This window comes from Strix aluco, chromosome W (assembly GCF_031877795.1).
Source record: "Strix aluco isolate bStrAlu1 chromosome W, bStrAlu1.hap1, whole genome shotgun sequence".
Taxonomy (NCBI): Eukaryota; Metazoa; Chordata; class Aves; order Strigiformes; family Strigidae; genus Strix; species Strix aluco.
The window spans coordinates 21,934,804-22,006,892 of record NC_133970.1 but is presented as its reverse complement, the minus strand read 5'-3'; the positions used below and the strand labels follow the sequence as shown (position 1 = coordinate 22,006,892).

General features: G+C 42.0%; 2 protein-coding genes across 14 annotated transcripts; one reads left to right on the top strand and one right to left on the bottom strand.

Annotated features, from left to right (window-relative positions):
- The first annotated feature begins 15,334 nt into the window (after positions 1 to 15,334).
- Positions 15,335 to 65,232, top strand: LOC141917775 (sorting nexin-2-like). Of its 13 annotated transcripts, none has more exons than XM_074811274.1 (16): positions 15,335 to 15,469; positions 17,963 to 18,080; positions 28,426 to 28,518; positions 29,637 to 29,791; positions 31,019 to 31,085; positions 31,299 to 31,342; positions 31,440 to 31,581; positions 32,603 to 32,681; positions 39,016 to 39,091; positions 40,375 to 40,488; positions 40,720 to 40,813; positions 52,233 to 52,273; positions 54,288 to 54,431; positions 57,226 to 57,306; positions 57,418 to 57,489; positions 64,920 to 65,232. In XM_074811274.1, exons 1-16 carry the CDS (start codon positions 15,362 to 15,364, stop codon positions 65,061 to 65,063), a joined length of 1,572 nt encoding a protein of 523 aa, XP_074667375.1. In that variant the 5' UTR covers positions 15,335 to 15,361; the 3' UTR covers positions 65,064 to 65,232. The 13 variants fall into 13 exon arrangements, 12 of the variants coding, with proteins under 12 accessions (XP_074667375.1, XP_074667369.1, XP_074667371.1 ...); XR_012621446.1 differs by lacking the exon at positions 64,920 to 65,232 and adding an exon at positions 55,492 to 55,574 and having other exon boundaries at positions 15,336 to 15,469; positions 52,068 to 52,273; XM_074811268.1 differs by having other exon boundaries at positions 15,336 to 15,469; positions 52,068 to 52,273.
- A 2,446-nt stretch (positions 65,233 to 67,678) lies between these two features.
- LOC141917838 (endogenous retroviral envelope protein HEMO-like) lies at positions 67,679 to 69,062 on the bottom strand. Its single transcript, XM_074811424.1, is given in 5 exon segments — positions 67,679 to 67,903; positions 67,905 to 68,177; positions 68,179 to 68,349; positions 68,352 to 68,609; positions 68,979 to 69,062. Coding segments are annotated over 5 exon segments (1,011 nt in total).
- Between the last annotated feature and the right edge of the window lie 3,027 nt (positions 69,063 to 72,089).

Here is a 72,089-nt window from a genome sequence, read left to right as displayed (position 1 = left end):
ACAACCCCAGTTCCCTCAGCCACTCCCCATCAGACCTGTGCTCCAGACCCTTCACCAGCTTCGTTGCCCTTCTCTGGACACGCTCGAGTCATTCAATGCCCTTTTTGTAGTGAGGGGCCCAAAACTGAACACAGTCATCGAGGTGCGGCCTCACCAGTGCCGAGTACAGGGGTAAGATCCCTTCCCTGTCCCTGCTGGCCACGCTATTTCTGATACAAGCCAGGATGCCATTGGCCTTCTTGGCCACCTGGGCACACTGCTGGCTCATGTTCAGCCGGCTGTCAATCAACACCCCCAGGTCCCTCTCTGACTGGCAGCTCTCCAGCCACTCCTCCCCAAGCCTGTAGCGCTGCTGGGGGTTGTTGTGGCCCAAGTGCAGCACCTGGTATTTGGCCTTATTGAAGCTCATCCAGTTGGCCTTAGCCCATCGCTCCAGCCTGTCCAGATCTCTCTGCAGAGCCTCCCCTACCCTTGAGCAGATCAACACTCCCACCCAACTTGGTGTCATCTGCAAACTTACTGAGGGTTCACTCGATCCGCTCGTCTAGATCATCAATAAAGATGTTAAACAGGAGTGGCCCCAAAACCGAGCCCTGGGGGACACCACTCGTGACTGGCCGCCAACCAGATTTAACTCCATTCACCACAACTCTTTGGGCCCGGCCATCCAGCCAGTTTTTTACCCAGCGAAGCGTGTGCCCATCCAAGCCATGAGCAGCCGGTTTCGCCAGGAGAATGCTGTGGGAAACAGTGTCAAAGGTGTCCTGGTTTCGACCAGGATGGAGTTAGTTTTCATTGGAGTATTTCATACCATGTGATGTCATGCCCAGGTGGGCGGGCTCACTCTCAGGGTCGTTCTCTCTCTCGCGCTCACCATCTGCTCATTGGGCGGTATTGTTGCTGTGGGGGGCGGTTGCCGCGTTTGGTAAGCCACTGTTGCATTTTACCCGTTTTCTTTTTGAACTCACTATTGTTACTGTTGTTCTCTTGTTATATTTAGTAAATTCTTTCTTTTTACTCAACCCATGAATTCTCTTCTTTTGTTCCTCCCCTATTTTACCAGAGGGGGGAAGGGGAGGTAAACGGCCGGCCACGTGGTGTCTGGCTGCCGGCTGAGTTCAAACCTCCACAAAAGGCCTTACTAAAGTCAAGGTTGACAGCATCCACAGCCTTTCCCTCATCCAATAAGCAGGTCGCCCTGTCGTAGAAGGAGATCAGGTTTGTCAAGCAGGACCTGCCTTTCATAAACCCATGCTGACTGGGCCTGATCATCTGGTTGTCCCGCATGTGTTGTGTGATGATACTCAGGATGAGCTGCTCCATCAGCTTCCTGGGCACCGAAGTCAAGCTGACAGGCCTGTAATTTCCCGGATCATCCTTCCGACCCTTCTTATAGATGGGCGTCACATTGGCCGATTTCCAATCTCTCGGGACCTCCCCAGTCAGCCAGGACTGCTGCTAAATGATGGAAAGCGGCTTGGCGAGCACCCCAGCCAGCTCCTTCAGCACCCTCGGGTGTATCCCCTCCGGTTGCATAGACTTGTGTGTGTCTATGTGATGCAGCAGGTCACTGACTGTCTCCTCCTGGATTGTGGGGGGGTCGTTCTCCCAGTCTCTGTCCTCTGGCTGAGGAGGCTGGATTCCCTCAATACAACTAGTCTTGTTATTAAAGACTGAGGCAAAGAAGGCATTAAGCACCTCAGCCTTTTCCTCATCACTTGTTACTATGTTTCCTCCCGTGTCTAGCAGGGGATGGAGGCTCTCCCTGGTCTTTCTTTTGCTGTTGACATACTTATAGAAACATTTCTTGTTATCCTTGACTGCTGAAGCCAGATTAATTTCTAGCTGGGCTTTAGATCTCCTGATTTCCGCCCTGCATAGCCTCACAGCCTCTTTGTAATCACTGTGAGTGGCTAGCCCCTTCTTCCAAAGGCCGTAAACTCTCCTTTTCTCCCTGAGTTGCAGCCAAAGCTCCCTGTTTAGCCAGGGTGGTCTTCTCTGCTGCTGGCTTCTCTTACAGCACCTGGGGACAGCCTGCTCCTGTGCTATTAAGACTTCCTTCTTAAAGAGTGCCCAGACTTCCTGGACCCCTATACCCTTCAGGACCATCTCCCAAGGGATTCTGTCAAGCAGTTGCCTAAACAAGACAAAGTCAGCCCTTTGGAAGTCCAGGATGTCTTACCCTCAGTCCCTTCACAGTGAGGCCACAGGTGGTGCAGGAGGTTGGGGTCAAGACATAGTGGTTTCTTTCTGCCACTCCTTGTTCCTTACTCTTATCTTCCTCTGCTCTGGCATGGGTTCCTCCGCAGGCTGCAGTCCCTTCAGGGCTGTACCTTCTCCGGTGTGGAGTTCCCCCTACTGCTCTGGCCTTAATTCTCTTTTCCCTTGATATTTACCACCCTTTCTTAAAATATATTTTCATAGAAGCACCACAAACTTCTCTGGCTCAACTTTGGCCTGTGGTGGGTCCATTGTTAAGCCATCTAGAACCAGCTTGTGACCGGCATAGGGTGATGGGTGCACTTGTCCTGTTTGAACTAGCTGAACTTTGGACCAGGTAGATGCTCAGCAAATAGGCCTAACCAAAGTTAATTCTATTGTGCAAGGCTATCAGTGAGAACCCAGCACCAAAACCACAAAAAAGTTTTGGCTGGAGACTGGGCTGATAAGTGGCAGAAACTGCATGAACATAGCAGAAAACCTGACTACAAACCAACTATATTATGCTATAAATATGTGCAGCCATCAGGGTCCTTTGAGCTCTCACTCTGTAGCAGCTGGCTGCCTGGCAGTGATCTCCCCTTGAGTAGGGATGATTCTCAAGGTTACCCCTCAAAGCTGAGAGTTCCCTTACTTGGCATCTGATGTCTATAGCGAGGTAAGCGACATTTTTTACACATCAAGCTATAGATTAATTATTAGACATGTAGTAAGTACTTGACTGCCATTTAATCATTGTTTAATCATTTAATAAAACCTTTTGGTTAACCTCACAAAAACGACTTGTCTCAATAATTCTCCTGCAACAGTGCCCCAGCCTAATGCATGGAGGACCTCTATAAAAAGGAAGCCAGGGTTTATATGTTACAATACAGTTGCATAGACCAATCAAATTACTCATGTTAAGGGGTGGGCTAATCAGTTACTATTGCTTGCGTAATCTGTATGTACTTCTCCCATGCAGGTGGTGTGGATGTATGGTCAGTGGTGTGTTCATCTTCATTGTTCTAAACCAATGTCCTGTGCAGGTGTGTGTGGGTTTATCCTAGCTACTGGTCAATTGCAGTTTTGGCCGTGGTTATATGTCTGGTTTCATTGAAGGGTAAATCTTCTATTGTTTTGTCATTGTTATGGGGTGTTCTCAGCCAGTGAGAGCTGACTTAGGTTGGGTCTCGTGCTGGTTTTGGCTGGGATAGAGTTTATTTTCTTCACAGTAGCTAGTATGGGGCTATGTCTTGGATTTGTGCTGAAAACAGTGTTGATAATACAGGGATGTTTTAGTTATTGCTGAGCAGTGCTTACACAGCATCAAGGCCTTTTCTGCTTCTCACCCCACCCCACCAGCGAGTAGACTGGGGGTGCACAAGAAGTTGGGAGGAGACACAGATGGGACAGTTGACCTCAGCTGACCAAAGGGATATTCCATACCATATGATGTCATGCTCAGCATATAGAGATGAGGGAAGAAAAAGGAAGGGGGAGATGTTCGGAGTGATGGCGTTTGTCTTCCCAAGTAACCGTTACGCGTGATGGAGCCCTGCTTTCTTGGTGTGGTGGTTTAGTCCCTGCCGGGGTCTGAGACCACGCGGCCGCTGCCCCTCCCCCACAAAGGGAGTGAAATACAAAGCCCGGGGCTGAGATAAGGAGAGGTTTAATACAACAGAGCAACAGCAACACAACAAACAACAACAATAACAATAGCAGTAATAGTGATAACAATGAACAGAGCAAGATATCTACCAATACAGCAGTAAGAGCAGAGAAAATCGCATAACACACGCGCTCACCGATTCTCCCACGCTCTGTGCTATCGGTGCCAGGACGTGACGTCAGCATGGTAGTGAATAACCCGGCTAGAGCTTCCCCCCCACTGCTGGGGAAACTTAACCCTATCCTACCTAAACCAGGACATAATCCACCCCTTTAGTCTATACCATGTGCGTCACATCCAGCTGCCATTTAGCAATTAGCATTGACAAAGAAAAATTAACAAAAGCACAGTATAACTCACGGTGTGTTTTCACCCACAATCAAGTCCCCTTGTGGTACGGATCGGACCTCTCCATCCTTCTGCATCACCCACCAGGTGCACCCAGGTCCTTGAGCAAAAGCAATCCCGTGGATGGGTTTGCCTTTGCCCGGCGCAGGACTAATCCAGACCATTTTTCCCAGCAGATCCCTCATGCGCACCACAGGGACTTCATCCCCGTCTACAACACGTGGAAGTTTTGACTGAGCCGGGCCAGCTCGATTGGCAGATCCTCTTGTGTTGACTAACCAAGTGGCCTTTGTCAGATGTGTGTCCCAGTGTTTGAGGGTTCCACCCCCCATTGCTCTCAATGTAGTTTTTAACAGTCCATTGTAGCGCTCGATCTTCCCAGAGGCTGGTGCGTGGTAGGGGATGTGGTAGACCCACTCGATGCCGTGTTCTTCTGCCCAGGCATCTATGAGGTTATTTCAGAAGTGAGTCCCATTGTCTGATTCAATCCTCTCTGGGGTGCCGTGTCACCACAGGACTCGCTCTTCAAGGCCCAGGAAGGTATTTCGGGCAGTGGCGTGGGACACTGGATAAGTTTCAAGACATCCAGCGGTTGCTTCCACCATTGTGAGCACGTGGCGCTTGCCTCGGCGGGTCTGTGGCAGTGTGATGTAGTCGATCTGCCAGGCCTCTCCATACTTATATTTCATCCATCAATCTTCATTCCGCTGGAGCTTCACCCGTTTGGCTTGTTTGATTGCAGCACACGTCTCACATCCGTGGATGATCTCTGCGATGGTGTCAATGGTGAGGTCCACCCCTCGATCTCGAGCCCACCTGTATGTTGCATCTCTGCCTTGGTGGCCCGAGGTCTCATGGGCCCACCGGGCTATGAACAGTTCACCTTTACGCTGCCAGTCCAAGTCCACCTGAGCCACTTCGATTTTAGCAGCCTGGTCTGCCTGCTGGTTATGTTGATGTTCATCAGTGGCCCGACTCTTGGGTATATGGGCGTCCACATGGCGCACCTTCACAACGAGGTTCTCCACCCGGGCTGCAATGTCCTGCCATACTTCAGCGGCCCAGACGGGTCTACCCTTGCATTGCCAGTTGTTCTGTTTCCATTGCTGCAACCACATCCACAGGGCACTTGCCATCACCCATGAGTCAGTGTAGAGATAGAGCCTCGGCCACTTTTCTCGCTCAGCAATCTCCAAAGCCAATTGGATGGCTTTCACCTCTGCAAACTGGCTTGATTCACCTTGTCCCTCAACAGCTTCAGTGGTTCGTCGTGTGGGATACCACACCGCAGCCTTCCATCGTCGATGTTTTCCCACAATGCGACAAGACCCATCAGTGAACAGGGCATATCGCTGCTCCTCCTCCGGCAGCTCGTTATATGGTGGGGCCTCCTCAGCACGTTTCACCTCTTGTTCTAGTGACATCCCAACATCTTTGCTCTCTGGCCAGTTCATGATCATTTCTACTAATCCTGGGGGGTCGAGGTTCCCTATTCGAGCCCATTGTGTTATCAACGCAACCCATTTACTCCACGTGGCATCTGTTGCATGATGTGTGGAGGGAGCCTTTCCTTTGAACATCCATCCCAGCACCGGCAGTCGGGGTGCCAGGAGGAGCTGTGTCTCAGTGCCGACCACTTCTGAGGCAGCTCGAACTCCTTCGTACGCTGCCAGTATCTCCTTCTCAGTCAGGGTATAGTTAGCTTCAGAGCCTTTGTATCCCCGTCTCCAAAAGCCTAGAGGTCGGCCTCGGGATTCCCCAGGTGCTCTCTGCCAAAGGCTCCAGGAAGGGCCATTCTCCCCGGCTGCGGTGTAGAGCACGTTCTTAATCTCCTGCCCTGCCTGGACTGGCCCGAGGGCCACTGCCTGGGTAATCTCCTGCTTAATTTGTTCAAAGGCTTGTTGTTGCTCTGGGCCCCTTTTAAAATCGTTCTTCTTGCGGGTTACGTGGTAGAGAGGGCTCACAATCAGGCTGTAGTTTGGGATGTGCATCCTCCAGAACCCCACAGCGCCCAGGAAAGATTGAGTCTCCTTTTTAGTGGTTGGTGGGGCCATGGCTGTTATCTTGTTTATCACCTCCATTGGGATGTGGCGACGCCCATCTTGCCATTTTATTCCTAGGAACTGAATCTCCCTTCCAGGCCCCTTAACTTTCTGTCGCTTGATGGCAAAACCAGCCTTCAGAAGGATTTCAATTACCTTCTTTCCTTTCTCAAAGACTTCCTCAGCTGTGTCCCCCCATACAATGATATCATCAATGAACTGCAGGTGTTCTGGAGCCCCACCTTTCTCCAGTGCAGTATGGACCAGTCTATGGCAAACGGTGGAGCTGTGTTTCCACCCCTGGGGCAATCGATTCCAGGTGTACTGGATACCCCTCCAAGTGAATGCAAACTGTGGCCTGCACTCTGGTGCTATTGGGATGGAGAAGAACGCGTTAGCGATGTCAATCGTGGCGTACCACTTGGCTGCCTTCGACTCCAGCTCATACTGGAGCTCTAGCATGTCCGGCACTGCAGCACTCATCGCTGGCGTAACTTCATTCAGGCCACAGTAGTCCATGGTTAGTCTCCATTCGCCATTAGGTTTTCTCACTGGCCATATAGGGCTGTTGAAAGGTGAATGAGTCTTGCTGATCACCTTCTGGCTTTCTAGTCGACGGATCAGCTGATGGATGGGGACCAGGGAATCTCGGTTATTGCGGTACTGCCGCCAGTGCACCATCTTGGTGGCAATTGGCACTCGCTGCTCTTCAACCTTAAGCGACTCCACCACCGAGGGATCCTCTGAGAGGCCGGGTAAGGTGGACAATTGCTCAACCTCCTCCAGGGCAGCTATACCAAAGGCCCACCGGTACCCTTTTGGGTCTTTAAAGTACCCTCTCCTGAGGTAGTCTATACCTAGGATGCACGGGGCATCTGGGCCAGTCACAATGGGGTGCTTATGCCAGTCCTTCCCAGTTAAGCTTACTTCAGCTTCTAATAGGGTCAGCTGTTGGGATCCCCCTGTCACTCCGGAGATGCAGATGGATTCGACCCCACTGTGGCTTGATGGCATCAGGGTGCACTGTGCGCCAGTGTCTACCAAGGCCTTATATTCTTGTGGGTCTGATGTGCCAGGCCATCGGATCCACACCTTCCAGTAAATCCGATTATCCCTTTCCTCCACCTGGGTGGAGGCAGGGCCCCTCTAATCCTGCTCACCATCACTCACTTGATGTAAGAGTGACTCCTGCAAGAATGACTTCCTGGTCCCCTCAAGAGGGTCAAGCACAGTGTTGGCCATTCTATTCTGTCTGGGGGATTTCCGACTAGACACTGGAGCTGCATCTCTCTTGGAAGACTCCCCTTTCATGGTGGTCTTCCCTTTCAGCCGCTGTACTCGTGCAGCTAGGGCGGAAGTGGGCTGTCCATGCCACCTTCTCATGTTTTCCCCATGGTCGCGGAGGAAAAACCACAGGGTGCCCCGTGGTGTGTGTCTTCCACTGCCCTTCTCTTGGGTGGGGAAGCGCCTGCTTCTAATGGCTGAGACATTGGTCCGTGCAGGTGGAATGTAGGACATGTCCTCTTCCACTTTCTGGAGCCTCTGAGACAGTTCCTCTACAGCTGAAACCAAAGCATGTTAGGAGGAAGGGAGACTTCCCTCATATTGCCGGAGCTGGACAATCACTTCGTCCATTGTCTGAGTCTGGGTGTCTCGCCACCAGGACGCTACTGCTAATGCTTTGGAATGTGCCTCTGGTCCACTTTGCAGGAACTTCCGCCACATCAGCTGTGTGCAAGGGACCTGATCTGGATCCATTGGTGACTGCTCATCATTCAGATCACCATAGACCATGTCAAACACAGCCATTTCCCTGAGGTTTTGAATGCCTTTCTTCATGTCGGTCCACTTGCTTAACCGACATAGAGCATCATCCTTGTAGGGGTACCTCTCCCTCACAGCGAGCAGGAGTCGCCTCCAAAGGCTGAGGGTTTGAGTCTGTTTCCCTATTGCCTTGTCAATACCAGCCTGCTTGGCTAAAGGTCCCAGCTGCTTGGCCTCTCTCCCCTCCAATTCAAAACCAGCAGCTCCACTATCCCAGCATCGGAGCAGCCAGGTGCATATCTGCTCGCCTGGAAGGCGGCTGAAATCCTTCCGCATATCTCGCAACTCACTGAGGGATAGAGATCGGATGATTACCTCCGGCTCTTCCTCCTGCTCTCGTGATGGGCCTGGTTCATCATCACCCTGTACACTGCGAGGGGATTTTTTGGTATATTTGGTTTTCCATATCAGGGCGACTGATATTGGTACTGCTTGTCCCTCTGGCCCAGCTGCTGTACCAGTAGGTTCACTTTCAGATCCTGCAGCCCCTTCTCCCCCTTGAGGGCAGTGATCAGTGTTAAGGGCGATGCGGTAAGCATGGGCAAGCCCCCAGCACATCGCAAGGATTTGTGTTTCCCAGGGTTTGTCAGATTGGCAACACACCTTTTCCAAACACTCCACCAGTTTATCAGGACTCTGCACTTGTTCAGGAGTGAAATCCCAAAGCATTGGGGGTGACCACTGACTCAGGCACTTGCCCATCTTTTCCCACACACTTTGCCATTTATAACTATCTGCCCTCAGGGCAGGTTTCCGGGTGGTGCTATTGTTGAAGTACTGCATGGCCCAAAACAAGATCTGGCAGGCATTCAGAAAGCACAGTGCCGTAAGCACACTGGCCTGGGTGCTCCAGGGATAGCTGAAACTCTCAAAAACCGAGAGGATCTCTTCCCCTGGCTCACCCATAGAGGGGGTGAGACCCTTAACAAAAGACCAGGCAGCAAACAGGTACCGGTTCACCCCCACAAGCAGTGACACAAGCCCATTATAAGCAGACAGTAACCAGTACAGCAAAATAAAACCCTTGATACATTTTCCACCGACAACAAACGCCAGTACTAGGAGCGCACAGGGGATATAAGGATTAATCCAGCCCCACCACGCAAGCAAATTGGCCAGCATTGCAAACGTTCCTTAACAATAGAAATAAAACCAGAAAAAATTGCACCTAACACACCTTCTCCTTTTGTCCTTATTTCAGCCCTATCCAGCCCTATGTTGGGCGCCAAAAGTTGTGGTGGTTTAGCCCCTGCCGGGGTCTGAGACCACGTGGCCACTGCCCCTCCCCCACAAAGGGAGTGAAATACAAAGTCCCGGGGCTGAGATAAGTAAAGGTTTAATACAACAGTGCAACAGCAACCAACCAAACAACAACAGTAATAACAATGAACAAAGCAAGATATCTACCAATACAGCAGTAAGAGCAGAGAAAATCGCATAACACACACGCTCACCGATTCTCCCTCGCTCCGTGCTATCGGTGTCAGGATGTGACGTCAGCATGGTAGTGAATAACCCGGCTAGAGCTTCCCCCCCACTGCTGGGGAAACTTAACCCTATCCTAGCTAAACCAGGACACTTGAGGATGGCTGAACACCTGCCTGCCGATGGGAAATAGCGAATGAATTCCTTGTTTTGCCTTGCTTGCGTGCACAGCTTTTGCTTTACCTATTAACCTGTCTTTATCTCAACCCACGTGTTTTCTCACTTTTACTCTTCTGATTCTCTCCCCCATCCCACTGCAGGGGGATTGAGTGAGCAGCTGTGTGGTGCTTAGTTGCTGGCTAGGGTTAAACCACAACAGTCTTTAGGTCACATCGACCCTATGTAGCACATGCACCCACCTGACAAAGATGGGGCTTTCCAACCACTGAAACATAGTGGTTGCTGACTATTCATGCCCTTGTTTTCGTGCCTTTATGGTAATTGGAGCCCTTAGCCAATTAGAGCTGACACTGACCACAGATCAGATTTGGCTTGGGTATAAATGGAGTCCCATTGGAGAGGCATTTTAGCCAGTCCTCTTTGGAGCAGTGAGGCTGCAGTCAAGGACTCTCCCTGTAGACTGGGATGCCACCCAAGGAAACTCCTTGAGGTTGAGAGCCCTCACTTGTCAGGTGAGCAATTGTGCATTTTGGATTACCATTTAATTCCTAGGATTTCCTAAATTGACTGTGTAGTAATAGTTTCATCTCATGGACATCTGAACCTGTAGGTTATTAGTGTCTGCTGGAGTGCTAACTAATTTTTCTCAAAATAAATTTTGAGTATTTGTCTTGTTTATTTTGAGAGCCTCTGCAACACCCTGAGGTAAAAGCTCATAGTCTGAGGTAGTGTTCATTCTTCTAAGTAAGTCGTATTGCGGTTAGCATCTTGCCTTTCACAGCTTTTTACTTTATTCTGCTTCTGTAGCATACTCGGTGTGATAGAGGACTACTTAAAGGTATTTCAGAGAGTTGATTTATAGTCTAACCATATGAACATTAGAGATGGGTGTGAATCTTGATGAAGTAAAAAAACTAGTCAGTCTAGTGGAAAACCATTAAACGCCTAAGTGCTATGCTAAATTAGTACACTTGTGTGTTGGGTTTGTGTGTGGCAGGGGTTTGACAGTGGGGGAGGGGCTACAGGAGCGGCTCCTGTGAGAAGCTGCTAGAAGCTTCCCCAGTCCCAAGTCCAACCTGCCTTTGACCAAGGCTGAGCCAATTAGCAACAGTGGCTGTGCCTCTGTATTAACATATCTTTAAGAAGGGGAACCTGAGAGGAGGAGGAGTTGTGAGGGAAATACCTATGCAAACACCAAAGTCAGTTGAAGAAAGGAGAGGGAGGTATGCCTGAGCAGAGATTCCCCTGCAGCCCATGGAGGTCAGTGGTAGAACAGATGCCCACCTGCAGCCTGTGGAGGATCCCATGCTGGAGCAGGTGGCTGTGCCTGAAGAAGGCCAGGACTCTGAGGGAAGCCTGTGCTGGAACAATCGGTTGCTGGGAGAATGCAGCCCATGGAAGGGACCCACACTGGAGCAGCTTGTGAAGAGCTGCAGCCCTGTGGGAAGGACTCACATTAAAGGAGTTCATGGAGGACTGTCTCCCATAAGAGGGACCCCACACTGGAGCAGGGGAAGAGTGTGAGGAGTGCTTCCCCTGAGGAGGAAGGAGCATCAGAAACAACAGGTGATGAACTGACCACAACCCCCATCCCCTGCCCCCCTGTGCTGCTGGGGAAGAGGAGGTAGGGAATTCAGGAATAAAGCTGAGCCTGGGAAGACGGGAGGGGTGGGGGGAAGGTGTTTTTAAGATGTGGTTGTATTTCTCATTGTCCTATTCTGTTTGATTGGTAAATTAATGCTGGTGATATTAACATTAAATTGATGTTCTTTCTTCCCCAGTCGAGTCTGGTTTTTGCTTGTGATCATAATTGGTGAGATATCTCTCCCTGTCCTTGTCTTGATCCCTGAGCTTTTTGTTATATTTTCTCCTACCCATCCCACCAGGGGGAAGGAGTGAGCAAGCAGCTGTGTGGTACTCAGTTGCCCTCTGGGGTTAAACCACAGAAACTTGCCAAAAATTTAAAGAATATAGTATATATTATTTAATCTTCCTAATCATAGCAACTAAAATAATGAGGAGATATTTTAATGGTTTAATGTCAAAGGGTATACAATTATTCCCAAAGTGGTTGAATCATAATTCCTAGATAAAACGTGTATGTTGCAGTTATTTGAGAAGCTTCCAGAAACAGAATAGCAAAACAGGAATACTACAAAAGAAAGGTAGTAAGGATATAATGATAGTGCCATCCACAAAAACCATAGAGGTCAGAGAAGTATGCTTCTGGATGAAAAATGTTAGTGTATTTGGAATAGATTATTTCAGTTTCTTAGTCTAAACTTTTACATCTTAAAAAGAACTCTGAAAATTATTTATAGATATAATAAAAAGCAATGGGTTGAGTTTAAGAATAAAAATGTGAATAGATTATAATTTATCTCATATCTACACAACCTAAGTGTCACTACTATTTTTATTTTGCAAAGAAAAAGGAAACATGGATATGCTGGAAAATGTTCCATTCCTGAGAAACTTTAAAAAACTATCAGATCTGATAAATGAGAAGCAAGCTATTAGATCTTACAGTAACAGTGTTATTATAGCTATGTTGGTCTCAAGATACATCTTTTATTAGAGTAATGGACAACTTTTTCAGACCTGATGAAATATCCAAAGCTTGCCTGTTCCTTTTCCATCTACATTTATTAGTCTAAGAAGAGATATTGTCCCTTTTGTTAGAACTTCCTATGTCATAAATCTCTTTTATTTGAAAACTTCTTTGTTATTTGCAATTGGTAATTTGGAGTTACAAAACACAAATTTAGTGAGGGACAGATTTGTAAGGTCTCACTCAATGACCTTCTGCCAAGGAATGAGGCCTGAAACTTCCTCAGATGTTAGCAGGAATGAGAGACATTCTAAACTCAGCAGTCAGAACTTTCAAGAAGAGAACTTTCCACAGCAACTTCTTACATCTCAAGTTTGAGCAGTACAGATAAAATTATGCATGACATTTCCATGGTCTCAAGATGACACAGATTTCTATTTATATGTTTTATGACTTTCTCATGATGTGATTGGAAAGAGGCTGAAAGAAAACATTTTGTATGACTGTATCCTTTTCTTTTAGTCTTTATTAGGCACCTTGCAAATGCTGGAGAGGTGCAGCCTTTGCCCCAAAAAGCTTGCAGTCTGTAGAACAAGACTCATTCTTCCTATTCTGCATTGGACAAAGTTTAGAAATTAACTTTAATACAGCAAATATTAACAAAGTCCTCACAAAGTGCTGAGTGGATGAATGCTGCACTTTGACCAAATTGAAAATCAAAAGATACTTTTAAAAATTTGTCTTCAATATAACAGAAACAACAACAGTTCAAATGAAGTATATTAGCTAATGCTTACTCTCTAGACACTATTGACATCTAACTTCTTGAAAAAATTTAAGAATTTGTGAGCTAAGTTGCAGGAGGAAAAAGAAAAGCAATTTAGAAATAGTAATATAGGGAGATAGCCTGCAAATAATACTTTATTTACATGAGAAATACTGCTTTAGTAATTGCAAATACTACTGCACTTGGTTAAATGACTGGCCTGCAAGAATAGGACATAATATTTCTAATCTTCCCTCCATGAGAAAGATCTTATCTTAAACCATGTAAGCAGCTGCGCTTTATCCATTTGAGTTCTGTTGGCAGAAATGAGATTACTCAGGATAATGTTAGGAAAATCTCATTCCCTAACAATTGTACCAATTAGTCTTTATAGTATGGAATTGTATAAACTTTCTTAAGATATATATATAGTTTGTTATACTGCACAGTCAGTGTTAAGGATGACTAAAGGACCCCAGCTCACTGCAAGGAAGAGAAGGACAGCCCCCATCCTGAAGAATAAAGGATACCCCTGGATTACCAAGAGATAATGCCAGCATCCTAGCTCCTCTAACACCTCTGTGAAACCCTCCCATTATCTGGCATCATAGATAAGTAACTGTAGCAAGACTGACTCCAGGGATGTTTAGATGAAGAAAGAAACAGATGGATGATGATGCCTGTCATGGTTTAACCACAGCTGGCAACTAAGCATCACACAGCTGCTCACTCAATCCCCCTGCAGTGGGATGGGGGAAAGAATCGGAAGAGTAGAAGTGAAAAAACACATGGGTTGAGATAAAGACAGGTTAATAGGTAAAGCAAAAGCTGCTCACGCAAGCAAAGCAAAACAAGGAATTCATTCACTATTTCCCATTGGCAAGTAGGTGTTCAGCCATCTCCAGGAAAGCAGGGCTCCATCATGCATAACAGTTACTTGGGAAGACAAACACCATCACTCCAAACATCTCCCCCTTTGTCCTTCTTCCCCCATCTTTATATGCTGAGCATGACATCATATGGTATGGAGTATCCCTTTGGTCAGTTGGGGTCAGCTGTCCTGACCGTGTCTCCTCCTAACTTCTTGCCCACCCCCACCCTACTTGCTGGTGGGGTGGGGTGAGAAGCAGAAAAGGCCTTGATGCTGTGTAAGCACTGCTCAGCAATAACGAAAAACATCTCTGTATTATCAACACTGTTTTCAGCACAAATCCAAGACATAGCCCCATACCAGCTACTGTGAAGAAAATTAACTCTATCCCAGCCAAAACCAGCACATGCCATAGAATCATAGTTGCTTTGCAAAACAGCGGTGTGTGTGTTAAATAGTGATTGGTCAAATCATGTTGTATCTGAATGCTTGAAACATATAAGAATCATGTGTAAAACTGTATTCAAAGTGCCCCAATTTGAATGGAACACCTCACACACATGAATAAAAGAATTACTTGTCATTCTAGACTTTGTATCCTAGCCTCTCTCCTTGGTTGGCACAGGCCAGTGTGAAAATTCTTGTGACAATAACAACCACATACATATATGGATGAGATTCCTAAAATGCAAATATTTTGGGATACAGATTTGTGTTTTATGAAAAGGAAGACTTTGTTGGATTTAAACAAAAACAACCTGCCTTATTAAACTATTTTATCACAGTAACAATTTCAAATCATACCTACTTGCAAACATCCAGCTTCTCAACTCATCTAGATGCCCTAACATAGTGCACCTTCAGCTCTCTCCTTTCATAGGAAGGGGAAAAAACCCAAAAGCCAGGCAAGTTGCATACAGTGATGTATTGTTAATGATATAACCCAGCTGATGGACGAATTTACATCTACAGGTTTGCTCATACCAGGTAAGTCAGTCCCAGCCAGGCCTAGGCAGGTACACGACTACTCCAGTGCTTCCACAGAGCCCCCCGGACAAGGTCGAGAGGTTGTTCCGCGGGCACGCAACTCCCTCTGCAGCGGAGCCCACAGACAAGCAGCCTTCGGCGGATACGGTCACGGGCAAGGGCACTAGCACTCCCATTCGCGATACCTCTCCCTCCCTCTCTCTCCAATTCTCCGTTCCCGTCTTGCCTTACAAGAAGGCCACGGTGGAGGGAAGGGAAAGCAGACACACACACAACCCCAACAGTAGAGGCTAGCACTACCCCAGTCTAACTGCGACAATACTCACCCACAACAGCAGGAAAAAAGCAAGCTGCAGAGATGCAGACGCACATACTACCCTTTTTTTACCTCGCCTCCCTTCCCGACCCTTCCAATCACGTGGCGCAAGAAGGTGGGGGTTGGGGGTGTCACGTGAGAGCAGGAGGCTGGAGCTGGTGACCCAGGCTGGAGGGGAAGATGGCGGCGGAGAAAGAGTCTCCGCTGTTGGTGGATATACGGCCCGCTGGCTTACAGGTGCTGGAGGATGGCAAGAACGTCTTTACTAGCTCTGTGTCCGCTTTAGAGGTGAGAACCTGCCTGTCCTGCAGCCACTCTCTCTCTCTCTCTCTCTCCTTTCCTGGTGCAGTCTATTACTGCGGGGTTTAGCCCTTGCCTAGACCACTGCGGTGGAGGGTCCATTGGGCCCTCCCTGACTACTGGGGGGCCATTCCCACCTCCATCTCGATCTCGAGCAGTGGCCCTCGCCGCTCTCTTATTTGGGAGCGGTGGCTTCTTGGCCCTTGCCTTTTGGTGGGTAAAGTCGCCTCTCCAGGGGCCCTCTGGGGCCCTCAGCCCCGCATGGACTCGGTCGTTCCCCTGAAGTCTTTCTCTTGTCAAAAAAAAAAAAAAAAAACCAAACCCAAACCCCCAAAAGCCGGAAAAGTTTTTCTCCAAGTATCACACCTGTAATTGTTCAGAAAAATGAAGACTCTGAAAGATCTAAAAATGTGTGTTGAATAAATCTATAAATCACCCTTGCTTTCCATGTCAGGAGTCTAATGAACTTCACTACAACTGAATGTGTAAATACTTAGTAGCTCTGAAAAATGCTCGTGTGTTCATTAAAGTAAGAACTTTTTTCGAAGTTTTGGCCATGTTTCACCTGTGCTAGTCTCTTACAGAAAAACTTTGTTCTCCCTGTACACAGTTAACCATTTAAAAAGAAAATTGTTTGTGTTCCTCTTTTCCTGAAGTTTCCTGTTCCTGACCTTTACAGTAATAGGATCAGTGTATATTTCTTTGTTTTGCTCTGACTGTTGCCTGTCCTTAATAAGGTCAGTAAGTAAAGAGGTTCTTAAATGTGTTTTTAAAGATACTTGCCTTCTCTGAAGTAGCTTAAAAAGTTCTGGGTTTTTTTTTCCTTTTTATGGATAATCTGTGCAATGCTACAAAAAAAATCTGGAAAAATACTGTGAAGGAATAACAAATGATGTGATTTGTGAACCTGCAGTTGTCAAGAACTATTTTAATAGACTTCTGTACATCTGTGTGTGGTACAGTGTGTATTATTGGAGTCTTGTTTTGTACTTTCAGAAAAATTGCAAACATAAATAATTTTTTAATTGGTGTGCTCTTGAATTAAACCCTCAAGAGATGTGATAGAATTTATGCCTTAAACCACAGTCTAACAATGAAAAGTCCTCATCTTAATGATTAAAAATAGTTAAAACTTATATAACTGGAAAAAGTGGTGAAGAAATGCACTTTCTCTGTATTGAGTGGTTTGGTTGACAGTTCTGTTGTGCTGCTTCGTTTTTGTAGTCAGTTTATTTGGAAGAAAGTAAAGTAGCAAAGGGCAGCCTCATTGCTTAAAGAGAAACACTGAAGACAAAGCTTTTTTTGACTTTTAATCAACTAGAGTGCTTAGGAAACAACACTGCTCTTGTGAATTTCTAGCAAATTGGGAAGGAAGAGGTCATAGAGATTGAGTTTGAATCTCTCCCTAGTTTAAAGCTAGATTGTTTAATTTAAGCGTTACAGGGCACTTCAGAGAAGAATGATTACGTCATGGTGTGGGTCTAATTAAACTTACATATTTGAGTGTTGTTGTAGTGGTGTTGTAGTCCTATAATATTCATGAAGTAGCTGTTTCTAAATGGCAGTGGCAGCTCTATTAAAATAGAAACAGAGCTGACAATCCTGATCATATGTTTGTTTGCTAATTAACTAGAGATGAGAGCATGGCAGGTGACAGTGAGGTCCAAAGCCAATTTATGTGAAGGTTACGGTGCTTTGAGAGAGTTCCTAACTGTTTTAATCTTGGAGCTGGCCCCTTGCTCTTTCCTTGCTCTTTGTGTGATTAATTTCTGTTCTTGCCCCCCCCCCTTTTTTTTCCTTTTTTTTTTTTTTTTCCTTGCTTTCATTCTTTTTGCACCTCACAGAAGACAAGAAGACATGCTGTTCTGTTTTTACCTATAATTTGGCTAAGATAAGCAATGGAAAAGCTGTAAGATTGCTATTCTTCCAAATAGCTTCAGTGTTAGCATTTGTCTTATAAGAGGAGATTTTGTTAACTTACCTAACTTTGTTCCAACAAAATATTTTTACTGTTCATAATATAGTAGCTGTGTATTGTTTGAATGGAGCTAACTTGTTCACTTAATCTCTGAAAAACTGGTATGGAGTGCTTGGAGACTTTTTTCCTACATAAAAAAAATTACTAAACAAAATCTAAATATAAGCCTTTCCAAAAGAACCTTCATAATCAAACTACATTCAGAATGCTAGCAAACTTATTCTGAATATTTCTGTAGCAGTTTTTCATGTAAATTAAACTTGAGGAAATGGGTATTTTTTTTTTTTTTTCTGACAGAAATGAAAAGAGCTGCTGACTAGTTTTTGTATCTTTTGTTCATTGCTATCCCACTAGGAGTAGGAAATGGAAATAGCTGACTGGGCTTCCTATCTGTACAGCTTGCTTTGTTTCTTTGCAATGAAAGAATGTTTATTGTGATACTTATATACTGATATGTGACAACTGGTTCTCTGCTATTTCAATTTTTTAAAAATTTTTGACAGTTAAGTCCTTCATCTCCAGAGCCAGCAAGTCTTCCTGCAGAAGACCTCAGCAGAAACTCTAATGGTCCAAAGCCAGCAGAAGTCATACTAGATGATAATAGAGAAGACCTCTTTGCTGGTAACTGCTTTTTTTCTTCTAATGTGGCTGCATAGACTCTTTTCCTCTTGGACTTAAAGGGGTGTGCTTTTGTGAGGAGGAGGAGGAAAACCTTTTTATGCTATAAAAGGTAATTTCCATGTAAGGAATTATGAAGCAGTATCCTTGCAATGGGAACTCTGATTTTAAGCTTAAACAATTTAATATTGTTGTAAGTCTTAACCATTGTTCAACCTGTTGAAGATATACTTTTTGGAAAATTCATTAAATAATGTTTTCCTTTGGATATTAGGAGTATCATTAGTCTTTGTCAATCATTATTTATTGGATTCAATGATCACCTGTTTAATTGAAGTCCTATATTCTTCTGCAATATACTGTCAAATTTATGAACTTGAAATAATTTGCAAGAAAAGTGACATACTATAAAAGGAAAAACAGCTGAGGTTCTTTGCACAAAGTTTGTTCTGTTGTTAACACATCTAGCTACTGGTTGAATATTACTGTAAAATGTTTTGAAGTGTAGCCTTTTCTTTTTGAACTGCAAGTAGAAGATTTAACCTTGCTTGAAAATAAAGTGATATGTGAGTTCTCTTTAGGGGTAGATGAGTCTTGTTTAAGTTTCAATAGTAAATTAAAATTGGGGATTTTTTTTTCACCAAACGTGTGTGGTGTTGTCTCAGCAGTAAACACTTTATTACGCTCTTGACAATACATATTTTTGTATTGGAACTATTAAGAATTACATCCTGAAGTAATGGCACTTTGAGAAGCTTATTTGGTAGAAAAGTTAAATTTAAATGTCTTAAGATCTTGACAGTGATGTACAGGTTTTTTTTTTCTTGTCAGACTAGCTTTAGTTAAGTTTGATTACTAAATACAGGTTTCTCTGGGATATGTACCGTCACTGCAGTGTGGCAGTGTTAGCTAGTTAATAACTTGTTCTGCTGATGGTAATATAGCATGTCTTGTTATGTAATAATATTCAACTTTGTGTGTGTGTAAAAACATGAGGCAAGTTAAAGCCTTGTTTTCTACTGTAAAACCATTTATAGCAATTCCTTTTTTTCCAATTGTGAAGACTGATCGTTCGGATCATTTTGCAAGCTGGAGGGTATTTCTACTTATTGAAAGACTTTTTTATTATAATAAAAAAGGTGAGAAACTGACATATGGGATCAGTCCTGGCATTTCACTAGTGTAAGATTTGGTCTCTAATATTTGATAGTACTGGATGTTTTGGAGAGATATGTCTGAAAGTTTTGATAAGTAATCAGTCAATGACACTTATTTTTAATCCTTGGTCAGTTATTACTTTGATGTTGTTTTTTTACAGCCTATTTTTCCTAACATGGATTATGGTTGCTGTCACAATTACAGGTGTAGGAGCATTTACTATTCAAGAAAGGAGATGTAATGTTTAGAATATATTGTGTGTCAAAAGATGGTTCTAAATGCTTCTTCTCAATGCTAACACTTTTCCTATTAGTGAGTCAGTTGGCAGTCTGCTTTGAATACACTCCTAATCCTTATCTTTGTTTGAACCCTGATGTAATTGTTTTTAAATAAAGTTTATAGCATTTAGTTTTGGGCTGCTTTATATAGATAAGTGTATACATGTGCCTGTCACTTTTGTTCTCAACTTATCAAACTTATATTTGCATATATAACTTACATTCTAACAGTGTAACATAAGGAAATCTATTGATTAGTTTGCAAACTCTCTAAAACAGTCTTAAGAGCAATGGAGGATAATTAAGAATTCAGTGATAATCCTGGTAGTTTTGTATTTATATTACCTGATTTTATGACGTACGAAGAGTGGGAACACTTTACTAGTACAAGAAAGCTTTATTATTAATTTGGTTATATAGCTTCAGTATATAAAGCCAGCTTTTTGTAGCTGTAGGGCCATCTGGAATAGATATTTTAGGAAAGCAGATTCTCCTTTGGCTGGAAAATATTAAATTAAGAAAAAAGGTGGCTGGACTAAATATTGATGGGTTCCAGACAGAAGTAACATGTTAGCAGCCAGATTGTTGCAAGTGAATGGAACACTGAGAAAAGACAGAGAAATGATTTAATGAGTTTGAGTTTTACTATGGAAGACTTTTTTTTAAAATGTAAGCAACATTCAGCCATGAAAGCATCTGATGTGCTGCAGGTCTAATACAACTAGAAGTGATTTTTAAAAGGTCAGTTCATATACAGACTAAGGCTAGTACAAACTCTCAAATGGGGAAAAAACCTGATTTATAGAGCCTAACACAACTTACAGAAACATGACATCTTTCACAGTAGCCTGTTCTAAACAGGAGTTTTGCATAATACAGTTCTGTCCTAGTGATGAACTTCTAACTTTGTCAGTATATGTGTTCTCAAAAACAATGTCTAATTTGTGTTCCAGTACTATGTACTCACGAGGATAACTTTTTTTTCCTTAGTAATGTTTTGCTAGACAGTGATGGTCATCCAGCCTTTCTGACACTGATTTGCAATGAATAGAAACAGTGTGAGAAGGCTACATGAGATATCAATTTCCTTGTTTTCAGCTTGATTGTGTAAGCCTTGTTTTCTATGAAAGCAAGACTCAAGTTTTAAAAAAATAAAAATTGAATGCATTTTTTTTTCCCAATATGCTGAAATTCCAAAGAAATCCTATCTTTACAAAGATTATAGGGACAGTTAACTAGAGGGAAAGAGAATGAGGTTCCACAACTTCCTGGCTTGTGTTGGTTCTTCATGTTGAATTATTAGACACTATAAAACCCAGGTAAAAGGAAGTCCTGAAAGGAGGGATTCTGACTTTTGGGAGGAATTTAAAAAAAAAAAAAAAAGTAGTTTTGCAGACTTATTTGTATAAATGTGATGATAATCCTCTCTAGTTAATGTAGGCTTAATAAATCTTATTCATTGTTCATATAATAATGCAACCTAATGGAAAAGGAGGTGAGAGAGAACAAATTAGAAAATGTCCTGTACTGTCTTAATGCAGTTCAGAATCTGGAATTTTTGTAGGCTTTTTTGACTATACTCAAAAACTCTTTGCTGCTGTGTTTTTAGGACAGCTATAAGGTATATCTGCAATAAACTGTTTTTAGATATTCCTTACCTCATCTCTGATGAATCATAAGTGTTTTGGCTGAACTGTTACACTGAATTATGAAGGTGGAAGAAAATGAGATCTTTTCCATCTGTTACTGGAGACCTGTAAACTTTGCTGTTCCATTTATTAGGGTTGTGATTCTCAGTTCTGCAAATAAGAAAACTATCTTGGTAAAACCATTTAAGAACTTTTTCTCTTAGGATAAAAATCAAAATGTTGATCGTTTTGGCCAATAAAAGCTTAGCTTTGCTTAGCTTGCTCCAAATCATGTAATATTAAGAGTATCTTGGAGGACTTTGGTGGCATGTATTTTATGGCAGTTCTTAGGGGGGGGTGGTGGGGAGTGCATGAGTGCGTGCACAGGGTTCTTTCTGGATCTCAATAAGAAAGGCCCAACAACAAATGTCTTAATAAAATACCGTTTTAATAAGACAGAATAAGAAGAGTAAACCTTACGTCCCTTCAGATGGTTGGAACCTCGTGATCGTGCAGCATCAGACAGGGACCAGATGGGTTTCTCTCGTGACATGCTGTGCAAATCCTGTCTGTGGAGGGATGCTCCTTCTTTTTGGTCATTTGAGCTATTATATAATTTTCTTACAAGAAAACAACTCTATTCATAAAGGATGTTTTCATGAGAACTTATTGCTGCACCATTAGATAAAGGCAAGGTCACATAGGTGGCATAATCACCAGTACAAAGAGGGAGCCACCTGCAGGCTCCTCTCTTACAACCAGCTGCTGAGTTTATCCTGTGGCCAAGGGATTTGTGCAGCACAACACAGGCCTGAAGGCCAAGCTGGATGTGAAGCCCAGCACAGGCCTTGGCCTCCTCAAGTTAAGTGTTATGTGGATCACTGACAACTCAATGTGCAATGGTCTCCTGGTCAAGATCACTACATTTCACCCCTTGATCCACATACAGTTCACCTTTCCCAAAGATATATTTTAAGTTATAGATTATATTAATAGCATACAGGCTTCTCAAGACCTAAGTATGAGGCCCGATAGAGTAGATATGGCCTGTTCTAAATCACTAACTCCTTGAATACAATGTCTTCTGCAAAGCTCCCGATGTGGGTGAGGTGGCTGATAATGTTGGTTTATTGTTTGTGGGTTTTTTGGTCAAGAGAATACTGTAGGAACATCTGTTCAGATGATTGCTATCTTAAAACCTGGTCATTTATAAACTTGTATAGAGTTAAGAACTAAGTCTTGAATGACTGTTCTAAAATGTTGGCCTAAAGTTCAATGTATAGCTGAAGCTGAAGAAATGTGTCATGGACTGCCTGTGCAGGACATAGCTATGCCTTCTGCTTCTAATGCTCATAGGTGATGAGAGTAAGGCTGTGAAATTATATCAGTGCTCTGTCACCTTTTTCAGAAAAACAACATTTTTTTTCCACTTCTCTAGTCTGGTAAAAGATTGTTTTTCATGTGTTTTAGGAATAGATCCTCTCATGCAAGCATCTAACTTCTGGGGAAAAGTGAACATGTTTTTGTTGTTGTTGTTGGTTTTAGGGTTTTTTTAGCTTCAGATCCAGATAGATTTGTTTTAGGCCTTTGTTTCTCAGAGTTCATACAGAAAAGATTATGCTAATTCTGTGGAGCAAAGAAAACATGTGCTTGAAGCCCAGTTGAACAGCAAAAGTTCTAACTAATAGTGTCTGTCAGGCTGTTGTCATGTGAAATGACTAATCGGAGTAGTTGTGTAAATGCCTGGCTGCTTTTTAGAAGCTGGTTATTCAGTTCCAGGTCTGTTCTGGAAGAAAGAAACATGCAAAGGCATTTGAACCTACAGTTTTGAAGTCAGAAGAAAGCCTTATTGGTGGCCGACTGTCCTGTTAAGTATTTATTCGTTAAGATTATTCTTAGCCCTCCTATTATAATGGTAAGAGTCATGGGTTCTGACTTGCGCGTAGTAGTTTCTCTCAGTTCTGTTAGGATCATAGAATCATAGAACAGTTTGGGTTGGAAGGGACCCTAAAGATCATCTAGTCCCAACCCCCCTGCCATGGGCAGGGACACCTTCCACTAGATCAAGTTGCACAAAGCCCCATCCAACCTGGCCTTGAACACTTCCAGGGATGGGGCATCACCAATATCTCTGGGCAACCTGTTCCAGTGCCTTATCACCTTCACAGTGAAGAGCTGCTTCCTTACATCTAATCTAAATCTACCATCTTTCAGTTTAAAGCCATTACCCCTTGGCCTATCACTACGTGCCCTTGTAAAAAGTCCCTCTCCAGCTTTCTTGTAGGCCCCCTTTAGGTACTGGAAGGCTGCTATAAGGTCTCCTCAGAGCCTTCTCTTCTCTAGGCTAAACAACCCCAACTCTCTCAGCCTGTCCTCAGAGGAGAGGTGCTCCAGCCCTTGATCATCTTCATGGCCTTCTGAACTCGCTTCAACAGATCCATGTCCTTCTTATACTGGGGGCCCCAGAGCTGGATGCAGTACTCTAGGTGGGGTCTCATGAGAGCAGAGTAGAGGGGGAGAAACACCTCCCTTGACCTGCTGGCCACACTTCTCTTGATGTAGCCCAGGATGCAATAAGCTTTCTAGCCTGCAAACGCACATTGCCAGGTCATGTTGAGCTTCTCGTCAACCAACATCCCCAAGTCCTTCTCCTCAGGGCTGCTCTCAATCCACTCATCGCCCAGCCTGTATTTGTGCTTGGGATTGCCCTGACCCATGTGCAGGACCTTGCACTTGGTCTTGTTGAACTTTGTGAGGTTCACACAGGCCCACCTCTCAAGCCTGTCCAGGTCTCTCTGGATGGCATCCCTTCCCTCCAGCGCGTTGACCGTACCACACAGCTTGGTGTTGTCGGCAAACTTGCTGAGGGTGCGCTTAATCCCACTGCCTGTGTCGCCAACAAAGATGTTAAACAGCACTGGTCCCAACACCGACCCCTGAGGAACGCCACTCATCACTGGTGTCCGCTTGGACATCAAGGCATTGACCGCAAATATTTGAGTGTGACCATCCAGCTAATTCCTTATCCATCAAGTGGTCCACCCATCAAATCCATGTCTCTCCAATTTAGAGACAAGGATGTCGTGCGGGACAGTGTCAAATGCTTTGCACAAGTCCAGGTAGATGATGTCAGCTGCTTTTCCCTTATCCACCAGCACTATAACCCTGTCGTCAAAGGCCACCAAATTTGTCAGGCACGATTTGCCCTTAGTGAAGCCATGTTGGCTGTCACCAATTATCTCCTTATTTTCCATGTGCCCCAGCATAGTTTCCAGGAGGATCCGCTCCACGATCTTGCCAGGCACAGAGGTGAAACTCGCCTGTAGTTCCCTGGGTCTTCCTTTTTTCCCCTTATTAAAAATGGGGGTTATGTTTCCCCTTTTCTAGTGTCTTGGGTTTGTGTGTGGTGGGGTTTTTGGTAGCGGGGGAGGGGGCTACAGAGGTGGTTCTGTCACCAGAACAGGATAAAAGAACTTATCGACACCAGTGTGATGCAGATAAGCAGACACTCCTTTATTAACGGCCAGGTGCGTAAGGGAGTTGTCTCGCCAACAACGCACCCCAACTCGTGTAGCATGCTGATTATATAGGATACAGTAATACATAATAAATAAGTTCTCATACATAAACATGATAATTCCTGTAACTCATTTTCCTATTCCCACCTCTTTCCGGTCATGCGCACTTGAGTCCTGAAATGAGTGGGGGGGCAGCTTTTGTGACCACCACAGACTACTGACTCAAAAGAAGCACCCTCCAATGTCCTTGACTCAAGGACTTTGGCTCACATTGCAATTTTAACATGCTTCGAGGCACTTTCACAATGTATCTTTTAAAATACCTGGTGTATCCTTTTAGAACACCTGGTCTACAGGGCAATAAATCGTCCTTACCAAACAGCCTAACAATAGTACCTGGTCATGAATCTTATTCATTGAATAGAAATCTGGTTAATGATTATTACCGGCCTACGCGGCCTTAGCCTGGGACTTTACAAAGAACTTTGTAGCAGCATAACTGGTTGTATGGTTACTCTAAATCATTCCTTATTTAAATCCAAATCACCAAAAATCATTAAAATCAGCTCAAATTAATAACAAATCAGTAACAGTTCCTGTGAGAGGCTTCTTGAAGCTCCCCTGGCTCCAAGTTGGACCTGCCTCTGGCCAAGGCCAAGCCAATTAGCGACAGTGGCTGTGCCTCTGTGATAACATATTTAATAAGGGGAACCTGAGAGGAGGAGGAGTTGTGAGGGAAATACCTATGCAAACAATGAGGTCAGTTGAAGAAAGGGAGGGGGGAAGTATGGTGGAGCAGAGACTCCCCTGTGGCCTGTGGTGAGAGGGCAGGCTGTCCTCCTGCAGCCCATGGAGGTCACTGGTGGAGCAGATGCCCACCTGCAGCCTGTGGAGGACCCCATGCCAGAGGAGGTGGCTGTGCCCAAAGAAGGCCAGGACTCTTAAGGGAAGCCTGTGCTGGAGCAGTCTGTTGCTGAGAGGACTGCAGCCCGTAGAAGAGAGCTAGAGCAGTTTGTGAAGAGCTGCAGCCTATAGGAAGCACTCATATTTGAGGAGTTTGTGGACTGTCTCCTGTGAGAGGGACCCCATGCTGGAGCAGGGGAAGAGTGCAAGTAGTCCTTCCCCTGAGGAGAAAGGAGTGGCAGAAACAATGGGTGATGAACTGACTTCAACCCCCATCCCCTGGCCCCCTGCTCCGCTGAGGGGGAGGAAGTAGAGAAATTAGGAATAAAGCTGAGCCTGGGAAGAAGGGAGGGGTGGGGGGAAGGTGGTTTTAAGATGTGGTTGTATTTCTCACTGTCCTACTCTGATTGATAAATTAGTGGTGTTGGTGGTGTTCAAATCAAATTGATGTTCTTTTTCTTCCCCAATGGGGTCTGTCTTTTGCCTGTGACAATAATTGGTGAGTCATCCCTCCCTGTCCTTGTCTGGATCCCAGAGCCTTTTGTTTTAGTTTCTCCTCCCCATCCCTGAGGGGGAAGGAGTGAGTGGTTTGGTGGGTACCTGGCATTCAGCCAGGGTCAACCCACCACAATAGTGCCATAGCCTTCAGTTTTTATTATAGATCTAGTACAGACTTCTTTTCCCCTTTAGGATGTGAGTCTTGAATAATGGCCTACTTCTGAAATTAAATTTTAATGCTCTGATTCTAAACAAAAAGTGTAACATCCTTTTCTCTCTCCCCTTACCCTTTTCCACTGGCTCTTCTCTTTCACTCATCTAGAATTATTTAATGTTTTGGATGCATGCAAACTTGTGGGTGAGAGGTAAGAGGATGGAGGATGTCATAAATTCCCCTTTCTTCTCTCCTAAAAGAACTGACCTGCTGCTATCAATCAGAAACAGTTAATGTTTCCCTGGCTAATATAAACTGTCTGTAGTCATTTATCTCCTCTAGTTAGGAAACTGGAAAAGGAGGGTGTTGCGGATGAAAGTATCTCACACAGTTATGATTTAATAGCAATTTTAAGATTTATTAATGGTGTGAGGTGGATCAAAAAGTTGAATTTTAGCAACACTTAAATGATTGACTAATTTAAAGATTTACAAGGTGATTTGATAGAATATATTATGATTAAAATAGCGACTTAATTACAGATTTGAGAATGACAAGATTCACACTAACTTAGTACAAGGTATTCTAAATCAAAATATATATGTATAAACACAAAACACACATAAACAGTTGTGGTGGTTTAGTCCCTGCTGGGGTCTGAGACCACGTGGCTGCAACAGCAACCAACCAAACAACAACAATAACAATAACAGTGATAACAATGAACAGAGCAAGATATATACTGATACAGCAGTGAGAGCAGAGAGATCGCGTAACACACGCGCCTTCACCAACTCTCCCGCACTTGGGCATCAGGACCTGACGTCAGCATGGTATATGAATAACCCGGCTAGAGCTTCCCCCCACTGCTGGGGAAACTTAACCCTATCCTAGCTGAACCAGGACAACAGTGCAGAAATATTTGGAAATCCTGTGAAATATATAGACATCCACACTTGTGACAGCAAATGTGTGTAGTTAAACACATAGATAGGTAAAGAGGTGGATGGAAGAGGCTAGCCTATAGTTAAAATTTCCCTCTTCTTGAGTTTGGAGCAAATACTCAAAATGCATTGGTATTTCTCAATGGTACCAGACTTAAACAATTTAGTTAATATGCCAATAGCAGGCCCCTTTGTATAAGCTTTGTACAGACAAGATAAGCAAGTCTACATGCCAAAGTGGTGTTCCTCAAGGCTCAGTTCTAGGGCCAGTTCTGTTTGATATATTTATCAATGATCTGGATGCAGGAGTTGAATGCACCATTAGCAAGTTTGCTGATGATACCAAACTGGGAGGTGCTGTTGACTCTCTCGAGGGACAAGAGCCCTTGCAGAGAGTCCTAGATAGATTGGAGCATTGGGCAATGATTAATGGGATGAAATTTAACAAGTCAAAATGCTGGATTCTGCACCTGGGACAGAGTAATGCCAGGCACAAGTATAGATTGGGAAAGGAGTGGCTGGAGAGCAGCCCTGCAGAAAGGGATCTGGGGGTGCTGGTTGACAGCAGGCTCAATGAGTCAGCAGTGCCCTGGCAGCCAAGAGGGCAAACCACATTCTGGGGTGCATCAAACAGTATAATCAGCTGGTCAGAAGAGGTTGATTATACCACTGTATTCAGTGTTGATGTGGCTTCACCTTGAGTACTGTGTGCAGTTCTGGAGTTCTGGGCCCCACAATTTAAGGGTGTGAAGGTCCTTGAATGCATCCGGAGGAGGGCAAGAAAGCTGGTGAAAGGGCTGGAAGGCACGGCTTATGAGGAGCAGCTAAGGACTCTGGGTTTGTCTAGCTTGGAGAAAAGGAGGCTGAAAGGCGGTGACCTTGTTGCTTTTTACAGCTTCCTGAGGAGGGGAAGTGGAGATGGAGATGCTGATCTCTTCTCCCTGTTATCCAGTGACAGGACATGTGGGAGTGGTTCAAAGCTGCACCGGGAGAGGTTTAGACTAGACATTAGGAAGCATTTCTTTACCGAGAGGGTGGTCAAACACTGGAACAGGCTTCCTAGAGATGTGGTCGATTGTTCTACCAATTGACGGGGTCAACAGAAAGGACACAGACACCAAGTTAAGAAGATAAGCTTATTTTACTTTAGTTTAAAGCAGCAGAAAGAATAAGCAAGGTAATGCACCTGATCATTACTACATAAAGTTAGCTATAGTGATTAAGAAAGATACATCACCAATTGCCCTAATACTTTACCATCATCCAGATCTGTGCTTCAACTGGGGAGCCCCATCACAGCGAAGGATCGGAGAACTGCTCCTGGCAATTGGGAAGTCCTATGCAGTGTGTCCACTCGTAGGTGAGGTCTCCATCTTTGCTGTGAGAGAGTCCTGCTTTTATACAGTCTTAACAAACAAATCATATAAAAAAAGGGGCACAGAAACATCTGGTAGATTGGCTTCACTCGGGTGCATCCTGGATCTGGCCAGGATCCCGGGCGTGTCTGAGGAGTTCCTGTCTTCTAGGAAACAGCTGGCTTAGAGTCCAAAAATATATATTCTTTATAATTTTCAGAGGATATTACCATGGTTGTATTCCATGCTGATATGATACTGGTTGGGAGGTTCACTCAGAAGTCAACTCTGGTTTGAGGCCTATGGTTCAGGCCTTTTTATGTCATCGATGCCCCAAGCCTGTCAGTGTTTAAGAGGCATTTGGACAATGCCTTTAATAACATGCTTGAACTTGGTCAGCCCTGAAATGGTCAGGCAGTTGGACTACATGATCATTGTAGGTGCCTTCGAAATTATTTAAATAGTCTATTGTAAATGTATGGTTTGCTGGGTGTCAAAATCAATTAGTGGAGGAAAGAAAACATGAAGGGTTTGCAGAGCAGAGATATGCATCCTCTTTAAATATAGATGAACTGTCTACAGTCTGAAGAAAGTAAAAATAAGTAGTCTGTCTTACTGGTCAGAATGCCACATCTACTAATATTTGTATTTTACAAGTTGTGGGCTTTTGGTAGGGGGTGTATATATATAAGTTCTCTTGGTATGCTCAGTTATCAGCCTATATGACTTAATCAGCTGTTGTTCAGAGTGCAAAAACTACATTTGGCATAGGTGCTGAAAAAGAGCAGTCTGTGGTGGAATGTCATTAGTTTTCATGATATATCATATAGAAATGAATGATTTAGCAGTTTTGTGACTACTTTAAAAGACTTTACCTGTCAGCATATAAAAAAAAATTGCAACCTTAATTTTACTTTAACTTGTTATTCACTAGAAACTCAGATGTTGCCTCTAATTTTACTGACATATTAAATATCTGAGAGACAAATGGATGTTATTTATAAATGATCTTATTAAACTTATGTATTATCAGTTTTTAATGTACATGCTTGGTATCTTTTGTAGTGTTCATCTATCTCTATTCTACAAAAACTCTTTTTGTAAACTCAAAATCTTTATCTAGAAGCCACAGAAGAAGTTTCGTTGGACAGTCCAGAGAGGGATCCAGTACTTTCACTAGAACCTACTCCTGTAACACCTACTACATTAGTAGTAGCTCCCAGAATGGAATCGAAAAGTGTAACAGCCCCTGTGATTTTTGATAGATCCAGAGAAGAGGTACTGAGAAAATTTTTAAGTTATATTTTTGACAGCTATGGAAATGTCTTGTTGGGGGGTGGGTGTGTGCTGTGTGTTTGCTATTTGTTGGTTTTGTAGGTTTTTTTAGTGCAGTTCCTAAATTACTCACAGGATCATTCTTTGGTAAAGGGAAGTATGCAAGAGAACAACTATTCTGTTTATTTTGTGTTTAATATGTGTTTGACTCAATATGAGTATTCATTGCTTAGGTGATGAGAGATCTCTAGTGTGAGGAGTAACATGCTCCATTCCTACAGGATAGTTACTGTAGAAGTGTGTGAAGGGAGTAAGTGTTGAGCTGATGGAGGAGAAATTTTAAAGATGTGTATTAATTCATTCTAGCATGTTAGAGGTTTTAATTTGGATTTCTGAAGCTGTTGTTAATGAGGAAATGGAGGAAATGATTGTTAGCATTATTCTGCATACTAGCAAACAGCTGAGGCTGGTCATAGTTTTACCACTTAATTTGCTATTTACATTTGGCATTCCATTCAAAGTCTGTGCATTGACAAGTACCATTCATTCTACAATATGCTCCTAGAAAATGTCACTGATAAATGAGGTCTGGCAAACAAGACTTTCCTGGAACTCTATGATGGCTGCTTCCCCAGATACCCTGAGCTGACACTTCATTCTGATTTTTTTTTTCCCCTTCAACCTTGGCAGACTGTCTGTTCTGCCGTGCTGTTTCTTAACTACTACTGTTCTATCAAACTTATGTATATTCCATGAAAGATTAGGAAATTCTGTGATCACACAGCTCAGGCAAGTATCTGAAAATTCTATAGTTGTTGCTTTCCCCATCACCAACTCTTCAACTATAGATACCATTAATGATAAGGAATATATCTGTCTTTTGATTAGAAGCTTATAGAAACATTGCAAGTGAGAGCATTTTTTAACCTCTGTGCCTGCTGGAATTGGAGGAGATAAAATTAGCATTTCCCCAAGATAAATGTTTACTAAAACTCTGAGGCCAACAAGTCTGAAGAAGAGGTTGCCACACTAAAAAACTTTTCAGGAAGGCTCAAAATTAAAAAACAAGATGTGAAATTATGTTCACTTAAAATTGGATGGTGGATCTAGAAGAGCTTTTTAGTCATTGAGACATACTGACTCTTCCTTCCCTTATATCCTTATCTTTGTACCCATACATAGTATGAATGCACATTAACTTGTTAAATATGTCATACGTTTTTTTTCTAGATTGAAGAGGAAGCAAATGGAGATTTGCTTGATATAGAAATCAATGTCTCGGACCCAGAGAAAGTTGGTAAGTTACTTGAATCTATTAAGTCATATGTTAGGCTTTCTTACCTCTTAGAGACTATTCTGAGATTTTTAGCATAATTCTTTATTCAGTTATCTTTTGATGGCTTTTAGTATGTAAATAAAAAGCTACTTAATGTGTATTTTGGAAAAAATAAAAGTGTGTGGAGGGATTAAAGTAACTTGCCTTAGGATAAGTATTTTAATTTTTTTACAGGGGATGGCATGAATGCTTATATGGCATACAGAGTAACAACAAAGGTAACTAGTGCAACAAATATATTTGCAAAAAACTTTATATCATAGCTGAGTAGATGCATCAGTAAGTCATAACTAAAATGACTTCATTTTTTTTTAGACATCCCTTTCCATGTTTCACAAAAGTGAATTCTCTGTTAAAAGAAGATTCAGTGATTTCCTTGGCTTGCACAGCAAATTAGCAACGAAGTACATGCATATTGGTTACATTGTGCCTCCCGCTCCAGAAAAAAGTATTGTAGGTAAGTCTACTTTCTGTAAGGTGAACATATGCATGTGATTTCAGTACTATAATATAAATTAAATATTTTTATACCAATTCTGCTTGTAAAATAAATATACATGGAACTTGGTAAAATGGTGGGACTTAACAGTTATGTAAGCAAGCTCTGGGTGTGACTTAGTGGTTTCTTTCTGCCACTCCTTGTTCCTTACTCTTATCTTCCACTGCTCTTTCCTTCTACCTGTTTCCTCTGCTCCGGCATGGGTTCCTCCGCAGGCTGCAGTCCCTTCAGGGCTGTACCTGCTCCGGTGTGGAGCTCCCCCTACTGCTCTGGCCTTAATTCTCTTTTCCCTTGATATTTACCACCCTTTCTTAAAATATATTTTCATAGAAGCACCACAAACTTCTCTGGCTCAACTTTGGCCTGTGGTGGGTCCATTGTAAAGCCATCTGGAACCAGCTGTGACCAGCATAGGGTAGCCTCTGACCTCCTCCCACAGAGATCACCCCTGCAGGGCCTGCCCCCGTGTTGTTCCCCCCCCAACCTTGCCATTTATACCCAATACATTAATTAAAAATAAACCCTAAAAATCAACCCAAAACAAAAAAAATCCCACACACTTATTTTTAGAAATTAGAAAATACTGGAATAAAAATATTAGTTATGAGCATACCAATCAATAGACTTTATAAAGTAAGATTTAATTTTTTGTTCTGCTTTATTAGAGTAACCATTTCCTTCTGAATACAAGTGACCTTTTAAGACTGTGACGTTTATTTAGAATGTCTTCATAAATGTAAATTCAACTATTTTTAATAGCTTTTAATCACAATAGATGTATTACAGGAAATTGCATATTTCATAGATCTGTTTCCCACAAAAGTGTACATCATGTGGTGTTTGTGTTCTTTGTATTCTTCTGTGGCACTTTTCATTGTAACTTGACTTAAACTTAGCTGAGCTTAATCTTCTAATCATATCAGTTACATTAATGATTTCTTTATAATGTAAAATCAATATGATGCAATTTTCTTCAAAGGTATGACCAAGGTTAAAGTAGGCAAGGAAGATTCTTCATCCGCTGAATTCGTAGAAAGAAGAAGAGCAGCATTAGAAAGGTAACATATGTACCTAACTAACACTTGTTTAGCGTCAAAATGAATTTTAATATACTACATGGGCTCTGTAACTGGGATCTGGACCACCTGTACTTAGGTGGAATCTGGAGTCTGTATGCAGCTGCCCAATTTTTGTGTAGAAATGGAATAATTCCCATTAATAATAGGAAAAATAGACTTATTCATAGGGAGAATTATAGTTACCTCTTTTCAAACAGGTCACTTCTTAAAATTGAGGTTGCAGAAATCCAGTAAGCAAAACTTTGTCAGCTTACCTTATACATTGTGATTTTTAAGGCATTAAATCACTTCAGTGCAACTATTTCATATAAAATTGGCTGTTGGGCAGGGGGAAGGATGAAAGAAACCTTTAGTCAGTTGAAACTATAATGGCCTTCTGATGACTTATAATCCATTAGTGTGACTAGCTGTGTTTTGATGTAAGACATAGCAGTCACCCAGCACTGGCATACAACTAGTATTGTTCAAATACCTTTGCTATGGAAGGGTGTCACAGGAGAAGAGTTGGAGATCACTCAGACAGATCTGATCTAGTAGTTAGTTTATTGAGTTCTAATCAGTAAATTTAGGTATGTAAAATATTTAATAAGCACAGATGGATTGGTGGTCAATACTGTTATTTACTACACTTAAAGTTAGTATGGGATACAAAGATTATCACATAACCTTACTATATGTATCTTAAATGTTACATGCATGTGAAAAAACGTCACTTACCAACCCATTGATGCCTGGTGTCAGGTAAGGGATCTCTCAACCTCGAGGGGTAACCTTGAGAGGCGTCCCTACTCAAGGGGAGATCCTGGCATGCAGCCCGCTGCTGTGCAGGGGAGCTCAACGGGTAATTAGGGTGCTTTGTCTGTTGTTTCAGACTCATTTTACCAATTGACACAGGTCATCATTGTCATGGTTTGAATCCAACCAGCAGCCAAACACCACGCAGCTGCTTGCTCACCCTCCCCCTGCCTGAGGGATGGGTGAGTGAATTAGAGGGGTAAAGGGAGACTTGTAGGTTGAGATAAAAAGTTTAATAATTGTTATAAAACAATAACAATAATAGAAAGTACAAACGGATAATGCACAATGCGATTGCTCACCGCCCGCTGACTGATACCCAGCCTGTTCCCAGCTAGCGATCTCGAAATACCAAGGTCCCGCAATCGCAATCCTGGAAGTGAGAGAGAACCCCCTCCTTTCTGGCTGCCTCTCCTTTATGTACTGAGCATGATGTTATATGATATGGAATATTCCATTAGCTAATTTGGGTCTGTTGCTCTGGCTCTGCTCCCTCCCAGCTTCTTGTACACCTGCGCACGGACAGGACATGGGGAGTTGGAGAGTCCTTGATCTCTTAGCAACAGCTGTAAACATCAGTGTATTATCAGCATTCTTCTCATACCAAATCCCATACTGAATCCAAAGCACAGCACTATTCCAGCTACTAAGAAGAAAAATTAACTCTATCCCAGCTGAAACCAGGTTAATCATGTTACAACAGTTTTCTTACCAATGTGAGATTCATTCCAATGGGGGTAGATAATAAATCTTGATACAATGTATAATTAGATTGTAACAGTTGGTGGGTTGTGACAGGAGCTGAATAGTTAGTCGCATCCCATAATTTCAGTAAAATTGCAAATGCAAATATTTGAGTGATTGTGTATATATACAGTGGTGTTGTCTATAAATAGAAAATCACAAAGGGTTCTCATATAAATGTATCCATTTCCAACACTTACAAGTACAGTTTCAGGGGTTTCATCGGGATGTATTTCAAAATAACAAATGTTTTCTTCAGTGTCAAGACAGACGTCTTGGGCCTTAATGGTATTACTTTCACAAATAAACCCTTTTGTTTCTGTACAACACATGTCAACATCAACAGGTTGCCATTTGTTCCCATTTTGTTGGGCCCATATTCTATGTTCTAATGGATAGATTACAGTTCCATGGTGATTTAATCCCCAGTGCAATGATTGGGTATATGGTGGATACTGAAACATTGTGTATTTATAAAAACAAAAGCTGTGGCTTTACTGTTGGTAGGGTCATAAGTAAAGTTGACTAAATACCACCAAGATTGGAAATCCTTTTTGAATTGAGTTGCATTATCCCAAATTACCTTTTGAATCTCAGCAGACAAGGTGCCCTCATCGCCTTCCCTTATAATTGCTATGGTAGATTGCACCTATAACTGAGCTTGGATACAGCTAAGAGCTAGGGAAACGTTATTCTGGGTGATGCCGAGTGCATCTACAATTAGTTGGTGATCCTTCTCATTAGTTCTTTCCCATTTAGGCAATCTATCAGATAAGAGCCATTGACTAGTTCCCAGTGCCAGCAAAGATCTTAATGGATGTTCTAGTTTATACAAATCACTTGTTGCCAAGCTTAATTTGTTTGCTAAAACTTCAGCATCTGTGTTATTTAATACTCCTAATCCTGTTCCCAGGACAGCAGGCACATCTTTCCTTGCTTGTTTTGGAGAGGTGAGGGTTTGCCTGTGCAACCATGCTAACCATCCTGTATAGGATGTATTTAGGAATGGTGAGCAGGTAGGTTTAATTGCAGAGATATTAACCTGCATTGATAGTTCCACTCGCTTGAGGGACCATGATGGATTAAATAGCACTTGTTGATGGCCTGTATGTTTAATAGCATAGGGTCCAATTTCAGAAATCTGTGGGTATAAGGTTTCAACAGTCTTATCAGGGGTCTTGGAGGTAGTAGGATGCATTGTGGACAGATTGTTCTATCTTTTGTTTCTATCTCATTTGCCATTTTAATAGTTAAAAGGGTGTTTCCATTTGTGTAGTTTAACACACCACATCTAATAAAGATCGTTCTGCCTTGTGGGATAACAAAGTGATAGTTTCCTTCCACCTTTTCAGATTTTTGCTCCTTACTGTATTGTTGGCCAATGATTATTATTGTTAAATTTTGTGTCAGATTTCCCAATATTCCTGTATTTCCAACAATCTTAAATGTGTATGATTCAGAATATACTGCAATTAGCATATTGATTAGTACAAATAAAAGAATTGGGAGCTTCCACCCTGTGCATTGGGCTTGTTGATGTATAAGATGGATCTGGTTCATATTGGAGATGATTACTCCTGCAAGAAGGATAAGTATTCTTCTGGTGGTTGACCCAATCTCCAGGGGACATGTTTTGGTATTGTCTCCGGTACTGTTCCTGGAAAGGGAAATAACACAAGTCTCAGTGGGGAGACTCCAGACTGGTTACACCTTCTAGTGAGTGGCTAGGATGTATCCACCTAGCACTAATATGATGTTTAGCTCCACTACTGTCTTTTGTTTCATACAGGCTTGCCAAACAGCAGTGGCAGCTGCTATTTACTACACTTAAAGTTAGTATGGGATACAAAGATCATCATGTAACCTTACTATACGTATCTTAAATGTTACATGCATGCAAAAAACATCACTTACCAACCCATTGATGCCTGGTGTCAGGTAAGGGATCTCTCAACCTCGAGGGGTAACCTTGAGAGGCGTCCCTACTCAAGGGGAGATCCTGGCATGCAGCCCGCTGCCGTGCAGGAGAGCTCAACGGGCCCTGGGCTGTCCACTCTTTATGGAGTAAGATAATTGACTTATAGTCACATTTGCATACCAACTACAGAAGTTAGTTTCTTCCAAATTTGGCTTGAGTTGGACATTGACCAGCATTGGGGTTAGGTGGGCACATTGTTCAAATTAGCCCTTGGCTACTGTGTTGTTATCTGTCTCCCCTGAATCCACATTGAGTCGGATGCAGCCGTCACAACCAGACGCATCCATTATGATCAGCACTGGTGGTTATTACTTGAATAGGGTTATGGGAAATACAGGTCAGGTTGGGGGCAGGGAGCACACTGTCACACCATCCAAGTAGAGTTTCCCACCATTGATGTTTTCCATCTTTCTTCACTCTTTCTAGGACGCAGTGTATCTCCTCTGTGTCATGATGGACAGTAATTATAATATGCCCATTGCTGTGATGTGATTCTGTGTGATTATTACATCATATGAAAACAATACACCATTTAACAGTTTCAGTTAAAATAGAAAATTAATAGAAATCAAAGGGGTTTGATTGTATGTCAAAGAGCATATCTAACAGATAATATATGAAGCTCTTAAGCTTTTGGAGTTCCAGAAACAGTCTTACTTGGAAAAATATCTCTTCAGAATCTTGTTGCTACCATCCTTCCATTTCTTAACCAATAGAAGAACATTTGAACTGATGTTGACCCTCAAAATACTGATAGGTTGTCCTATCTTACAGCTGCCCATCACTAAAGATTGGTATACAGCTTAACATTTGCTACTTAAAATTGCATCCTAAAGTTAATGAAGTAGTTCTATCACTTGGAGCACTCTGAAATCCTGGCTATACAACAAGCCTGTTGCTGAAAGAGTGGTGTTATAAGATATGAAGACTTGTAATAACAGCTAGGATTGGAGTAATTAGACTTAAGACAATTGAACAACCACTTCCAGACAACTTTAGGTCTCTGTGATAGAGATGACTCGTTTCTTCCTTGGTTAGTCAATTAAACAACAGAACTCAGATTAGGAAAAGTTTAATTCACAAATTTGTGTGCATGCTTTAAGTATTGCTTTTTCATTTATACGTTAAAGAAGTTAAACTAGTATACCACTTTCAGTGGTTGTTAAGCACTCTTCCCTTACTGGGGAAGGGACTCCTCAGTACTTTTGACAGTGTTGGGAAGGCTTCACAGTATATTCCATTTCTTTTTTCAGAAAGACCATGAAAGTCTTATCTGGCAACAAGCAACTTTTTCATCATATTCCTAAGCCAATTTTAGCTAGCTTTTCCATTCAGAATCAGAAAGTCACCTACCTACTGAGCTGTTCAAAAGGTATTTAGAGACAATGGTTATGTTGCTGTTTCCTAAAGCTGAGGAAAACATTAATGTGCCCCAGAAAGACCAAAGAAATCTGTTCTAGATTGCCCAGAGCTATGGGGAAAGTGGGCAGAAAAGCAATGTGCCTTTTTTATTGAATTCACTGAAGTTTATGCCTTAGAATAGTGAACTTAAGTACTACAAGTCTGACAGGTGTCTTCAAGCATACCTCTAGTTGCCTCCACTGAAAATGTTAGTTAACTCCCTTGGAGTAAGTGCTATTCTCTAGCAGCAAAGTTCTAAAGAAAAAACTCTTTGCCGCATCAGCTTTAACTTGTACTTAGTACTGACTGTCAGAACAAGCAAGGAAAAGTTGAGCAATCTAATGTATGAAATACTTTCACTGCAACTCTTAGCTTTTTTAGGAAGAAAAATAAGGATCTGGTGGCCATATCTAGCGGAGGATGGAGAAAATACATTGTGTTTACAATATCAATGTACTCAAACTTTCAGTTAAGTCCCAGTCTATATAACTCTTTAGGACTGTTTCCAAGCAATTTGTGACTGTAATGGGGCAGTTTTGGTACTTTACAGCTGAGGTTTGAACAAAACTAAAGCTTTGCAAAAAGTGCAAATATTGTTAATGGTGTTCTGTTAGTACATCTTAATTGGCAATGTTGCATACTTTCTCATGCTTCCGTGATCTTTTGAGTTATTAAGTTTCTGTAAAGCATTCCTGTAAATATCAGACACTTTCCATTAATATATAATATTAAAATCAGTTATGACAAACTTGCAGCAGTTTTTAATACATGAGCACCATAGAAATTTCCCTCTTTAACTTATATTTGTACAATCAATCGTTTTTAGATCCAAAAAATTGCAAAAGGAAGGAGTTGCACTAATTTAACTTCTGGGTGGATGAGTCCTGTAGAACTAATATAGGTTGAAGGCTGTCTAGCTAGTGAATAAATAGTTCATACCCAGAACAAGATCAGCTCACTTCTCCAAGACTTCATTTAATTCTAAAACAAGCCAGTCGGAATTAGCTGTAACAAAAAGCCTTTTCACTGCACTGTATGAGAATGTGTTTAAACAAGCCCATCTATTTTCTGGGTTAAATTGGCTGTTAATAGAGCAGGAAGCCTTCACTGAGGTGTTAAAAATATCAAGTATATTATTTTAATACTGTGCAACATAGATTTATGGCAAATTATGACACCTTAATAAGTTTGATGTAAACAAACTAGGTTAAAAAACACTGCTAGCAACTTGTCTTTAGAGGTGACTTTACGAGTGTTCAAACCCCATTAGATAACAAAGAAAGGTTATATGCTGCCTGCATTGTACCCTTTCTTTAGCTAAAAGACACTTTCCAGTGCTGTCAGGCACATGAAATCTGTTTTGTTATCTAATATTTTAACTTTTTAAAATCATAGGTATCTACAAAGAACAGTAAAACACCCTACCTTGTTGCAGGATCCAGATTTAAGGCAGTTCTTGGAAACTTCTGAGGTATTTATGTTCTTTTAAGTTCCTTATTTGTTTCCAGATATGATAACATACAAAGTAATGTACTCTTTGTATTGAGACCTAATCTCCTAAATTCATATGAAATCAAATTGGATTGTACCCTTCATGGGACAGAGTGACAAAAGGCTACTTAGGTAATCACGTACAAAGTCCGTTGCCTCTACCTCTGATAAATCTTAGGTTGGTAGTGACCAAAAGCTATCTGCTGTTCAATGACTTCTGCCAAGTGAGTTGGTCTGTTTGGTTCTGAGTGAAGCTCATCATACACAGAGTGAAAATCTATAATCAGTGCTACTGAGGATTAATTAAGATCATGAATTAAACTGGCTTGGAAACAGTTCTTGCCTCTAGGAGTCAAGCTTGAGGTTTATTGCCATGGTGATGTGAACAGGTATGCAGTGCTGCTGGCCACGCTAGATGTTTTGTGGATAGAGGATTTCGGTCACCAGTGCTATCAGTCTGGCACCTTTCACAAAATGAAATATATCGCGGAACAGATTGTTATGTCTCCAAAAACATAAGTCTATAAATGTGCATAGTGGATTTGCTGTAGTAGTGGATTGTCTTTTGGCCAATGTCAATATCTTAGCTATGCTAATAAGTCACAGAGGCCTCGATACTGACAAAAGCATCGACAGATAACTTAAAGTGTCGGTGCTGCTGACACGAGGTATCAGATACGAAGGGTAAATGGCCTGACATTGAGGCCACTTCGTACAGCATATTTAGACTAACATTAACAAAGAATAATATCAGTTTAAAGTTTGTTAACTTACTCCTGAGATTTTCTAAGTACCTCACAAATGCACAGTTCTCGCAATACTTATGAGGTAGGTTTTGAAACCTGGCCTATATTTAAAAGCAAAAAGGCATCAGCTTTTTATGATCTGTACAGAATGTGATTCTTGCATTATAATGAAGTGTTTTACAGAATTTATTGTAAATCTAAGCTTTTCTGTTTCTTTAGTGGCAGTTTGTTCTCTGTAGTATATAGGTGGCTAGTTAGGACTTTTGGCTAGTTCACTTATGACAAGTAGGTTGTTTGTTCCATTTAAATGTAAAGGTGTAGAAGAAAAGTAAATAGTCTATATTGTTAAGTTTTCCTCTGAGAATGTAGAAATAGTAAAACTGAGAAATTAGATTTCACTATATTGTAACACATAGGAGTAAAGAAAATAGTCTATCCTTTTCTTTCCTTCTTGTACCCAGTTAAATCTCTAGCCTTTTAACCAGTCTGTTTGCCCTTATTCGTCATTCATTTTTAGCTGCCAAGAGCGGTTAACACCCAGGCTCTGAGTGGAGCAGGAATATTGAGGATGGTAAACAAGGCTGCTGATGCTGTCAACAAAATGACAATCAAGATGAATGAATCAGATGCAGTAAGAGCTGATTTTTTTTTTACTTGAATAATGAGTTGAATTAATGAGGCTCAACAACTGCATTTTAAAGCTGTAGAAGTAGAAAATGATATAGTAATTTGCTTATTGGCTTGGATTCTTAGCTGTTATCAGTTGACCATCCTAGCAATAAATGGATGATTTACTTCTTTAAAACAAGAAATGCTGTTGGTAATCTAAATTATAATGCTAGACTCTTTCCTCTTTTGTCAGTGGTTTGAAGAAAAACAGCAGCAATTTGAGAATCTGGATCAGCAACTTAGGAAACTTCATGCCAGTGTCGAAGCATTGGTCTGCCACAGAAAAGGTAACTTTATTTTTATGTGACTGCATGAGCTTAAGTGCTTAGAGCTTTAGAAAATGTTAATGAAACAAGAACTTAGCATGTCAGAGTTCTTAACTAACAAATAGTTTTACAGTAAATTTTAATGCAAAAGTCTTCTAACTACCTTTTAGTTTAAACTGCTCTAACATTTCTGGTATATCTGGTTTTAATCTTAATTTTATCCAAAATATATATCATTCCTTCTGTTGAACTTGAAAGTTACTATATTGATTAGCATGAATTTTTTTTCTTGCAGAGATTTAATACCATAACTAGCCAGTGATACGCTACAGTAGACATCTATAAATGTATCTAGATCTCATGGTGTCACCCGACACCAAGGGGACAGACAGGTTCTTTTAGGGATCCTTGGCAGAATAATGACAGCACTAAATCATAGTTATAATTAAAACTTTATTTTTCTTAACAGGATTTTATGATTAGTATAGCATGAAATTTATGATCAGAATAGTGCAAGATTTCTATAAGCAGAATCAGTGTAGTACAATTTTATAAATAGCGTAGTACAGAATTTTATAGCACCACTTAGCTTATGGTTTCTAATCACCTGGACCCTCTGCAGATCAGGTCAAATCTTAATACTTGGTTTGCTGTATCAGCATAACAATCACTTGAAATACATATAAAAGAATATGAGTCACTCAATCCTTGGAGTAAGCAGACAACGGTGGAGGCATCCCTGGCCACTGGGAGGATACAGGTCTCATTGTCCAGCAGCAGTTCTGGTCCAAGTTCCCACTTAGGACTTGAAACTGATTGATTTTTATATACAGTGCCTCTGTGTGCTGTTACACTTACCTGTTCTGTGACAGGTTCATCAACAATACCTGGTTGGCCAGGTGCCTGGGACCTTCAAGGCCAGTAAGGAAGGGAGTAGTCAGTCTGGCACCCAGGAATCTTGAGACCGGTAGGGAGGGGAAGTAATCTATTTGGTTCATCTACTTGGTTCACAGTACCTTCAGAGCCTGATAATGAGGGGAAAGGGGACTAATATGTGACCAGCTCGGTGTCAGAGAATGGCCTTTTGCCTTATAAAATGGCATTAGTTATGCTAACCATATTACCAGGGGTTGGGAGCAGGGGGTACCGGTCATACCCCACCCCCTGACACCATCACAAACAGGGAAGGACACCAGTGGTGGTGGTACCGTCACCTCTTGCCCATGGCCTACAGCTTAGTAATGGGGTCATAAGGAGGACTTCACGGCAATAATGGGCTGCTTGTTGTTTGAAAGCTGTTCATCCAAGGAGGGAGGAGAGTATAAAACATTGATTTTTAGTAACTGATATGCATAAAGATTTAAGGCAAGATATAACACAAAATAACATCATTCCAACAGCCATAATAAGAGCTAATATTAACAGAACATGACAGGCCCATGCTCTGAAGTCAGGTAACCAAGACCACAGCCAAAACCAGGCACTTGATAGACCTTCTGACAAGGGTTGCTCTAGTTATTTGGTGAAAGGTATAACTTTGTCTTTGATGTTTATATGATATTCAATTTATTTATAAAAACAAGTGGTGTTGGACAGTACACATACACCTCCTTGTGATGCTAGAAGATAATCTATGGCCAAACAGTTTTGAATAGCTAATTGTGAAAGTGAACTAATTTCTGATTGCAAATTCTTTAAAGCATCTACAGTATCATTTTGGACAATTTCAAGCGTAGCAGGAATATTTACGATAACTTTTTCCAACTCAATAATACCTAAAATTGGAAACAATGCATGCATAAATTGATATAATCTTGTTGGTCTTTTTACCAGGGGATCGATCACAAAACACTTATGGCATACAGGGTAATGGTTGTGTAAAAAGGTAGTAGTTAAATTTTTGGTTTGAAATGCATAGGAAGCAAGGTGTGCTATGGTACAAGTACTTCCCATTGTGGTAAAAGACTTTTATATGCATTTGTGCTACAGAGCCAGAATCATCCACTAGAATGGTAGGCCACCAATTTGATTTCATAAGATTTCTAGGGAAATATTCCTTACACCATTGATAAGTCTCTTTTTCACTGTCAGGATGATCAAATTTGAGTAGGAAAGTTTGGCTCATTCAAATAGTGTGAAAAGGATTGGCATATATACAGCCAGTCATGTTATGCCAGTTACGGGTGGTCCAATTGTTGTTAGTACTTAACCAACCATTACTCTGTAGAAAGTAAAATGTAGAATTAGGACCAGTGAAATTATAGTATCTTTGGCAAAATGTAGTATTAATATTCCATGTGAGATTCCAGAGTGGTAAAATATTTAAAACGGCAGCATTTGTAATCACTGATTTGTTTTTACAGATCCATGTGGTTCTTGAATTAATTACAAACTCTGGTTCGATTACAGTGTATCAGGTGAAACCGAGTTTGTGTCTGGTTGTAGAGCAGAGTATAGTCACTTGTAGCTTATAGCTTGTTTCTCCCACCCACGTTGAATTTGTATGTTTGGGCATTGTAATGCACCATGGGGTTTTATTGTACGAATGTGCCTTAAAAGGTTGGGTTTGATAAGTTGGAGGGTTGGGAAGTGAGTATGCCAATTTAGATTGGTACCAAGATGTTTCAGGAACAGGTTCAGCTAACCACCTGGAATTAATATCTGAAGATTGAGGATGGTGCAAACAATACCAGCAGTTTGATTCATTACCCATTTGAGAGATGATGTGCATGAACTGAATGACACGATTATTGTTCCAGTCATGAAATAAGGAGGAACAGGATACAAATAAGGATAAGTACAATACAGTGGCTGCTATGATCATCATTTTCCTGCAGCTGGAATTTCCACAAAGGTAAAGTAATGATTCCTTGGGTGCATTCCAGGTTTATTCAGGCCAAAGAATCCATCCAAGCATAGTTCATTACCTGAAGCGATAAGAAATTATCTGGTCTTGGAAATTACTCAAGCCTCAGTGATAGTTAGAGGGAGTCCCCATTTAGAAATTATTTTTCATATGCCCTTTTCTCAGTGAGTGAGAGATAAAGTGACAGATATTTTAACCATTCAAAAGTAGTTAATAAGTACAGTGTCACCCTGAGAAAAGTGACAGGTTTTGTTGGTTGGAGAGCAGAAAATGAGCTCGTCCCACCAGGCATCTGGTGGGTGTCTGTTGGTTATTTAAGTGTCGGACAGCTTCAGGTAGGGCTTTACCCTATTTTCCTGTATATAAATTTTGCTCTAGAGTTTGTTTTAGTAGACCATTCCATCTCTCAACCGTGCTATTACGTTGGTGTCTGCAGGGCAGGTGGAACACCCAGGCAGCTCTGTTATGTTCACACCATTCTTGTACGATTTTATTTTTTAAATGAGAGCTGTTCTCAGACTGCACAACAGAAAGCATGGGAGTGTCAGCAAACCATCCATTAAGTTCTGCCACAGTGGTAAGACCATCAACTTTCCTGCAAAGAAAAACTTTCCCTAAGCCTGTGTGATGGTTTAATCCCTGCCGGGGTCTGAGACCACGCGGCCACTGCGCCTCCCCCACAAAGGGAGTGAAATATAAAGCCCCGAGACTGAGATAAGGAAAGGTTTAATACAACAGTGCAATAGCAACACAACAAACAACAACAATAAAAATAACAGTAATAGTGATAGCAATGAACAGAGCAAAATATCTACCGATACAGCAGTGAGAGGACCAGTTGTACAAACCACGCGCCCCGCGCTCTTGCGCCAGGATGTGACGTCTGCATGGTATCTGAATAACCCGGCTAGAGCTCCCCCCCACTGCTGGGGAAACTTAACCCTATCCTGGCTAAACCAGGACATAATCCACCCCTTTATTCTATACCATGTGTGTCACATCCAGCTGCCATTCAGCAATTAGCATTAACAAAGAAAAATTAACAAAAGCACAGTATAACTCACGGTGTGTTTTCACCCACAATCAAGTCCCCTTGTGGCACGCATCGGATCTCTCCATCCTTCTGCATCACCCACCAGGTGCACCCAGGTCCTTGAGCAAAAGCAATCCCGTGGATGGGTTTGCCTTTGCCCGGCGCAGGACTAACCCAGACCATTTTTCCCAGCAGGTCCCTCATGCGCACCACAGGGACTTTATCCCCGTCCACAACACGTGGAAGTTTTGACTGAGCCGGGCCAGCTCGATTGGCAGATCCTCTTGTGTTGACTAACCAAGTGGCCTTTGTCAGATGTGTGTCCCAGTGTTTGAAGGTTCCACCCCCCATTGCTCTCAATGTAGTTTTTAACAGTCCATTGTAGCGCTCGATCTTCCCAGAGGCTGGTGCGTGGTAGGGGATGTGGTAGACCCACTCGATGCCGTGTTCTTCTGCCCAGGCATCTATGAGGTTATTTCAGAAGTGAGTCCCATTGTCCGACTCAATCCTCTCTGGGGTGCCATGTTGCCACAGGACTCGCTCTTCAAGGCCCAGGATGGTGTTCCGGGCAGTGGCGTGGGACACTGGATAAGTTTCGAGCCACCCAGCGGTTGCTTCCACCATTGTGAGCACGTGGCGCTTGCCTCGGCGGGTCTGTGGCAGTGTGATGTAGTCGATCTGCCAGGCCTCTCCATACTTATATTTCATCCATCAATCTTCATTCCGCTGGAGCTTCACCCGTTTGGCTTGTTTGATTGCAGCACATGTCTCACATCCGTGGATGATCTCTGTGATGGTGTCAATGGTGAGGTCCACCCCTCGATCTCGAGCCCACCTGTATGTTGCATCTCTGCCTTGGTGGCCCGAGGTCTCATGGGCCCACCGGGCTATGAACAGTTCACCTTTACGCTGCCAGTCCAAGTCCACCTGAGCCACTTCGATTTTAGCAGCCTGGTCCGCCTGCTGGTTATGTTGATGTTCATCAGTGGCCCGACTCTTGGGTATATGGGCGTCCACATGGCGCACCTTCACAACGAGGTTCTCCACCCGGGCTGCAATATCCTGCCATACTTCAGCGGCCCAGATAGGTCTGCCCTTGCGTTGCCAGTTGTTCTGTTTCCATTGCTGCAACCACATCCACAGGGCACTTGCCATCACCCACGAGTCAGTGTAGAGATAGAGCCTCGGCCACTTTTCTCGCTCAGCAATCTCCAAAGCCAATTGGATGGCTTTCACCTCTGCAAACTGGCTCGATTCACCTTGTCCCTCAACAGCTTCAGTGGTTCGTCGTGTGGGATACCACACCGCAGCCTTCCATCGTCGATGTTTTCCCACAATGCGACAAGACCCATCAGTGAACAGGGCATATCGCTGCTCCTCCTCTGGCAGCTCGTTATATGGTGGGGCCTCCTCAGCACGTTTCACCTCTTGTTCTAGTGACATCCCAACATCTTTGCTCTCTGGCCAGTTCATGATCATTTCTACTAATCCTGGGGGGTCGAGGTTCCCTATTCGAGCCCGTTGTGTTATCAACACAACCCATTTACTCCACGTGGCATCTGTTGCATGATGTGTGGAGGGAGCCTTTCCTTTGAACATCCATCCCAGCACCGGCAGTCGGGGTGCCAGGAGGAGCTGTGTCTCAGTGCCGACCACTTCTGAGGCAGCTCGAACTCCTTCGTACGCTGCCAGTATCTCCTTCTCAGTCAGGGTATAGTTAGCTTCAGAGCCTTTGTATCCCCGTCTCCAAAAGCCTAGAGGTCGGCCTCGGGATTCCCCAGGTGCTCTCTGCCAAAGGCTCCAGGAAGGGCCATTCTCCCCGGCTGCGGTGTAGAGCACGTTCTTAATCTCCTGCCCTGCCTGGACTGGCCCGAGGGCCACTGCCTGGGTAATCTCCTGCTTAATTTGTTCAAAGGCTTGTTGTTGCTCTGGGCCCCTTTTAAAATCGTTCTTCTTGCGGGTTACGTGGTAGAGAGGGCTCACAATCAGGCTGTAGTTTGGGATGTGCATCCTCCAGAACCCCACAGCGCCCAGGAAAGATTGAGTCTCCTTTTTAGTGGTTGGTGGGGCCATGGCTGTTATCTTGTTTATCACCTCCATTGGGATGTGGCGACGCCCATCTTGCCATTTTATTCCTAGGAACTGAATCTCCCTTCCAGGCCCCTTAACTTTCTGTCGCTTGATGGCAAAACCAGCCTTCAGAAGGATTTCAATTACCTTCTTTCCTTTCTCAAAGACTTCCTCAGCTGTGTCCCCCCATACAATGATATCATCAATGAACTGCAGGTGTTCTGGAGCCCCACCTTTCTCCAGTGCAGTATGGACCAGTCTATGGCAAACGGTGGAGCTGTGTTTCCACCCCTGGGGCAATCGATTCCAGGTGTACTGGATACCCCTCCAAGTGAATGCAAACTGTGGCCTGCACTCTGGTGCTATTGGGATGGAGAAGAACGCGTTAGCGATGTCAATCGTGGCGTACCACTTGGCTGCCTTCGACTCCAGCTCATACTGGAGCTCTAGCATGTCCGGCACTGCAGCACTCATCGCTGGCGTAACTTCATTCAGGCCACAGTAGTCCATGGTTAGTCTCCATTCGCCATTAGGTTTTCTCACTGGCCATATAGGGCTGTTGAAAGGTGAATGAGTCTTGCTGATCACCTTCTGGCTTTCTAGTCGACGGATCAGCTGATGGATGGGGACCAGGGAATCTCGGTTATTGCGGTACTGCCGCCAGTGCACCATCTTGGTGGCAATTGGCACTCGCTGCTCTTCAACCTTAAGCGACTCCACCACCGAGGGATCCTCTGAGAGGCCGGGTAAGGTGGACAATTGCTCAACCTCCTCCAGGGCAGCTATACCAAAGGCCCACCGGTACCCTTTTGGGTCTTTAAAGTACCCTCTCCTGAGGTAGTCTATACCTAGGATGCACGGGGCATCTGGGCCAGTCACAATGGGGTGCTTATGCCAGTCCTTCCCAGTTAAGCTTACTTCAGCTTCTAATAGGGTCAGCTGTTGGGATCCCCCTGTCACTCCGGAGATGCAGATGGATTCGACCCCACTGTGGCTTGATGGCATCAGGGTGCACTGTGCGCCAGTGTCTACCAAGGCCTTATATTCTTGTGGGTCTGATGTGCCAGGCCATCGGATCCACACCTTCCAGTAAATCCGATTATCCCTTTCCTCCACCTGGGTGGAGGCAGGGCCCCTCTAATCCTGCTCACCATCACTCACTTGATGTAAGAGTGACTCCTGCAAGAATGACTTCCTGGTCCCCTCAAGAGGGTCAAGCACAGTGTTGGCCATTCTATTCTGTCTGGGGGATTTCCGACTAGACACTGGAGCTGCATCTCTCTTGGAAGACTCCCCTTTCATGGTGGTCTTCCCTTTCAGCCGCTGTACTCGTGCAGCTAGGGCGGAAGTGGGCTGTCCATGCCACCTTCTCATGTTTTCCCCATGGTCGCGGAGGAAAAACCACAGGGTGCCCCGTGGTGTGTGTCTTCCACTGCCCTTCTCTTGGGTGGGGAAGCGCCTGCTTCTAATGGCTGAGACATTGGTCCGTGCAGGTGGAATGTAGGACATGTCCTCTTCCACTTTCTGGAGCCTCTGAGACAGTTCCTCTACAGCTGAAACCAAAGCATGTTAGGAGGAAGGGAGACTTCCCTCATATTGCCGGAGCTGGACAATCACTTCGTCCATTGTCTGAGTCTGGGTGTCTCGCCACCAGGACGCTACTGCTAATGCTTTGGAATGTGCCTCTGGTCCACTTTGCAGGAACTTCCGCCACATCAGCTGTGTGCAAGGGACCTGATCTGGATCCATTGGTGACTGCTCATCATTCAGATCACCATAGACCATGTCAAACACAGCCATTTCCCTGAGGTTTTGAATGCCTTTCTTCATGTCGGTCCACTTGCTTAACCGACATAGAGCATCATCCTTGTAGGGGTACCTCTCCCTCACAGCGAGCAGGAGTCGCCTCCAAAGGCTGAGGGTTTGAGTCTGTTTCCCTATTGCCTTGTCAATACCAGCCTGCTTGGCTAAAGGTCCCAGCTGCTTGGCCTCTCTCCCCTCCAATTCAAAACCAGCAGCTCCACTATCCCAGCATCGGAGCAGCCAGGTGCATATCTGCTCGCCTGGAAGGCGGCTGAAATCCTTCCGCATATCTCGCAACTCACTGAGGGATAGAGATCGGATGATTACCTCCGGCTCTTCCTCCTGCTCTCGTGATGGGCCTGGTTCATCATCACCCTGTACACTGCGAGGGGATTTTTTGGTATATTTGGTTTTCCATATCAGGGCGACTGATATTGGTACTGCTTGTCCCTCTGGCCCAGCTGCTGTACCAGTAGGTTCACTTTCAGATCCTGCAGCCCCTTCTCCCCCTTGAGGGCAGTGATCAGTGTTAAGGGCGATGCGGTAAGCATGGGCAAGCCCCCAGCACATCGCAGCGAGTTGCATCTCCTGGGGTTTGTCAGATTGGCAGCACACCTTTTCCAAACACTCCACCAGTTTATCAGGACTCTGCACTTGTTTGGGAGTGAAATCCCAGAACGTTGGGGGTGACCACTCACTCAGGTACTTGCCCATCTTTTCCCACACACTTTGCCATTTATAACTATCTGGCCTCGGGGCAGGTTTCCGGGTGGTGCTATTGTTGAAGTACTGCATGGCCCAAAACAAGATCTGGCAGACATTTAGAAAGCACAGTGCCGCAAGCACACTGGCCTGGGTGCTCCAGGGATAGCTGAAACTCTCAAAAACCGAGAGGATCTCTTCCCCTGGCTCACCCATAGAGGGGGTGAGACCCTTAACAAAAGACCAGGCAGCAAACAGGTACCGGTTCACCCCCACAAGCAGCAAAACGAGCCCATTATAAGCAGACAGTAACCAGTAGAGCAGAACAAGACCCTTGATACGTTTTCCACTGAGAACAAACACCAGCACTGGGAACACACAGGGGATATAAGGATTACTCCAGCCCCACCACGCAAGCAAATTGCCCAGCATTGCAAATGTTTCTTATCAAACAATACAAATAAAAACAGAAAAAAAATTACACCTAACAGATTGCTCTAACACACCTTCTCCTTTTGTCCTTATCTCAGCCTTCTCCAGCCCCACGTTGGAGCGCCAAAGTTGTGATGGTTTAATCTCTGCCGGGGTCTGAGACCACGCGGCCGCTGCCCCTCCCCCACAAAGGGAGTGAAATACAAAGCCCTGAGGCTGAGATAAGGAAAGGTTTAATACAACAGTGCAACAGCAACGCAACAAACAACAACAATAACAATAGCAGTAATAGTGATAGCAATGAACAGAGCAAAATATCTACCAATACAGCAGTGAGAGGACCAGTTGTACAAAACCACGCGCCCCACGCTCCTGCGCCAGGATGTGACGTCCGCATGGTATCTGAATAACCCGGCTAGAGCTCCCCCGCTACTGCTGGGGAAACTTAACCCTATCCTGGCTAAACCAGGACAGCCTGATATTATTTCAACTCCCGTAAGGATATAACACCACCCCTTGGGTGTTCGAGGGAGAGGTCCAACATAATCAATTTGCCAAGTGGACCAGGGGACTTATTTCCTACTCCCTATACATTTGGTCCTGAAAAAGGTAACCACCTGAATGGGGCCCTGGCATTGTTTCTTCATCAGTTATTTTAAAAGCACATTTAGTATTGCCCTGTATCCAGCTTTTGCCTCACAGAATATCCATGCACAATATATTTAGGTTTCCTAGTAGCATTTAGTATTTTGGGGTGGGGGGGATGCAAAAGGGAAGTTTCAATTTTATCTTAACAATTGAATAAGGAACCACTACTCCATTTACTCCGTTTACTAATATTTTCTGATGTTTCAGAGGGATGGCTCCAGGACACAATTCTGCTTTGATCATGGATAATTGTGCTCCAGTATCTATGAGAAAAACAGTTTTTAATTTATCATTTACTATGGCCTCTGCCAGTCTGAGTCCTTGGTCTAGTTTCCCCAGTACTGCTTTCTGATGGGAGACAAATCAGGATATTTTTATGGTTTGAAGGGGTTTCCCTGTTTGGGAGGAGCACTAGGCAAAGGTGTAGATAACTTTTCCTCCTTTTCTCTTTCTTTCTCTAGCAATTTTAGTTTTTGAGAGAAGAAATGTCCATAAGCTTAATATTTTAATCACCTGTGTAGCTGTTTTGTCATACTGCTTTCCATCATAGGATTTTTTTTAATATAAATTAAATAAATCAAAGTTTGATTTGTAGCCCACGAAAGACCATAAATGTACCTTCTGACACAGATGCATTATGTTTAAGTATGGAGTCACCTTTCAACTCTGCCCTTTTAAAAGTACATGAATGTGTCTTAAGTTGCTTTCTCATACCTCTACCAGGAATTATGCTCTGTAGAGGCAGATGTTCTGAGATCAGATGTCCTCAAGGTTAAAGAGTATTTTAAGAAGTAATGAAAATGGGAATGTATCTGATTACTGCTGATTTGACACCTGCTCTTAGATTTCAAGAAATGCTTTTTTTTAAAGAGTGCTATTTAAATTGTGATAGTTTTAAATATCTGAAAACTTTTCTTCTACAAATATTTCTGGTGTTCTGATGATTCTACAAAAGCAGCACAGTTATAAACCAACCTGTGCTTTCAGTCCTTAACTAAGTTGCATTACAATGAGATTTTGTTCAAAGGTCCTTCATAGGAGTTAACATTGTACACAGTGACTTAACATGAGGTGTGATAAGACACTTGCCTAAGTGTTTGTTAATGAATAAGCTCAAAACTTCAGCTTTATGGATGCCAGCCACAAAGTCACATGCCTTTTTTTTTTTAAGGCATGTCAAAACATGACAGTATATTACAGCATATGCAGTCTTGTTAAAGATACTTTAGTCAATAGAACAGTATAATGGAAGCAAATTCCACTCTGGTGATGTTCTCACTGAATAATTCTCTTCCTCTTCTTCCTCCCCCCCCCTGCATGGAACAAAGTCACTACAGACCAGTTAAGATTATCTTGAATTTGCTGTATAGGTGACTTGACTTTTGTTTTGTGGGCTTGGACTTTTTCTGAACTAAGCAGTTGGATAATACTGAAGTGACCATTTCTTCCATGTATTTTGCAAGACACAATAGGCATCACATAACAGGCTCAGCAAATCATTTACTGATGTTGGAGAGTTTTGGGTGCACTGTGTTCTCCTGAATGTGGTTTCATTGTGATCTCCTTGTGTATTTTATTGTGAGCTTTGGGAAATATAGTTTATATTTTTCAGTTGGTAAAGTTAAGGTTGCTGTAGGACAGAGGTCTGCTTGGTTGATCTATCTTGAAGAGTAACATAACAAATTAACTTCATTGTACTGGATGTCACTCCTGTATTTCAGAGCTTTCAGCCAACACAGCTGCCTTTGCTAAAAGTTCTGCCATGTTAGGTAATTCTGAGGATCACACTGCTCTATCTAGAGCTTTGTCTCAGCTTGCAGACGTTGAGGAGAAGATAGATCAGTTGCATCAAAAACAAGCTTTTGCTGATTTTTATGTGTTCTCAGAACTGCTTGGTGACTACATTCGTCTTATTGCTGCAGTAAAAGTAAGTACTGCTAGGAAAAATGCTTAATTTTTGTGTTTAGGGTCACACTTTGCAGTTTGTATAATTAAGGTAAATGGCCAGGTTGGACAGGGCTTTGAGCAACCTGATCTAGTGGAAGGTGTCCCTGCCCATGGCAGGGGGGTTGGAACTAGATGATCTTTAAGGTCCCTTCCAACCCAAATCATTCTATGATTCTGTGAATGTTTGTATACATTTGCACACTTTTTTACATAGTAAAGACTTCCAATCAAGTAAAATGAATGAATCCATGATCAGTTATTCCCATGATAAAAAATTGTTGTGACAAAAAATGGGCATGGATTAATAGGATCCAGACAAGATCTAAATGGTGAATATCTTCTAATTAGAGCAATATTAATTGTGCAGAGTATTTAGGGACACCATACTAGTTAGCATGCTGTACATGTTTCTTTAAGGTAACTGATTTTTACAGTATGCTCACAAAATGTTTACAAGAACATAATTTGGCCATATTAGATAACCAATAGTTTCAGTAAATAAGCAACAAATATCACTTGTGGATCTACATCTCATTAAAGAAAGATTCAATTGTGTTGTACAGCATGATTAGGTTTTGATATGGGGAGTGTTTGTATTGGGTTTATATGGCAAGATTTTGGTAGCAGGGGGGCTGCAGGGGTGGCCTCTGTGAGAAGAGTCCAGGGGCTGCCCCATGCCAGACAGCTGGTGCCAGACAGCTCCCCAATGGACCCACCACTGGTCAAAGTTGAGCCAATCAGCAAAGCTGGTGGTACCTCTGTGAAAACATATTTAAGTGTAAGAAACAATCCAACGGACACCAAAGTCAGAGAAGAAGGAGGGGGAGGAGGTGCTCCAGGTGCTGGAATTTCCCTGCAGCCTGTGGAGAGGACTACACCCAAGCAAGTAGATATGCCCTGAAGGAAGCTGCAGTCCTGGAGAGCCCACAAGGGAGCAGGCTCCCAAGAACTGTGGTGAGGAGCCTATGCAGGGGCAGTTCTTGAAGGACTGAACCTTGGGGGGAAGGACTCATGATGGAGCAGGGGAAAAGTGTGAAGAGGAAAGAGTGGTAGAGAGGAACTGTTATGAACTGAGTGCACACACACACCCCCCACCCCCCATCTCTCCTGCCCTGCTTGGGCAGGGAGGAGGTAGAGGAGTTGAAAATAAAGGAGTGAAGTTGAGCCTAGGAAGAAGGGGTGGGGGGAAGGTGTTTTAGTTTTTGTCTTTGTTTCTCACCATCCTACTCTGTTTTTTAAATGTCAATAAAATAATGTTCCTCAAGTTGAGTCAGTTTTGCCTGTGATGGTAATTGGTAAGTGATCTCCCTGTCATTATCCTGACCCATAAGCTTTTTTCATCTTATTTTCTCCCCCTGTCCTGTTGAGGAAGGGGGGTGAGAGAGCAGCTGTGGGTGGGGGTCTGGCAGCCAGCCAAGGGTCAACCCATCACAGGGGTGTCGTAAGAATTTTATCCAGAAATATCTTTGAACTTGTCAGGCTGTTGGGAATATATATTTTTTTTTTTAATATATATATATACACACACAAAATATATATAGTTATAGTCTATATATGTTATATATATTGTTATTCTATATATTATATAGAATACATAATATATAAAAAAGTATGATTTAATTCTACTACCTCCATCCATTGCTAACAAAAATGTACTGCCAGTTATGCGTATAATCAACGAAAAAGTTTGCTAGAATCTATTTAGAGAAGCATTTGTGTATTATAGCACTTTGCAGTGATCACTTTGGTAGCATTGTGATCAGATAAGGAACGCAAAATGATTTGGAGCACCAAGGTGTCTGCTCTGAAGAGGCTTCTTGAATGCCCTTTTATTTTTAGATGGTACTTAGCTGTGAAAGCATGCTGTCAAATGAAATCCAGGGAAGTTTCTTTTGAGTACATTTGTTCCATTTTTATCCAGAAATATATTTTCCTAATAGGAATTTAGGTAGCTTTAACAATTGCAATTGCTTAATAAATGCCCATACTTACAGGGTGTGTTTGATCATCGAATGAAATGCTGGCAGAAATGGCAAGATGCTCAGGTCACTTTACAAAAAAAACGTGAACTTGAAGCAAAGCTCCAACTTGCCAACAGACCTGATAAACTGCAGCAAGCTAAAGATGATATAAAAGAGGTAATGTTGTCAAGTATTTATGTTGTTCTGGAGGCCAGACTTTTTGTGCTGATTCATTCAGTCCCCATTAATGCACAATTTTATACAATTTTTGTTTATAAATCACGTATTTGTTATTTTCCATATTTACTGAAATTGTTAAAAGGAATTTATTTAAAATATGAGGTGTGCACAATTGTTACCCATTCTGAGATATGTAAGGCACTTGAATACTGTCTCTACAGAGTCTGGGAGATGGGAGGCAGGGAACATGAACAAGTTTAAAAATGCTTTTAACTGTTGCAGATGATGGTGGGTAGTCAGAAAAACATTTCTTGACTTCTAAAGCTAAAATCGAGCTAAAAAGACTAACGAAGAACTGTTCTCATGTTTTGCTTAATGATCCAGCATATTGACTTCTTTTTAATATATACATATATTATGATTTCAGTAAAAATCTAACATGTTGAAGTTTCATAAATTATACACTTTTTCTAACATGCTTCACTAAGGAAATTGAAGAGGTAGGACAGCTTAATTATTTAACATTAATGCATTCTAGTTATGCACCACTATTTTCTCATGAAATAATGGAGAACATCATTGCAGATTTCAATCTCATGCACTTTATTTTGTTTGGCTGCCTCATTGGTCACTATCTCAAGCTGCTTTGTTCTTTCTGCACTTCAATATATTTTACATACAGTGTTGAAGTTGCTCATTAACGTGGCTTTCTTTTTTCTTTAAAAAGGCCCTTGTTGACTGGGAAAAAAGTGTCACTCTTTTGTGACCACATTCTTGCTGGTTGGCTCTCTTGATATCATCCATCCACCATGCAACAAGTGAGCTGGAACTCATTGGCAAAACTAATTCCTGAGTGTTTGGAGTAGTAGGAAATACTCAATGACCCTTTCTCATTCTTAACATAAAAAGAATTAATGATGTTGTTCCTGAAGGATTTCTTTTTTCTACTTCATTGTGTGTTTATAGAAAGTTGTTAGTAAACCCAGAATTTGAATATGCTGGCAGAAAATTATTGTTTTCACTGAAATATATTCAGAGTTGCTGAGTTCTTTAATAGTCCTTTTGACAGAGATAATGGAAAGTGGAAGCCTATGCAGCTTGAGCTTCATCCGTGACTCAGTTCCTTTGTGCAGATAAAAGGTAAAAGAGTAGTCTTCAAAACACTATATTAAACAAGGGGAAGATTTTTCCTTGTCAGAAACTGTAAGATGGCAAACTTACCCAGTGATAATTCCTACAAACCCTGGTGTTTGGATATGATGAAACTGGGATGTGGGTCCATAGGCCTATAGAAGCTTTCTCTGAAGTCTTGGGCACCTCTAAGCTGCTATAATAGGAAGGCACAAGTTATTTCAAAGCAGTCTTAATCTCTCTTTTTCTAGACTGAATTTTATATTGTTTTAGTTATTAGCTAACTCTCTAGGCTGTGCACATATTAGTGTTTCCCTGAAGCACATCCTGTTATGACTTATTGCTGTTATGACTTATGACTTAAGTGTACATCTGAAAAGACAGTAAGGGAACTTTGAATAAATACAGACTAAAAACATAAATATCTCAAGATATTTATTTGAATAGATGTTCATTACATATCACAACAGTAAGATAACACTGCACCACAAAATGCTCTTGTGATTAAATAGCACCACTAGATTTCTAGCAGGAATATACTATATTGGTGTATGTTGCTTCCTGGCTGCTTTTTTTCTGAGGAAGATAACTGTTACCAGATCTGTTAGTTCCTATAATTCAGTTAGTATGTTGAGATTAACAGATACAGTTGCATTTTTAGAATGTATGTTAGCATGCATATGTCTGAAGTGTCAGGATGATAGATTTTTCATAATATACTTACACAGATGGTTTAAATTTAGCAATATAATAGTTGCATAGAAGCAGGTGCAAAGGAAAGTCTAGTAATGATAAGGTAATATAGCTGGTGATGCTTTCTTAATTGTGTAGCTGGATGTCTTTTGACATAAAATAAAGATAAACATGACCAAATGTTTTGTAGTATTGATATTACTTGTTCCCAGTAATCAGTACTTGTAGTATTGACAGTACTTGTTTCCAGTATGGCAAAACCCTATGAGCAGCTTCACTTCCTCTGAATTTTCCTTCTGTGCTCTTACCTGCAATTTATTTATTTATTTTTTTTTTTTTTTAATTCCTGCTGTCTCTTAAAACAGTCCTCACTGAGCAAGTGAGCTTGTGCTTTGGCTTGCTTAAATAACATATGTCCTGACCAATAAACACATCCTTGTTAGCTTGTCATCTGCAGCAGAAATATGACAAAGATAAGCATTTACTTGACCATAGGCGGAGATGAAGGTTTAATCTCTTCTGTGAATAGGAAAATACAGACAACTATTTTTTGAGACTTTTTCACATTTGATTAAACAGGTGAGAAAACTTAAAGGTTCCTTTTATAGCAGTGTTTGTAAAGGGAATAGCTAATAAAGCTTTAGTGATCCTTTTTCTTTGCTAAAGAATCTTTAAATTTTTTGTTACTAAATATTCGTTAATAACAATATTAAGATATTTTTATATTTGGTATACAGATAACATTACCTTAGAGATATCATTGTTTTAACTGATCTGATGACATCCTTCTCTATAAATTGTTATTCTGAAATTACTGTACTGAGACTTTCCCTTAAGTATGTATAAAAAACAAATAGGTGCTTTTGAACTCTTGAATGACTATCACTAATATGCTAATAAAAAGTTCAGGTACCAATAGACTGAACAGAGAACACAGTCTTATCTCTGCATGTTTTTCCTTTGCCAGTGGGAGACAAAAGTTCAGCAAGGGGAAAAAGATTTTGAACAGATCTCCAAAACCATTCATGAGGAAGTACAAAGATTTGAGGCACGTATAATTTTGTCCAAATAAATGACAGTTTTGCTTTAGATAATCTTGATGTTCCAAGCAAACTTGGTTAAGAGGTTAATCTACCATAATTATTTACTTTATTAACAGATGGAACGAGTGAAAGACTTTAAAACTGTTATTATCAAGTACTTAGAATCGTTAGTGCAAGCACAACAGCAGGTAAGAAATTTTAAAATTTTTGTACAAGTTAATACTTAATAGGTTCCATATTAGGTTAGTTTAAAAAGGTGGGCTTAAAGTATAGCAGTTTCTAAAACATAGAGAACTAACTCTAGTCTGTAATATATTGCAGGAGAACATAGTGATTGCTGTTTTTCAGCTATTACTGTTCTCACTTGCATAGCCCTAATTCAGGGGAGCAAGAGAGAAGCTTCATCAGGGAGGTAGGAGTCTTTTGTCTATTCAAGTAATGCTTTTACTTGTAGATTTGAGTAAAATGCATTAAATATGTGCTTAGGCTTACTGAAGAGACTTGAATACTCAAATGCTTATCTGCTTTTAAAAAATAAAAAAGTACTACTGAATATTGTACAGCAGTAAAACAGCTTTCAGTGACTCAGAAGTAGGCCTGGTTCCCAAATGAGTGTCTGGAATCTCTTTTTTTCAATCTGGGAATATAACCCTCCAGCTTTGTTTAATAAAAATAGAATCATTAAAAAAACCACCACCTTTAGAGGTAAGAATGGCAAACTCACCGTGCAAACAAATTCTGTATAACTGTATTCTGTGGCAATGTGCTCAGTGTGTAAGAATAACTCTGCATAAGCAGATTTGTGTATTTATTGTGTTTTTTCTTGCATTATCTAATAATGTGAATGGATAATTAATGAATGGACAATGTGAATGGAAGAATTTGTGTTCTTACTTTGTCCAGTGGAGACAAATTCAGTACAAGAGGAGGAAGGTGCATGTGTGTTCCTTTTCCAACATTCAGTAATTAAAGTAAGGTGTTGGGTTTTTTTTCCTTCTCTGCAAGCTAATAAAATACTGGGAGGCATTCCTACCTGAAGCCAAATCCATCGCATAAAAGAACACTATTCCAGATAACAAGAGACTGTGGATGTTTGTCCTGGATAAAAACTAAATTCCACACTGAAATCACTTCAAAATCATCCAAATAAACCACTGTATATTTTATGAATTAACATGTGGTGGTTTTATATACTACAACATTTTATTAATAAGCTGCATGTCATGACCCTCTTTGAAGTGGACTGTGGCATGATGTTCTGCAATACTTTGTTGAATTGAACACTGTTGTGTCTTAATACTTGCACGAAAATGTGCACTGTAAGGCCAGAAAGCAGATATTTTTGTTCTTTACAATACAATGTTCTGTAGCATGTTTACCTGACCTTTGAAACAAATTTAATTGCATTGATTAATGTTCACTTGCACATTCCTGTACAAAATCATGTTTCTGTGATTACGATAATAAAGAAATGTATCTTGTGAAACATTAAACTCTTATTTTGTTTCTCTAAATATTTACTGGTGTTCTTAAAAGTAGCATTTATAACAAATTGTGTGTTGCAGCCTTTGATATAATTTCAGAATCATAGAATGGTTTGGGTTGGAAGGGATCTTTTAGAGATCATCTAGTCCAGCCCCCTTGCAGTACATCAGCTGTCATGCAGTGAGCATGCCAGCTTCACACAATATCATTTGTTTGCAAGTGGGCCTGGCCTCAGCCACCCTGAGACACATTCTTTGGTATTTGATTCCTAGCCTGTGATTTGTCTTGTCTCTAGTGCTATCAGCATAAAGTATTTTTAATATATTCTGATAGTTTGCTTGTGGAAGACAAAGAATGCACTACAGATTGTGTCAGGTAGCTTTCTATGGCATGTAGCATGGTAGAGGCCCTCGTGATGGTGATAGCCAAAGATTATGGAAAAATAAGAACCGTATTTTGAGTGGTATTTAATTGCCCCCCTTCTCAACACCCTGCTGTGGATATCTTTGCTAAATCAGCAGGTTCAAAAACTTAGCTGTTTAACAAAGCTATGTTATTTCTGCTTAATAGTTGTTCACAGGTGGAATATATAGACAAAAAAACAGTGGCATTTGTTTCTCCCTATTCAAAAAGAAAAATGCTCAAGAGATGTAAAAACGTTAAGTAATCTCCAGGAACTAAACTGTATATTTGTTTGTTTCCCTCAGTATTTAAGTTGATGTATTTGGTGTATGTGGCAAGGTTTTTGTAGCAGACAGGTCTGTAGGTGTGGCCTCTATGGGAAGAGACCAGGGGCTGCTCCTGTGCTGGACACAGCTGGTTCCAGAAGGCTCTGCAACAGACCCACCACAGGCCGAAACAGACCCACCATCAGCAAAGCTTGTGGTACCTCTGAAAAGAAACCGTAGAAAAGGCCAGACAGGGAGAGGAGGAGGGAACACCAAAGTCAGAGAAGGAGGAGAATGCGGTGCTCTATGGCAGAGCAGATATTCCCTGCAGCACGTAGAGGACTCATGATGAATCTGTTGTATATTCCAGAAAGAACTGCAGCCCATGCTGGAGCAGAGAAAAAGTGTGAGAGGAAAGGAGCAACAGAGAGAAACTGTTGTATACTGAGCAGAAGCCCCACTCCCCTGTTCCCTCTGCACCACTCAGGAGTAGAGGAGTCTGGACTGAAGTTGAACCAGGGAAAGGGGGGAGGAAAGGTGTTTTTTTAATGTTTATCTTCTTTGTTTCCAACTATCCAAATCACAAATCAGTAATTAAATATCTATTTTAATTGGCAATAAATTAATTTTCCCCAAGTTGAGTCTGGTTTGCCTGCGATGGTAATTGGTAAGCAATCTCCCCATCTTTATCTTGGCCCAAGAGCTTTCTTGTTCCTGTTCTTCATATTTTCTCTCCCCCCACACCCAGCCCTGCTGAAGGAAGGAGGGAGTGAGCGAGCTGCTGGATGGGAGTTTGACTGTTAGCCAAGGCTAACCCACCATAGTTGGTGTTAATTATTTGGAGATTAAGTATTCCCTAAATTCTGTTCTTTAACACTGTAAGAAAGAAAAAAGTTTGTATAATTCACACAGAAATGTATTATATGCTCTAGAATATAGATTTGTGAAGTTGGAGCCTACTGAATAGCTCTTGAGAATTCCGCTGGCACCAATTGTTTAATATGAAGTTGTTAATGTTAGTGATTTCATCTAAGAAGCATTCAAAACCATGTCAGCAATCTGTTCTTAAAAACTGCCAGATCATTGAACCTTGTTATCTTGAACGTTAGTTTGAGTTAGCGAAGATTTCTCTGGAAAGCAAAAAATCTTTTAGTGAGTCCTGTGGGAAGATCAGATTTTTATTCAATTGTTGTACATTAGTGTAGCATACATGCCCATGCTTTAAATATTTTACTAATTTAAAAAATGTTCTTATTACTATTCATGGTGTCTCTGAGGAATATATAAAACTGCTTGAGCACAAACCATTTCTTCTTAGTTTTACGTAGGGAATTTCTAACAACAGTGTAAATGAGCACCCCATTAGCAAGTCTGTGCAAGTCTGTTGTTTTCTCATACGCTTCATCTTCCATATTTGCTTAACAGTTTTCCTTAACTAAGCAAAATTTTCAAATGAGACCGCATTTTTCTCTTTCTGTTCTAAATATATTTTTAAAATACTATTGTGTTATACAGTTCCTCAGAGAAATTCTGGGTTAGAATCAGAACTCACTGTCATTATTGTAAATAAAAAGAGAAAAGGAAAGTTGTGGGGCTTTTATTGTTTCGTTTTTAAAGCTTGAGGTGGATCAATTGTTGGAAATATGTTTTGGTTTTCCTTCTTGGTGGGTTTTTTTGTAGGATGATTTCTTAAAAGTTAATATAGATTTTTTTCAAAGTGATAACTGGTGTGTGTTATATGTGCATCAATAAAATGGCTCTGCCATATTTTCTAGTTAAAAAATACTGTCAGTTGAGGAAGTGTGTTGGGTTTGTGTGTGGTGGGGTTTTGGTAGCGGGGGAGGGGCTACAGAGGTGGCTCCTTTGAGAAGCTTCTTGAAGCTCTTCCCTGGCTCCAAGTCAGACCCGCCTCTGGCCAAGGCCAAGCCAATTAGCGACAGTGGCTGTGCCTCTGTGATAACATATTTAATAAGGAGAACCTGAGAGGAGGAGGAGTTGTGAGGGAAATACCTATGCAAACAATGAGGTCAGTTGAAGAAAGGGGGGGGGGGAAGTATAGTGGAGCAGAGACTCCCCTGCAGCCAACGGAGGTCACTGGTAGAGCAGATGCCCACCTGCAGCCCGTGGAGGACCCCATGCTGGAGCAGGTGGCTGTGCCCAAAGAAGGCCAGGACTCTTAAGGGAAGCCCATGCTGGAGCAGTCTGTTGCTGGGAGGACTGCAGCCCGTAGAAGGGACCCACTCTGGAGCATTCACAAAGAGCTGCAGCCTGTGGGAAAGACTCACATCGGAGAAAGTTCATGGAAGACTGTCTTCAAACATGATTTGAGCATTCAATTTACTTAACAAGTCTCTTCCCAATAAAGGCATAGGACAATTGGGTACATACAAGAATTTGTGCATAAAATTCCAAGATCCATATCCACATTTAATAGGTTGGAAAAATGGCCTGACTTCTCTACCCCCTGTGGCACCAACAATGGATAAACTTTGCTTACTCAATTTACCTTTCCATGTGTTTAAAGCTGAACATGCTGCTCCAGTGTCAACTAAATATTCCACTCTCATTCCCCAACTTCAGGGTAACCAGGGGTTCTGTTGGGGAGACTTTCAAGTCACCCCCTGGTCCCCATCAGTCGGAATCCTGATCCAAAGTCAACAATTCTGTTAGTTTAGGATTTTCATTAATCCTAGGGCGTCTTGTCTGTGATCTAATTTGCAGACACTCCCTCTTCCAGTGTCCTTTTTGTTTGCAAATTGCACATTGATCTTTTTCAAGAGGAGTAAAAGGACACCTATTTCTCCCCTTTTGATTCTGATTTTCTCTATTTCCATTCCACCTTCTACTTCCTTGATTCCCTCTATTGCCACTGCTATTAATCTGTCTCTACTAAGCTGTTCCTTATTTTGCCTTTTTTTCCCCTCTTCCTCTCTATTATTATACACTCTCCAAGCAGTCTCTAGTAACTTATTTATAGATCTCGCATCCTCCCCCTTGTATTTCTGCAACTTGTTTTTAATATCCGGATAAGATTGTCCCACAAATATATTAAAGACAGTGCATTTTCTTCTTTTTCTGGATCTACATCTGAGCATTTTCTGTCTTATACAATCTTTCATAAAAGGCAGAAGGTGTCTTATCTTTCCCTTGGACTACCTGATAGATTTTTGCTAGATTTTTGGAATCACATTCTCTACCCCAAATAAAATCAACCTTTAATATTCTGTTAAAAGCAACCTTTGTACTCTATCATTCAGATTCCAATTAGGGTTTATAGTTGGGAAATGATCATCCACTCTTCCTGCCTGCGCATCCTGTACATGTACTTTCTCTGCCTCTTCCTTAGCTTTTGCTATTATTATTCATCTCTCTTCATGCGTAAAAAGAGCATTCAGAACAATCTGCCCATTTTTCCAATCTGGATCATGATTTTCAATAATAGTTTCTAATGCCTGGGCTGCCCTCTGTGGATCTTCCCTGTAGGTGCTTGCCATTTCCTTCTAGGCTTTCAAATCTGCTACTGAGAAAAGAATTTTTACCCATACCAGCTCTGCAGCAGGCCCTACTGCCTGTCTTAAAGGTGCCCGCAGCACGGCGGCTTCTTATCTAGTATGACCTGCTACAGGACTATAATTTTAACTTCCAGATGCTCTCTCCGCTTCCCTGCCAGGCTCTCCCTCTTCCCTCACTTCCACACCTTCATCCTGAACATCAGGTGGCCACTGTGGGGCCGGTGGTCCCTGTGGGGTTACTAACAACTGAACATCCTCCTCTTCCTCAGTATCCTTATTACATCGTTTCCCAATACCGTAGGCTGAGCAGCAATGCTTTAGCATTTTTGATTTTTCATTTTCTTGTTCCAAAGCCAATACATTCATATCATTGTCCATTAATCCACAATCCTTTCTACTCATATAGTCATTTCTGAGAGTAAAGAATAAATCAACATACGGTATTTCATCCCATTTTCCTTCCCACCTACAAAACAACATTAATTGCAATATAGTATTATATTTCAATGTTCTATCCTTTGGCCATTTTTCCCAATCGTCTAATATATACATTGTCCACCAATGATTACAATATTCATCCAACATTTTCTGTGTTAACGGACCACCTCCAAACTTTTGCCAGTTTTTCAATATACAACCCAAAGGAGAGGCTCTTACAATGCCTCCTTCAGAAGATAACATTGAATTTCCCATTACCCTTATGTCTACCTGCTCTGGTTGTCACCGTACAAACACAGGAGAACCCCCAGCATCTGTAAATAACCTTTATCCACAAACACATACTTTTCTTAGTATGATTTACTTGGGGATTCCTTTTATTGAGCAATATATTAACTTGCTTCCAGTTGAGTACTCACCACCTCTGATGGGAAATCACCAGGGAAGTCCCCGGAAAAAACGTCTGGTGCGTGCTGGAGTGCCGCTCGTGATTCCCGATGGTGGGGAGAGTCAGCTGGACTTCAAGTCTCACTATTGGCAGAGTCTCATCTGGGGCGCTAGAAAACTGTTACCTGAAATAAAGACTCTTGAAACCAGAAATTAGTTTAGAGAGGAGATATTGCTTTATTCTACGCAGGGTGCTAGGTGAAAATCAAGCACACCAAACAAAAGAACTTCAAAGTATTTATACACTCCAAACTACATGATTATGTATTTACTATAATGATTATTGGTTAGTTACTTATCACTTCTATCCCTCATTGGTTAGTAACACACTCGCTCCAATTTAAAGTTACAGTGAGTTTTTAATTTTCTGCCCAAGCTCAAAAGGTGAGAGTCTTTATTTGGGCAGGGGTCTTAAATTGATTTATGTAAAACAATTTTAACAAGCTTCCATGTTCCAGGATGTTTCTCTTCTTCAAGGACGGTAGCTCCTGATTAGAAGTTCCTTACTAATTATTGTTGACGATTTGAAAAACAGACTGATCTCTCTGATGCGTCCAATTTGTCCTTGTATTTGATGAGAAACATTTCTATGGACAATAAAATGTACTATGTGTCCTTGGGTGCAATGAGAAGCATTTGTGGGGCCTGCAATGTGCGATGAGAAACAGTTTTGCAGCCTATGATTCCCTGATAAACAATACGTTCTTTCCCATGGGTAGCAAGCAACTCTGAACAAAGCCTCTTGTTCAGGGTAACAATGTGTAGATGAACTTTAAATATAACCTCTGGTATATTTGGAATAGATTTTAAGGCCTAGTGAAATGTATTCAGGACTTAGCTATCTTGTAAGGCAACTGGAATGCTGCTCAACAGGCCTGAAAAGTGTTCTTAGCCTGCTTCTTGTATAGTCCCAACCCAAGCCTGGTTTAAAACCCGGTCAAGCTAATCATATAGAGACAGTTTTAACAAAGGATGATTAATTGACTAAACACAGGTGTTTTGCTAGATTAAGAGAATTTCGTATATAGAAACTTCTTGCTCTACCTAAGCTTTTAATACATCTTGAAGTCTTTCTCAGAATTGTGCGACATGAAAACTAGTGGAAGAAAGATGAAGAAGATGATGAGCCGAAAGATGACCCTGAAACTGAAGCAAGAATTGGAACAGAATGATGAGAATCAGCTAAAGCTGTGGAGTAAAATGGACTCTTGAAATTGATGAAGAATTAAGAGCTAAGAGTTTGTGGGAAAACACCAAAGACTTTTGTATTGCATAATTTTATGTAGAATCATATATATAGAAGGTGTTTTTTGTTAGCCACTGCCACTCACTGAGGTGATGGCCCAACTCTGAGTTGTTAATAAAGCAAGCCTAGAGATACCCACAGTCTGGCGAAATTCTTTAACACAATGCCACCAAAATAAAAACAGAATACCAAACCAGAAGTTTGAGACTTTCAGGAAAAATTGAAAGATGAAGTAAAGCATCTTAAGGGACAGTTAGATAAAACACCCAGCAGCTGCTGTGGCTTACCATTTGCCTGAAAAGGTGAAAATGATACAGAGAAATGATTACTTGCTTTGCAACTTATTTACTTATAGCAACTTATAGTATTTTTGAATATTGCTAATATTGATTAATAATCCTGCTTGCCCAGACTGTTCTGTGGAATTTTACCAAGGACTACTGTGTTCATCAAAACAAAGCAGTTTTCTGTGGAAACCTACCAAGAACTACAATGGTCAGCAAAAATAAGAAACATGTCCTTGGAAAGCAGATGTGCTCTAACTAGTTTAGTCTTTGTAATGAATAGATAGCCATATATGGATGGTAGAAATTGATATACTGGTGCTTTTAGATAAGATAGAATGGGTAAACTGGCTGAAACCACTCCTGTTGTTCAAGAAATTGGCTAAGAGAATCTGTGCATGCTCTGAGGAAAAGTACAAGGTGAGAGACTACGAGCCTTCCTCCAAAAGACCCCCGGAGACACCCCCCAGGAGGCAATGCGCGGGTGCAAAGAGAACATAAACTGCTGACACCAGCCTCTAGAACTAACCCAGCCTTACTTATGCATATGGATATTTGTATTATGTAATCCAATGAGTATGTATATCCACACTATAAGTTTTTGGTAAAATGTGCAGTGGGTGTGCAAGCTTTGTGGAGAAATCCCCTTGCACCCCGGCGTCGGAGTAAACATGCCTGCTTTATAACTCTCTGAGTTGTAGAGTCTGTTTCCACGAATCAAAATCTTAGAAATGTACATTGAAGTAGAAAAGTAGAGTGGGATGAGTGGGAGTGTGTGTGTGTGTATGTTTGGTGCATTAAGCTGGGCCAGACAGTGAATAAAAGACCTGTGAAGCAGGTCAGAGGGCCTGGGATCCAGGCAGGGGTACCAATAGGACAGAAGGGTCTGTGCCAGTCCTTGGTGGATCTGTGAATGTGCTTGTGCTTTTGAGTCTAGAGAGTGGTGTGTGTGTACTTTCACTAGTGAACTTCTATCTCTATCAGCCGAAAAGAAAGGAGACTTGGCTGTCTGTGTTTATGTTTTATGTGACTGCTATTGAGGGCAATACTTTGTCTATGGCAGTCTGTGTAGCTGTATGTGTCAGTGTCCTGTGTGTGTTCCCCTGCATGTGTGTCTGTGTGTCTCTGGGATAGGTGCTCAGCTTTGCTGTTGGTTGAAGGTGCAAACGAGAAAGGGGCAGCTGCATCCCTCAGCCTGGGCAGCGACCCCAGGTCCCCGGGGCACACCAGACTGGTCTCCAGTGGCTGGATAGGAGGGATCCTGGGCCAGATATGCTGAAAGAGGCGGCTGCTCCTAACATCCTTTAATATTTTCATAGCAGGCAAGATCCAGTTGAGTTGTGAGTATTCCTGAGATTGCATGTATATAATCTGTATGTGATGGGGATACTGATCCTTTGCTAATGTGCCTACAGTGATAAATTTGTAACCAAACTTCTAGAGCATTATGTGGACATGCAAACAGGACCTGTGCTAGTAAATTCTTGGGTTAATTGGAACAATTGGATTGAGAAAAAAAAAAAAAGTTAGCAGAACATCGGAAGGATAAGAGATGTAAATGACTCAAACTGCAGGCCTGGTGACCTGAATTTGCAGTTTGAGGGATGAAAAGAGAGGCTTACCAGAATATGTACAAGACCTGAAGTGCAGAAACAAACTCTACAACTCGGAGAGAGTTATAAAGCAGGTATGTTTATTCCAGCTGGGGTGCAAGGAGATTTCTCCATAAAGCTTGCACACCGTCTCTGGCAAGTAGCCAAATATTTATTACACCAAAGCATACAGATTCATTAGGAAAGGCTGGGTTATTACAATTAGTTTGGGGGATAGGCGTGATTATTATAATTATTTCTTTGATGGTCAAGGGGAGAAGTACGTGGTCCTCCTCACGGTGTCCGCTCTTTCCAGGGCATGCGCTGTGAAGCAAAGTCCAGGTGTCTTCTTCCTAAATCGGCGAGATCATCCTCCCTAGATAGCATCTCTGAGTCCTTTTGTTCAAGTTTGCCTAAGTGCCCATTGAGGGCTTTGAGTGAGTGCCCATTGAGGGCTTTGAGTCTGCTATCAGTGAGTTGTCTTTTTAATTCATACCCTGGTGCTACCTGCTACTTTTTATCATAGCCAATCCCCAAACTATCTGGGTAAGCTACACTGAATCCACAAAACAGTCTGGGCAAGCAGGATTCTTAGGCAACGTTCAGAAATCATCATATGTTGTTATAAGTAAATAATTTGCAAGGAAAGTGGACATTTCTCTGTATCAATTCCCCCCTTTTCTTTCACCTATGCAAATTCTTTTGCTATATCATGCCATTCCCTTTAAGGGTTTTGGCAAAGTATGCACCACTCTCCACCTTTTGGCGTAGCTGATGTCTTTTCCAATCCCCATAATGATTGCTAGTATACTTGCATATCCACATAAAACACTGTAGCATGCAACATATCAATATTCCTAGAATAATTATTAATACACAGGCTATAAAGAACTGTTTTAACCATGTTAGGTCTGGTAGCCAAGATGTGAGGTTTCTCCCATAGGTTTGTAAATCCTAACGATGTATTGTCCTGAGTTATTTGGTGTAGTATTTTTGACTGCTGCCATATTTGGGTCATATCTGTTTCAATTCTTTTACCTTGGTTGATGTATGAGCAGCAACTTTGATTTATTATCAAACATACTTCTCCCTCTTTAGCTGTTATTAAATCTAAAACCATACGATTTTGTAAGACTACTTTACTAAGTGAGGAAATTTCTACTTGTAGCCCCTGGATGGCGTCTACAGTGGAATTTACTATTTTTTTCCATTGTGGCCGAAATATTTACTATGGCCTTTTCTAATTCACTGACTCCTAATTGAGGAAAGAGCCATCTTACAAAACTATGATAAGCTGTCGGTCTTTTTATAAGAGGGTTTTCTAGAGCCCTACGCACCTTCCGCCAAGAGGTCCGTATAAATCCAGGTGGGGATGTGGGTGGTTATATATTTTGTCTTGGGGAATCACATAACCCAGGGTGCAATCCCCATCCCAATATTTAGGCAGAGATTTCCTTGCCCTTCCATCCCCACACAACCACCAGTGACCATCAGGGATACAGTCATAAGAATAGTTGAACCATAGTCCTTTCAGTATAGCTGGTGGACAAGTGCTGTTAAGGGTGGCATGGAGGGTTTCTCTTATTTCACATTTGGTTATATTTTCTAAAGGAAATCTTCCAAACTTCAGGGCATTCTTATTATTTCATCTGATGATGATTGGCTTTTCTAATATTTGCAAATCAAATTTAAGTGGATAGCCATTTTTGCTCCCACAAGAATGATTGGGGACTAATTCCTTAGGAGGCAGTGGGCTCTGGGAACCCCAACATATGGTTTCCCCTGAGGGTAATTGGCTCTCCTGTTGGCCAGGGCCACAATTAGTACCCACGTTCCAGATTATGTTATCCCCTGTGGGCAAAGTAAAGTCATTTAAGCTATTGTGGGGCCAACTCCATTTGTTATAAGACACTGGAATTCCAAGGAGTGGAATCTCTAAATTTTCTGCGATTGTTTGAGTCATTTTCAGATAAGAGTTTTGATCCCATGCACCTACGGTCCCTACCCATAGTTCAATCATGTTGATAATCAGTGTCCATCCTTTCATTGGATTCGGAGTCTTAGGGGTCCAGTCGATTTTGATTCCCATTGCTGTTTTGGAGCTCCTTTGACTTGAGTGTGATGTATCCACGATGATCGTTCTTTAATCTTGATTGCTGTATGGGACGTTAACAACACCTGGAATGGACCCTCCCACTTTGGTTCCAGAGGTGAATCTGAAAAAGATCTGATATATATATATAATCACCAGGTTTAATGTTGTGTACAGGCCCGTCCAGACCTCGAGCTCTGGTCCCCAGGACCATTTTCTCTATTTCCCGCAGCTGCTTTTGTAGGCTTATAACATAATCAGTTAATATTTCATTCCCAATCTGAGTTGATGTCCCCGCCTGTATCAGATATGGTCTCCCATACACTATTTCAAAAGGACTTAATCCCTCCTTAGTTCTGGGTTTGGTTCTGATTCTCAAAAGTGCTAAAGACAATGATTGGGGTCAAGGCAATCCGGCCTCCTGACCTAGTTTTACTATTTGTAATTTAATTAAATGATTCATCTTCTCTACTTGACCACTTGCTTGTGGACTATATGGGGTATGTAATTGCCAGTCTATTCCTAGAAGTTTACTAACCTGCTGGACAATTTTTGCGACAAAATGTGATCCCCGATCTGATGACATTGTTGCTGGAACCCCAAACCTTGGTATTATTGCTTGTAACAATACTTTAGTTACTTCCCTAGCTTTATTGGTTCAGCAAGGGAATGCTTCTGGTCACCCAGAAAAGGTATCTGTTAGGACCAAAAGGTACCAAAACCCCCCTTTTCTTGGGAGTTCCAAAAAATCAATCTGCCATTGTTGTCCTGGGTAATTTCCTTTCCCTATCCGCCCGGGTTGAGTCTTCAGTCCTGTTTTAGGATTATTTTGTAAACAGATTTCGCATTGCTGCGTCACCTGCTTGATGGTAGTATACAGATTTTGGGCAACTATACATTGATTTAGATACTTATATAAGGCCTCTACACCCCAATGGGATTTTCTGTGTTCAGCCATAACTATGGCCCATAATAATGCAAATGGTACTATTATTTTACCTTGAGGAGTCTTTGCCCACCTGCCCTTTTCTCTCATCCCGCCTAAATCTTCAATAAGTTTTTGATCCTCCCTAGAATATTGAGGTTCACCGTCAATTTGTATTTTACCGTCTGGGACCAAAGACTGCACTTCTACCTCACCTTCTTCAGCCACTCTTTTAGCCTCACGATCTGCCATAGCGTTGCTGAGTTCATGGGTGGAGTTTCCTTTTTGGTGAGCCTTACAATGCATTACAGCCACCTTTTCAGGTAGTTGCACCGCTTCCAGGAGTTTGAGGATTTCTTTAGCATGCTTTATATGTTTTCCCTGTGCAGACAAGAGTCCTCTCTCTTTCCATACTGCCCCATGGGCATGGACCACTCCGAAAGCATATTTAGAGTCTGTCCATATATTGATTCTCATGCCCTTGGCCATTTCCAGTGCCCGAGTTAGAGCTATTATTTCTGCCTTTTGGGCTGAGGTATTTGGAGGAAGGGCTTTAGATTCTATTACCTGATCTTCGGTGGTTATCGCATATCCTGGTTTGCGGATACCTTGTCGGACAAAATTGCTCCCATCTGTATACCAGGATTCATCAGCTTCCTCTAATGGCTCCTCTTTGAGGTCTGGCTGGCTGGAATAGATTGCTTCAATCGTTTCCAGGCAGTCGTGTGTCACAGGTTATCCTGTGGTCCCACTGAGGAAAGAAGCTGGGTTGACAATATTAGTAACCTCTATTTTTATATCATCGTGTTCCACTAGGAGAGCTTGGTATTTCAGGTACCTTTGGGGTGAAAGCCAGTGTCCTCCTTTCATGTCTAGTACTTCAGACACCATGTGGGATACTAGTACTGTGATTTTTCTGGCCTAATGTGAATCTCTGTGCTTCCTGGATATTTAAAACTACTGCTGCTACTGCTCTTAGGCAACTAGGCCATCCTTTGCTTACTTCATCAAGTTGTTTAGAGAAGTATACTACTGGTCTTCTATCTGGTCCCAAATTTTGGGCCAGGACCCCTAGGGCTATTCCCTGTTTCTCGTGAGAGAATAACCAGAAAGGCTTCATGATGTCTGATAAACCCAAAGCAGGGGATCCATCAGCTTCCTTTTCAGCTGACGGAATGCTCTGTCCACCTCTCCATTCCAAGTGAGGGTTTTTGGATTTGATTTTAATAGTTCGTAAAGGGGTTTTACCATGAGTCAGTAGTTATATATCCACAGGCGACACCATCCGGTCATTCCTAGGAACGTACGGAGCTCTTTAGCTGTCTGTGGCCGAGGGGTCTGACAAATGGCCTCCTTCCTTGCGTTCCCTAGCGTTCGTTGACCAGCCATGACCTCATATCCAAGGTAAGTTACTTGCTGCTGAGAGACCTGGGCTTTCTGTGGAGAGACTCGATAGCCATTAAGTCCTAAAAAATTCAGCAAACTAATCGTCCATATTATGCACAGTTCTTTAGTCTCTGTGGCTATTAATAAGTCATCCACATACTGCAGGACTTCTCCCTTTCCATGTGGTTGTTCCCACTGTTCCAGGTTATGGCCAGCTGGTTTCCAAAGAGAGTAGGGCTGTTTTTAAATCCCTGGGGTAATACAGTCCATGTTAATTGTGTCTTTCTTCCGGATTCTGGGTTTTCCCATTCAAATGCAAACAATAATTGACTTTCTGAGCTCAGAGGCAAGCAAAAGAAGGCATCTTTTAGGTCCAGCATGGTAAACCAGGCCAATTCAGGTACTAGTTTGGTCAATAGTGTATATGGGTTTGCTACAACAGGATGCAGATCCTCAACAACTTTGTTGATAGCCCTGAGATCTTGTACTATTCGATAATTACCATCTGGCTTTTTGACTGGTAAAATAGGAGTGTTATATTCTGATTCACACTCCTTCAGTAATCCAAATTTAATAAACCAGTCAATTATCAGTTGAATTCCCTTTCTGTCCTCTATTTTAAGAGGATATTGCTTAATTCTCACGGGCTTTGTTCCCTGTCTTGGTTTGATTACTATAGGGGAGGTGGTTTTTGCCTTTCCCGGTATCTCTGA

What these genes read in the sequence shown, in the direction of transcription:
- LOC141917775 (XM_074811268.1), top strand. Translation starts at nt 15,362, where the DNA reads ATGGCGGCGGAGAAAGAGTCTCCGCTGTTGGTGGATATACGGCCCGCT. An exon ending in AGTTCTTGGAAACTTCTGAG is followed by an intron (nt 39,092 to 40,374) that starts GTATTTATGTTC and finishes ATTCATTTTTAG; the next exon opens with CTGCCAAGAGCGGTTAACAC. An exon ending in CTAAAGATGATATAAAAGAG is followed by an intron (nt 54,432 to 57,225) that starts GTAATGTTGTCA and finishes TTCCTTTGCCAG; the next exon opens with TGGGAGACAAAAGTTCAGCA.